This window comes from Pteropus medius, unplaced genomic scaffold, assembly GCF_902729225.1.
Source record: "Pteropus medius unplaced genomic scaffold, Ma_sr-lr_union100, whole genome shotgun sequence".
Lineage (NCBI taxonomy): Eukaryota > Metazoa > Chordata > Mammalia > Chiroptera > Pteropodidae > Pteropus > Pteropus medius.
Genome location: NW_024349225.1, coordinates 9,139,482 through 9,210,890, shown reverse-complemented (window position 1 = coordinate 9,210,890; position 71,409 = coordinate 9,139,482). Strand labels below are relative to the sequence as shown.

The window sequence follows — 71,409 nt, the reverse complement described above, 5'->3', positions numbered from 1 at the left end:
AGGCTAAGTAACTCACCCAGCATTGCAAAGGGGCACGGCTGAGGTGTGACACCTATGCTCCTCACCACTCCTCCATAGTCACTGGAGACCCTTATATTCTTCATGCTTCCCATATTTCCCAAATATCAAAAGAAACAATTTTAATCGTACAGTCAGGAAGATATTTTGTCATGAGCTTTCTAGGCTAGTCCTCGAAAATGGATGTCAGCTGTACACAGGAGATTTCTGAGAACATGAGTCTGAGCAGGGGACCAAGTGAAAGTTGAGAAAGAAGAATATGGAAAACGAGGAATGAGGGATAGAGGAAGAAGTCAGACAGAGGAGGAAAAGCAAACGGAAATGGAAGAGAAGTGATCTTCATGGAAGAGAACGGGGCACGTGAAGACAAAGGGCAAGGCCAGGCCACGCAGAGGGGATGGTCTGTGCAAAGGGAGAAAGCCCAGGGGTAGAGAACGAGAAAAGGAACAGCAGAAGAAGATGAGTTAGGTGGCGAAAGGCTTTGAGTGTCGCCTTAAGAGCTTGGGACTCTACTCCAACTCCTTAACCAGAGCCGCCTTCGAATTCCTACGGATGTCCTAACAAACATGTAACGAATGCCGAAACTGCTGTCTGTCAACTGGAAAAAGAAAGAAGCAATGCTGGCATCTGCAGAGACCAAATTTTTTTTTAAAGGATGAAATTACTTAAGTGTCATCGTTAGAATCATCTTTTCCTTTGAAGTAATATAAAAGATGACTTTCACATTTTCAAAATACTAATGGTAATCCAACCCATTAAATTGTTATGAGCACTCAGATGTGTGTGATCATGGGCCAGGTCTTCTGGTGCGTGTGTGTGTGTGTTTTGTACTCTGTCTTCAACATCCTGACGCTGTCTCTACACTCAGCAGCTTACTCAGTAAACACTGGAGATTGGACTTTCTAAGCAAACTTTCAGCATCAGTAGGTAACTGAAATATTCATCAGGGAAACTGAGGCAGATGCCCAATTATGAACCTACTCGGTGGCATTTAAAAAAAAAAAACTGCTGCTTGGAGACTTCTCTGGTATTGAGGGGTCAGCCCACCACCAGAAAGAATTCAATTCAGGCACCTCTCCTGGCACAGCAGAGACATTCTCATTGGATGCACGCTTGCCTGACACTTGAGGATGTCACAGTCTCATAGCCGTTCCTTCACGGACAGAGTTAACCCAGGGGCCAGTGGAGCAGAGCTTGTAGGTGGTGGACGTCCACGGGTCCTGCACGAAGAGGCTGGTGGGAAGGCAGCGGGTCCAGGGACCAATTCTCTCCACTTCGGACTTTTACGTACCCTTCCTACTGCTGGGCACATTCTTCTCTCCTTGCTCCCTTCTCTGCCTTCAGCTCTGCATTCACCTGTCGGCTTACACCTCACTTCCCAAGGGAAGGAAGCCTTCTCTCCCAGACACGGATGGATACCTTGCTGTATACTTACAGCACCTGTCACTCCCTTGTTATCATTCTTATGCTTGTAACTGTTGTCCTCCGCCCTTCTAGACCTTGAACTTTACAAAGCAGGCTTGCAACTGTCTCATTTCCCACCATATCCTCAGCATCAAGCACCGGGCCAGGCATGGAACAGATGCTCAATAAATATTTGTTAAATGGGTGAGCAAGTGAGTCACCAAGTCACATATCTATGGAAGGCCAAGTTTCTGGAAATTTGCTGTTTTGAGTTTCTAGAGGCTGGGACCAAGCCTGAATTGCCTTGTCGCTGTGGCGCCCTGCATTGCATTTGAGTAGAGACTGAACTTTAAAAAGTGGGGATGCAGGAAGGCAGAGCATGAATATTCGACCCTGGAAAACTAACTTGAACTTCACCTACTATAAGAAATCTTTCCTCCTCAGCGCCAAATCACTTTCCCCTTCTAAGTCCTATAGGCCTTAACGCTCTGCCATGCACTCAGCACTTGTCATCCTTTGACTGTTTAAGTCTCTCTCATGAGCTTTTAAAAGCAGCAGCTGTAACTTCTCCTTCCTTCAGTCTCTTGGTTTCTAATTCCTTGCACGGTCAGTGCCCGATGGATGTTCACTGAGAGCTGACAAGAAATTGAATTTGTTTCCCAAAAAAAATTTTTATAAACTCCTTCCCGGGACTTTGAAAATTGGGGTCGATTTTCAGGTATGTGGGAAAGCTGAGTGATAGACAACCTTTCTGGAAAAAGAAAGGTGACATACGTGAGTCCCTCTCTAAGCCTTGGATTCTATGAAAAGAAGTTTCATGTTGACACTGTAAAAATGAGAAAACGCTGTTTCCATCTTCCTTCATTTTAGAGAAAGCCTGGCTTTGTCAGATATGCTCAGGGGCCAGAGGGCCCTGGAATAACGGGCAGCATTCTTCCCCCTGACTTAAAGTAAACACAACGAGTCCTGTACTCCTGAGGACAGAAGAGTGGCCCTCTTGGGAAAGCCGAGGCTGGGTTCCCAGCATTCGCCCAGGAAGGATCGGCAGCAACAGAGGTGACGCTGTGAGGCCTGGCTTCCATAAGGGTCCTTCTTCCATAAGGCGCTGTCCCCGCCCTTCCTGGCACTTGTCCTGGCCCCACGAGCATGCACAAAATCTCGCTGTGCCTTGCTTTGCCTTGCCCCATGCGGGAGCTCTGCTCAGCTTCTCTACACTGTCCCTCCTGGGCAGAGACAGGAAAGGCCCCCTGGGAGAGACCCCTGGGTGTGTCGCTAATCCATTCTTCTGCTTCTGTGCCACATTTAATTACTCACTCAATACAGAATTATCTGTGCGGCAACTCCAGACTAATGAGATGCTGCGAAGCCTTCAAATTGGGGATTACAAAGTGCAGCCTGTCGCACCAAGGTCGGTTTGGACTGTTCTAAAGCTCTGATTACTACGCAATCCCCTTCTTTTTAACCTGAAAAACTTTATTTCTCATTTTTCAAAAGGAAAAAATTACAGAGTGTTTTAGAGGAGGCGAAAGGTGTTGCTTGGTTGTTTTAACTACATGAAAGCCTCTGTGATCGATAACTGAATCCTCAGAGCTGCATTTAAAGCGCGCGCTCTCTATCAATCTCTCTCTCTCTCTCTCTCTCTCTCTCATCTTCCCATGGGTGTATGTTGACCTTTGCCTCAAAGGAATAAGAAACTACAACCTCTTGATGGCGTTTTGGAAGAAAATGATACGAGATTGGAAAGATGTTGTTTTAAATATATCTGCATTCGTACCTAGTGTAACAATCAGAGAGATCCTGGGCGATCCTTTTATCTCATTTCCTTTTCATGTGGATCTCTCGAAGGTAGTAGGACCTTGCATCTCAGCCAGAGAACTTTGCTTCTCACCATATTTGCTATGCCTGGGAAACAGGTCACTGAGAACTCCCTGGACTCAGACTATATACTCCCTATGCCTGCAGTGTAGCTGATAGTCACACGTGGTTCTCAAGCAGCTAAAACACGGCTGGCCTGAACTGAGATACGTTCTAAGTGTAAGATACACACCAGATTTTAAAACTTACAATTTTTTAAAATGTAGAATATTAGATGGGTGATTTTTTAAATATTTTGATTGCATATTGAAATGAAATGTTTGAGATATACTGGATTAGATCAGGGTTTCTCGGCCTCGGCGCTACTGATGTTTCGGGCCTTGTAATCCTTCGTTGCGGGATGCTGGCCTCTGTGGATTGTAGGAAGTTCAGCTGCGTCCCTCCCTGCTTCCAACCACAAAACGCCACTAGCACCCTCCCAGTTGTAACAACCAAAAATTGACTAGTGACATTCCCACGGGGAGGGGTGGGGCAAAATCTCTCCTGGTTGAGAACCAATGGGATAAAGGAAACATATTGCTAATAATATCATTGCTTTCGTTTTACTTTTGAAAATGTGGTTGGTAGAAAACTTAAAAGTAGACTTGTGGCTTGTATTGCGTTTCTACTGGACAACGCTGCCCTAGACTGGGCATCTTGACAAGGCTTCCTCCTTTTCATCGCTGCATCGCGGATGCTGAGAACAGAGACCCTAAGGACCTGGCACTGGGCAGAAGGGCAGGCACAGAACCGTAACAGGTAATGTTTACAGGGAGGGTTGGTAGGTATCAGCCCATCAAAGAGACTCAGCTAAGTAAGAGGAAAGAAATGGGCCAAGCACCAGAAAGTCACAGATCACGTCCACAGCTGACAGAAGAACACAGTTGAAACAAGTCAGAACTTGAGGCAAAGAGAAGTCTTAGTAATTATTGTGGAATCACTGGTTGCCCCGGATGGCATACATACTCCTGGATAAAGACCACTTCTAACCCCATGTTGTCTTTTAACTGAAAAAAAAAAAAGCTTTCCTGGCGTCAAACCAATAGAAAAGAATGTGTCATTTGGGGGCATAACATCTCGATCGGCACACGAGCTCCCAAGTCCCCTTGCCTGATTTTAAATGTCTCCTTTCCAGTTCTGATCCCGTTAGCCTGCCTTTCCTCAGCTGTTCTTTCCAGTCATGGGTTCCCCTTCCAACCCATCACTTTCCACTCAGACAGCAAAACCCTCAGATGTTTGCTGTCGTGGAGGATCGAGCCCACCTCTTCGCCCACACATGTGCTCCCAATCTATTCTAATGTGGCCACATCTCCCAGGCTGGAAACCTTTAAGTCACACCCTGACTTGTTCCCCATCACCAGCCTGTCCTAAAATTGGTCACGTTCCGATTCCGCTCCTAATGGTTAGACCTTGACATGGGTGTATGGTTCATGGCTGAATGCGATCTCTAGTACCGAGCAGCACCTATCGCCTCCAGTAAGGCTCAGGGCTCCTGCCCCATAATCTACCCCGACGCAGTGTTACCTCTTTATCCATTAACTGTCCTTTAACTGAAAGTAATAGAAAACTCCAACTAAAAAGGGCTCGACCATAACAGGAAGGCAAGTCCGCGGTTGACCCGGTAACCCACTAACAAAGACCCGGACGCTGCTCATCATTTTAACCTGGTCATTCTCAGAGCGTCCGCTTTTTCCTTAGGGTTGCTCCCTTCATTGGCCCTTCAGCAGTCCCAGGTGCTCCATCCAGCGACAATGTCCAGAGGTAGAAGGGAGCCACCACTTCCTTGTGTCTTTTAAAGAACGAGAAAACCTTTCCCATAAGCTCCTAGGAGACGTGTCACAGCTCATTGGCCAGAACTGCATCATATATCTACATCTAACCAATAACTGGCAAGGAGTATAGGACCACCCGCCATGATTGGCTGACAGTGGCTCTCGAATTGGGTCTTCAGACCAGAGGTATCAGCATCGCCTGATGCAAATTCTCTGACGACATCCACCTACTAAATCAGAACCCCTGGGTGGTATTTTAACAAGCCAGTCAGGTGATTCTGACGCACATTAAAGTTTAGGAACCATTGGCTTAGCCCAATCCAGACGTGCTTCTCAGTTAAAGCCTACCTCCCTCGAAATATGATAGAAAGTGGATATGCAAACAAAATCGTAGTTCTTTTACAAAGGAGAAAGGAGTGATGTAATAATATATGTTAAATAGATAGCCAACATCATCTGCTACAATCACCACTACAATTGTTTTCCTTTTTGATTGGAAAAGGAGCTTCTTGTATTATAAGCTTTTGTTCCACGTACCCAGTAACCACATTATGAATAGGTCAGAGAATGTTTTTGGATATCCTCAGAAAAGGTTTGACTGACTCTATTTCTATACAATATCCAACGACAAGCCTTTAGCAATGTAAAGTTTTTATATTATCTTCAGGAGCATTCAATAAGGTAGAAAGAGCAGTTGATATTTTTATTTTCATTTTACATATGAGAAAACCGAAGCTCAGAAAGGGCAGAATGTGACAGCTAGCAAATTTCAGAGCCAGGACTCACTTTGGAGATTTTCTGGCTTCAACTCTTTTATTCCTTCATGATGATACCAAGTAAACATTGCTAGGCAGAGGCCACTGTGACCCAAAGCATCCTAAGTCACAACTCTGTGGGGAAGTGACTTCCTGCGGTAATAATCTTTTAGGGAGAAAGCCACGACCATTTTTATGACTTTCATCCGCATGGTCTGCTCTGACGCAAGACATTGTAATTCCAACTACGAGAAAATTTGACAGCAAGAAGAAATGTCAAAGATTTCTCCATCACTGTTAATTGTACAGCAGAGAGATCTTGTATGCTGCTGCCCAAGAAAATGAGCATTTTCATTAACATTATAGATTTAATGAGCGGCCTAAAGTTCAGCAAAAGAGATGTTACCTTGATCACATTGAAATTACCTAAAAAGATGTTTTTCTCTAGAAAAGATTTTTAATTTTATTTTTAAGAGCTTGAGATATGGATGATTTTTAAATCCCGAATAAGAAAATGAAAGCACACACAATACACATTAAAATAAATTTCGACTGTGGCTCTTTGGCTAGGGATCCCGGCTGTAGTGTTCTTGAACAGCCATCGAACCAGAAGCTCGACCTCCAAAGCTGAACCCCATATGGCGTCCCGGGGGCAACAGAACCCAAGAAACAGGGCTGTCATGTTTCTCAACTCCAGGGGGTCCGGTCTCCTAGTGCTCTCTCCATCCCATAGCCCTGCCAGGAATTCCCTTCTGATCCTGGGGGCACTTTTTACTAACTGGACTGCCTACGCTGGGAATCCCATGAGCTCGACCATAGCCTGGTCGACCCTTTGAGATGCTCAGCACATATGCAGAGACCCCCAGAGCAGAAAATGGTGTCTACTTTGAAATTCCAGCCGATTTCCATGGAAATCGTGAGTAAAGGACAGGGCCCCGCTGTCCTGATGTCTCTGGCCCTAGAATTGTCCAAGGGAAGTGGCCATCTCCAGATTCTCTACTCCTGGCCCTGCCGCTGACTTCCTTCCTCCTTATGTAGCCTGTTTCCTTAAAATAATGATCTCTGAGCTCTGAAGTCCTGTGGATCTGTGTGGGACCTGCTCTCCGGCTCCCAGACCCAGCATCCCTCCCATCTGACTTGTCTTAGATCTAACGCACCTGCTCACCAGGATGCTGTCACCAAGAACTTTCTTTTTGATAAAGAGAAATCCCAGCTCCGGCTCCACTGGGTCTTGGCACATCTGCCAAGTCCTGTCCCCGATGGAAGTCGGACCCCTTCCTGCTGGAACCGGGGTGAAGGAGAGCACACTCGCACCTCAGCCCTGCAGGAGCGCTTGAGTTCAAAGCCCCAGGAAGAGCTCTGCCTAAGCTGGGTTCATGAAAGCTTTATTATTGTTCTGCTGAGCAGTTACCCCCATGCCAAGCAAGTCGGAACAAGCCTTCTAAGTCGCGGTGATGGATGTTTGCAGGAAACCCATGGGAGTTATTAATATTCATGTTCCCGTCACACTTTCCTAAGTAACGGAAGCTTGTTTTCTGTAACAGATCATTAGGTGAGGAAGACAAGTGACCTCCTAGACTTCTGAAACACAAAGGGTGGCCACCCAAGACCCGGAAGAGACTGAGGGGAGAGCAGACAGGGGCAGAGGCTTGAAGGTGTGACATGCCCTTCTCCTGGAGTCTCCCAAAGGACCCTCTCGGGGAGCGCAGACCTGCGTGGGCCGCTGCAGAATGAGCGGCTGTGGAATCTAAGGCTGTTCGTGGTCTCCCCGCTCTGCAGAGGACAGCAGGATTCAAAGCAGGTGTCTAAGGTCACAGCTTTGAGAGCCCAGAGCGGAGAGTTGGGATATCTGAGCTGAGTCATCTGCCTGCTTTAGAGCACTAGAGGGACCTACAGACTCAGGGTGAAATCGCAGGCATTCGTGAGGGTTGGAACGAAAGCCCTGGCTGAGCTCAGGGAGAGAAGGTTCCAGCAGCAGGAACTGGTGTGAGGAAGGGCAGAAGTGTCTCACGACTAAAAGAGCCGGTCAACGGTCAGCCGGGGCAGGAGCAGAAGAGCAGTGGTGACAAGCAGGCCTCTCAGAGCTGCCACTGCCCCTCCGCACTCTGAGGGCGCCCCCTTAAAACACAAGCTGTTTCACACACCCCTGTTTCACACGCACCTCAGAGCACTTCCCACATTGCCTCATAATTAGACGTGCGGCTTCTGTGCCTTGGTTTCTTCATCTGCGAAATGAGCATAAGAGTAACACCTACCTCGTTTTGTCGTACGAATTAGAATAGTTAATATACATAAACATTCTTAGAACAGCACCTGGCACATAGTATGCTCCACTAAATATGAGCTATCATCATCATTACTATTAGTATTATTTATGAGTCCACTTCCCTCAGTAGATCGAGTTTTCTGGAAGTGGCAAAAATGTCTCATTATATCCGTTACCCCAAAGCCCAGCACGGTGCCAGGCACAATTTAATTGCACAATAAATACCTAGCAAGTGAATGAATCAGTGAATGAATGGCCACTTCCCTAATCCGGCCATAGTAGGAAAAGCTTCACTCCGTCCTTGGCTTACACAGAATCTCTTTCTTCCTAATAGCATGAGGTCGTTAATCCACTCAGCAAATAGTTATTGACCACCTGCTCTGGTCCAGAGCTGTTCTGGGTGCTGATAACATAGCAGGGGAGCAGAAATGACGAGACCCCCAGGGCTCGCGGAGCTTACCTTTCACGGGGGCGGTGAATGAAAGAACAACATAAACAAGTGACATACGTTGTGTCAAAGGAGGGTCTGTGCTGGGGAGGTCATCTGAATGGCGACAATGCCAGGGAGCAGGGGTGCAGAGGGAAGACCTGAGAAGGGGCTCCTTGCAACGACGTGAAGAATCTTCCAGGTAAAGAAAATACCATTTATCTCTTCTCCTCCCGGATGTACCAGTTCAATGAGATACATATAAAATGTCCAGTGCTATAGCAGGCACATTGCAATTGCTTTAAATTGTCATTCTCCTTATTCCCATTTTATTCCCTTACCCTCCCAACTCCCACCCTTCCAAAATGCCACAAAGAGAGAAAACTGCTGGAGGAGGTCGTTGCTCTGTTGCTACTGGGGAACTGTGGGTTGGGAGAGGGAGGAAAGGGGTGATCGACGTTAATGTATGTTTTCTTCACCAGACTGTGAGCGGCTCGCAAGTAGCAATCTCCAGCTTTGTAACTATGCTCAGCAGAGGACTTGCCACATAGTAGGTATTCAATAAATGCCTGATGAAAGAATAAATAGAAAATATAGTGCAGTAACATGCAGTGGGGGACGGTACTATAATGTGCTTGTTTTGATGAACGCTGCCAGGCTTCTCAGCCAGCATGAGCTGGTGACACCCACAGAGTGAGGCTCGATGGGGCCCTAATATCCAGGAGCCTGACTCTCTTGCTGTCTCACGTGTGCACTCCCTCAAATGCCACCTGGCGTTCTGGGTGGGAGAGAGCGGCAGACCGCAAAAGGACTTTAGGTGATTTACTACCGTTTAGCTTTGATGGCATTTAAATTATGCCTTCCCATAATTTTAAACTTTAAGCTCAGTGTTCTCAGAGAGGATATAAATTATTAAACAAAGGAAAGCCACTCCGACTTCAGATTGGATGGCAATTAGCATCACCTAGCACTGAGAAAAGCCCCTTGCCGGGGTCCAAGTGTCAGCAGAAGGAGCTTGCGATTTGGCAACGACGCTCAAGTTCTGGCTGCCGTTAATCTCAGGTGTGCCTGGAGCCCAGAGGACTGATCTAAATGATTCGGACGTTCAGCCCCACTACACTACGAGAGAAAAGAAAAGGGAATGTGAGAGAGAAGAGAAAGGGAAAAGGAAATCTTGGTATCAGAACAGAGGGAATTCACTTTAACCGATCATTGTGCACGGACCGCACACAGTACATCTATGTCTCGTTTCGATTTCTACATCATGAGGCAGGTGCAACTGTCCAGCTTACAGACGATGATGCGAAAGCTGACAGAAGTTACGTAACTCGCACAGCAGCTGGAGGAGCCAGGAGCAGACCCTGGATCTAAAGATGGCATGGGACCCCGTGGGCAGCCACAAAGTGCACCCCAACGGGCTCGTGGGCGGCGAGCAGCAAAGCCCTGAGAAGAGCTTGGATGGGGGCCACCCCCTTCGAATGAGTGCTCTGAGAGGGAGGGACGAGTCTTCCACACTTCGGTGACATCAGAATTCTTTCCTCCCTGTGAGAAGAAAAGGGTGTTTCTTTATCACAGACTGAGCAAAAGACACGAGGTCCTGGGCACTGTTTCTCACCTTCTTCTTCACTCTAGTCTCCCACTTGTCCATGTGTCTCGCCTATTTGATTACGATATGTATTGTAGGCGTGGACATGGAGCTAAAGATGTATATTTATAGTCCTCTTTAGTGTTAGAACCAGGCCTTAGTAAATATTTGTTAAATTCTTATGTAATATCTATCGTGGAAAAGAAAAGAATGTAACCAATCCAACTAAGTAGGCTTCAAAAAAGACAAACCTGTATGCATTGTTTTCTCTGATTCCAAAAGTAAATTCCCCTCTTGGAATTCAGAAAGTGACAGGAGTTATTGACACTGGAATATAGGGAGAGGAGAAGTTGAATTAGGAACGAAAACAAAAACCTTTATTTACCTCAGTCCATCAGCCCCTGCCAGGTGCCTCTTACGATGAAGTTTCTCGCCATCAGATTTCTAACTGGTGAGACGGATGTTAATAGCGGGGAGAAAGAGCAGAAGCTGCATTGCAGAAGACCCTCGACCCACCAACACAAGAAGGAAATTCTGAACAGTAGAAGCCAGGGAAGCTGGGAAGAAAAGACTGTGTCAAAGATTCCTAGTAAGACCCTTTATACGCCTCTCTAGACACCACACACACACACACACACCCCTAAGGAGAATACTCCCAAGCCTTAGTAACTTTCCAACAACCATTGTTGCCAACTGCTGTGCCCTTTGTCTCAAACCACCTGCTTGGTGTGACATAAGCCAGAGATTCCAGCTGAGCATCCTGGGACCACTGAAGTTCACATTAGCCAAGTGATTCCTGAGCCTGAGGAAAGAGCCAACTCAAACATTTCACTTGGGACCACGCCAAAGAGCAGCTGCCTAAATACCAGCCCCGTAACCAGCTCCAGTAAGATTTCCCCTTTGGATGAGAAGGGTCATTTCTGCTGCCAGGATATGGGCTGCGAGGCAGAGAGAAATGTCCAGGTAAAAGAGACCGACGATAGGATAAAGTCCATGTCTTTCTTCCCTGGAAATTTCAAACCTTCGTAGAACAAAGACCTAGAGATGTCCTCTGGCCCAGCTAGCCTGTGCCTTCTATAGCTGACCCAACACTACCGTAAGCATTTACAAGAATTAACTCATTTAATCAATGCAAAAACATTCTACGATGTGAGGGACATTAAGACTCCCAATTATAGATGAGGAAACTGAGGCCCCAAGAGCTTAGCTTGTCCAGGATGACACAGCTCCAGAACCCTCGCTGTGGCCACTACAATGGACTGTGTCTGCTATGAGGACCCTAGGGACACCCCTTAGATTTTTAGCTCAGTTGCTATCATCGACACAGAATGACCTCTCTGTGTGTGTGGTCCTGAGGATTTATCCAATTCAGCAAATCCGATGAAGCCTTATTCAGTGCCTGCCAGGTGAAAATCAGGGCAAGATGCTGGGGAGGTAGGGGATCCATCAGTGCGGGTGTCGGGGTTCTCCTCACTGCAGCTCACTTCTGAGGTGCACTGATGTGGAGCACGGCCTAGAACACAACCGGACAGCTACGCAGGGTAGCGATGCAGAAAGTTAGACACTCTGATGCCCCCGACCTGCTCTCTTTCCTCGTTTTTCAGTTCCAGACTTTATTTTCATACTGTGCCCTCATATTTGGTTAGCGTCATAAATCAAGCCTCCGACTTCCTGCGAAGCCCCTTCTCCCAAGCCCCTCAGGCCAGCTCTGCTCTGGGCTTCATTTCCCTAGACCATCATTCCATTAGATTCCACTGTCCTTGCCCTCCCACCTTAAGAATGGTCAAGACTTGGCTGTGGCCTCAGAGAAAGGAACCAAGGAAGCCAGTTTTTAGTCCAGTCCTTGATCTCTTTGAGAAGCAAACAAGAAACTGTAACTCACACGTGGTGAAGCCAGCTCACCTGGGCCATGTGTTCCCCGTGGGGCTTTTGGTCGACACCCTGTAGTAGTGATCAGTAGTGACTATTACCTGACCACGTCTACCTCGATACCGGTAGTGGTGAACAGTGACTGACTGAGGATCCCACCCATGTCTAGCTCCATCTTGGAGACATCTTGCTGACGTAAGGATCAACGACCCGTGATCTCCCCTACCTTCAAGGAACTTACAGTCTAGTGGGATATAGACTTAAATGCAAGTAGCCAGATGTCAGGTGGACAGAGAAGGCATGGTCTACCTGGGAACGCAGAGAAGGGCATGATGGATTTCAACTAAGGCAGGCAGAAGAGGCTTCACGGGCCTTGAAGGATGGGCAGGGTTTGGATGGCAAGGAAGGGAAGCACATTCCGGGTTGAGGGACCAACACACAGTCTCGAGTGATTAACGCGCTGGGTGCAGGCAAAGCTCCGTGAGAGACGAGGCTGAAATCAGGCCATGGGAAACCGTAAACGTTAAATTAGAAGGCTTGGCCTTTGTCCTTTGATACGTAAGCAGACATTGGATTTTGAGTATTTATTTTTCTGAAGACTTTCCCCCACCTCTCTCTTGCACTTGGTGCTAGCATGGACTTCGCACATCTCCCCTTGTAATTCTCATACATATCTCAAGCCCAAGATGTCCAAATCAAACTCTCACTGTTCTCCCCACATCTGCTCTTCCTGCGGTCTTCCCCCATTCTCTTGCTGCTGGAGCCGAAAAACTAGGAGTCAGGTTTCATTCCTTTCTTTCTCTCATACCCCATGGCCAATTCATCAGCAAATTCCAATAGCTCAACCCTGAAAATATATCTAGAATTCCACCACTTCCCATCACCATCTCCACGGCTACCACCTTGGTCCGACCACTATGATTTCTTGCCCGGATTATTGCAAGAGCTTCCTGTCTCCCACCTGGAATCTAATCTTCCCCCAGCCCCCACAGCGATCCTTGGATACAGTAAATCAGATCATGTCCATCACTCCTCTGCTCAAAACCCATCAAGAGCTTCCCTCTCACTCAGAGTCAAGGCCAAAGTCCTTACCTTGGCCTCATATTCTATATAGCCCGCCCCCTGCGCCCCTTCTCTACACTGTTCCCCTACTCCCCCCTTCCCCTGCATCTGCCCCAGCACGCTGAGCTCTTGGCTGGCACTCGCACACCAAGCATGCTCTGCCTCAAGACCTTTACATTTGCTGTTCCCTTGGGATAGATCTTGAGATGGGGAGATTGTCCTGGACTATTCAGGGGGAGGTGGGAGTCCAATGTAATCAAAAGTCTGTTTACAAGACGGAGGCAGAGGGAAATTGGATAGAGAAGAGGAGAAGGCAACGTGATGATGGAAGCAGAGATTGGAGTGATGCAGTCATGAGCCGAGGAATGTGGGCAGCCACCGGAAGCTGGAACATTCGAGGAACAGAGCCTCCTGTAGAGCCTCCGGAAGGAACCAGCCCTGCTAACACCTTGATTTTAGCCCCCTAAGACTTATTTCAGACTTCCAGCCTCCAGCACTGTAAGATAATAAATTTGTGTTGTTTTAAGCCACTAAGTTTGTGATAAGTTGTTACAGCATCAACAGGAAACTAATACAGCGGGGGAATCACAAATGTCTGTGACAAGTATGAAGAATTCCTGAATCTCCAAGAATCCTTTTGCTCTTAAAATTCTAAGAAACTAAAGAGGCGTTTGAAAAATGATTGCAGGCTCTGCCGCTTCTGGCCCCTTCCACAGCAAGACGTTAGAGGCTGAGGCCAGCTCTGTGCCGGTTCCCATGTAGCTGGAGCTTTAAGAAACACTAGTCTCAGGCTTGACATATCAAAATCATCTTATTTTTTTAAAAAGCATTAGCTTTGCTAGTTTTTTCTTTCTTTCTTTTTTCTCTTATGGGAGGAGGAGAAAGAGAAGGCTTCGTGCCTGGAAGGAGAAATAATTACCACTGCTTATGCCATTCTGATCCAAGTCAATCATGAATTAAGAACAAACTGTAGCCTTCTAGTCACTGTTTCTTTAAATAACCTTTCTACCTCTCCTTTTCGAGAAGAAGAAAATTTTAAAACCGAAGACTAGTATTAACCATAATGACAATGCTTCACATAGGTATTCTCAAAGAACATTAGCGTCATTAGTCAGTTAATGCATATGAATCTTCTTTCAGCGAGGCAGGTCAGTCTCGTTATTCCCTCTCAGAGGCAGGGATCTGGGTGCTGTGAGATTTGGCACTCACTCATACACTTGTCATCCATCAGTCACAGAGCCGGGTTTGGAAAAAAGGTTGACAGAATCTCAGATCCTTCCGACACAGATAGAACCAGCAGCGGCCGACAGCCTCCAGAAAAGGCTGTGTTTACAATAACGAAGAACATTTATCCGTTAATAACAGGATTCAGATAGAGTGTTCCCATTCTTTAGGGGAGGTAAGACTTGTGAATAATCAGAAGACAATGTAAGAAGCCCAGGGTGATGCTATTTGACACAGGCAGTAAGAGCGGCAGAGTTCAGAGGAAAAAGACGTGATGGTGGAGACGGGTCTAGGCAGTCTTTTTTCCCCGCATTTTACCCCAATTAGCTCAGAGAGTGCTCTGTATCGACACAGAGCACATACAGGTTCCACCCAAAGACAAAAAGCAACAACATCTGCAGCAGAAGAGAATGCATTAGACATTAGCAAATCAGGTCCTGCGTGCCTCTGTTTTAGCGACTGACCTGGATTTAAGAAATCCCTACAGCTTAGTGATGGCATTACTACAAGACTTCCGGGACCCAGCCTGGATCCCTGCTCCGAAGAGACGAGACAGAGAGGCACTCGTCGGGCTGGAAGCATGTTATCATTAGCTGAAATGAGCTAATTCTTTTAAACAGCTCAGTGTCTCAATTAAGGCCAACAGGTGATTTCAGTGAATTGTTTTTTTCAAAAAGAAAGAGATGAGTTAAAGCAATGGTTTCAGACTTTGGGATGTCACAGAACAATCAAATTTCCCCTCCCCACCAAAAAAAAAAAAAAAGTGGGGGACTCAGGAACATTTTGTTTTGCCAAGTAAAGGCGTTTTTTAAAATGCTATCGTCTACCGTTACCATCATTTTATGAAAGAAAGGTCACTTTATTATTGAATAAAGTAAAAGGACCTAATCTCAGGATTCTAACAGAGAATTCTTGTAGCTCCATGAATACTCACTGCATTGTTCTTCTTTTTCTCATCTCATTGCAGACCGGTGAAAATTTTCCAGTGTTCTGGCCCCAGCCGCAGACCTGTGCTTACAGATCTCTGGGTTAAATGCTCTGAAAGTTGCTGGCTGCTCTTAGTTTAGAGATCTCTCTTGCCATTTTACCATGTGTATGCAAATTCAAGGAAAGCCAGGCATACTTAGTATGTTCCTTGAAGCTACAGTGACAGGTAGATCGTGCCTGCAGAGGGTCGTCTCTAAGAGAATGGACACTTTCATCCACCTACCATTCATTCATTCATTCATTCATTAGACCTTTCTGGAGAACTTACTGAACACCAGGGACCATTTTAGGAAATGAAGCAAAGGAGAATCTTCAAGCCCTACTGACTCATCAATCAGTAGGACACTAAGTTACAAAACGCAACTAGACCTGTAACTAGCAGTGTCAGGGCGCCTGCAGGTATGAGCAGAGATGGAGGGGGCGGTTTGGGGGTACGGGGATGGAGAGATTGTGCGCATGCCCCACACACACCAGCGTTTCCATCTCCCATTGTACACACCCTGTTAACGAGGCTGACAGCAGGCGTAGCTTTAGATAAGGCAGACGATGATACATCCCACTGTTCTAATTCTGGAACTGCTATGCCATCTCATTAATATGTGAAAATGTGTTAAAAAGCTGTTGATAAACAGCTGCACAGAGGCAGAAATACTGGCTCCCCTCACATTTGCAAGCTTTATTGGCTCTCAAACATAGCAAGGGAAACGAAGCTTTGCCTGCATGTATAAACTGGGTAATTTGCTGTAATACTCCACTTTACTGGTAGACACTGTGCCATATCATGTCTCTCGAACCATAGTTTAAGGACACTTTGATTCGCACAGCTCTGCAAACTGCCTCTTACTTAGAAAGAACTGTCATGTCGATCGGCATAGCTGTTTTAACATTCCAATTTGTCAATAAAACGGAAGACTGACTAGCTTCCGTGCATTGCGGTTTCTAATAACTGAACTTCTATTCGCTGAGAGAGCATCTGATTAAGGAATTAAATACACGTTACATATAAATCAGGGCAAGCTCTGAGTCCACTGAGGCCACAGGAAGTGCATTTCTCAGGAGAGGGGAGAAACGTTTTATCCCAATCCAGGACCAGATCCAGAGCTACAAAAGAGCCCTGTCTGAAATGTTATAGCCAGAGCAGATTTTCGTTTCTCCTAGACATGGCTCCCTGAGGCCAGGGGCAAAAGCTTACCTGGGGATGGCTCTCTTCCACATTTCTCTAGCTATACTTCCAGCGGGGTCAAGTCCCCAGTGACGCACAATTCCAATTACCTCCTTTCTCCACCCCCTGTCTCTCCCCTTTCTGGTGACAGATTGATGCCCTCCTCAGGTGCCTCCTGAATGCACCCTGTGACAGGGGACAGCAACACCGAGCTTGCTGAATTGATTTCCACCGTGTCCCTATTTAGACCAGGCCTATGCAGGTGATTTTCATCACTGACCTTCCCTCAGCTTCCCCCTCCCCACAGAGGAGGTACAGCCTGTTGGGGGACCTTCTCTTCTCAATAGATATTAAACTCTTTTCTATTCGGTACCAAGGGGAAGCTCCTCCTTTCCTTCTGGGTTGGGGATTATGTATTTGTGTAGTTTTTATATTGTGTTTTTCTTGGCAGATGGCTTGCTTCTCATTATTGGGGTGGCATGGCGGGAAGAGGAAGGGTCTAACCCTCAAGGTGTGTCCTGTTTGATAAAAGGTGGATAATTAAAAGGTGGTTTTAGAAAAAAAAATAACGCAGAGAGAAAAACGATATAATTTTCACTAAACATGAACAGTCTTGGACCCTGCAGTTATCTAAGCAATATCCAAGTGGTGCTTGGAGCGCGGTAACTGGGAGACAGGATTCTCTTTCCAGAGACGTCGAGATGATTCTCCTGGCACACACACCTTTCATCTCTCTCGCCTGGACTCCCTGCCACAAACGGGCTCTGGGTCAGGGTGCCCCCGCATCTAGAAAATGTGACTGTTTCCAGGCACTGCCAAGATCAGGAGTCTTGGAATTGCAAATGCAGCATCAAGTTAAAGCCCTTGGTATAAAATTTGACCTAATTAAGACACTACCGGGGCAAAGCATTCCAATAGCAATTACACAGGTTGTAAAGGAGTGAAGAATCTTTTAAAACCAAGAAATGCTTCTGCCAGAAATAAGCGCCTGTGAGGGTCAGATGAGGAGCTGTAAGTGCAGGACACTCCTGGCCTTGACCTTGAGCACGGCATCTCCCTTCCATCAGCTGCCACAAAGCCTGCCTGCCTGGGGCTCTCTCCAAGGAGCGCTGGGCTCCCTCTTCTGAAAATCTCTAGCATCATTTCCGTGGACAGTTTTCCCAAAGTTGCAACAATCCTCATTTGTGTCCCTTGCCTCTCTTACTGAGCCATTCATTCATTCACAGGTTTTTTTTTTTTAAGCATTTACTATATACCAAGACCTGTTCAGCTTTTAAAGATGCAGACATGGGTCAAATTCTAACACTAGGACAGCCCCACCCGGCAACCTCTAGGCCAGAAACAATTCATGGCCATTTTTCAACAATTTTGAGATCCTCATGATGGGAAATTATTCATTCAGGTCTATTTTGAATATTAAGCCCTTATTAGGTATAGGCACTGTGCAAGATGCTGGAAATATAAAGATGATTGAATTATATCGCCCTTGTCCCTGAGAAGTCACAAGCCTAATAGCAAAAATAGACATATGCATAAACACATAAGGTAATGAGTAATCTCCTTCAGGGGAAGATGAGAAAGAGAGAAACAGAGATTCACTGTAGCTGAGACAGTGGCATAGACTGGGAAAAGCTTCGATGGCTTGGTGTGCGGAACAGGTACGACTGCTTTAAACTAAGTAAACGAGAGGTAAGGTCTGGATTCCGGGGCCAGACAGCACAGGTTCAAACCCCGGCTCCTCCACTTCCTGCGTGGTCTCGGGCCAGTCACTTAAACTCTCCGGGCCTCCGTTCCCTCATCTGCGAAGTGAGGCGAACGAGGATCAACGAAGACGACATATGTGAAGCACCTCTCATGAGGCTTCCCCAGCTCCGTCATCAACTGTGAAATGTTGGTCAAGGTATTTGAACTCTCCGTCTGATTTCTTCAAAATACCTCCTTCGCTGTATGTTAAGAGAATTGCATGAATGAGCACATGCAAGCTCCTGTAACAACGCCCAGCACAAACTCTTAGTTATTATTGATGCTTTTCGTACTACAAGCACGCCCTCGATGGAATAATAAAAAAGCTTTCCATTTTACAGTATGTTCTCACATTCGAAGGAAAAGACCATCAGCCTGGAAAGCAGAACTTTAATTATGAAGATTTAGGAAAATTGATTAACCGCTCCGTGCCATGGTCTTTTTCATTAATAAAGTTACCTCCCACAGAAACCTTCCTGGTCACCTCCTTCTCTGGGAGGAGGCAGAATCGGGGGCCTTAGCAGCACGTCACAAGCACATGGAGCAATGGCCACCTGGGATATATGCGTCACTTAATCTCCCGACTGGTCCATGAGCTCTGGGAGAGCCAGTACTTTGCTTTCACGCATCTCTCCCACAGGAAGTCCTAAATACATTTCGTCGAATGAGCGAATCCAAGTTTTTATCCGAGCAGTTCGGGGATACTGAGAAATTTAATTAAAGTTACCAGGTGAGCTAGTGGCAGAGGTGAGCCCAGAACTGAAAAGTCTTATCTTACTACTGTGCCTTCCCTGAGACTACAAAGTCAGCTTCTACAAAGTGATCAATGGGAGTGATTGCCTTCCTTGCAAATTATTCTTTATTTTAGGGGCTTAACATCAATTACCTTTCAATTGCAAGCTACTGCAATGCCTTTACAAACTAATTTGATATAGCAAATGTCCATGTATCCGCAACTTGTCGGTAATACACCTGTTCACAAAGCAAGTGTGACTGGATCCTGACTCAAGATTAACTGATGTGCATTATAAGGATGACTAATGGTTTGTGGTCATTGTCTATAAAGAGAAGAAGCTGAAAAATCACGTAAAAAAGTCATGACCGTAAGAACCTGGTTTGTTCCTACTTCATGGCATCTATCTAAATACATAAAGTGGAAATGAAATATTGAAATTCAAAAGTCAAATTATTTCCACTCCAGGTCAATGAGGTCTCCTCCTGACCCCAAATTATGCTTGCAGAACATGAGAACAGTGAAAAAGAAGAAATGATTACCTTTTACATTCCAAAACGGGCTCTTAGAATTCAGAGACAAGTTTTCAAAGTCAAGGCCTTTGATTTCCAAGAACTCAGTTTGAGGGGACATAAAAAGCCAGCTAAAACATTCTAGCCAAAATATGGGATCTATTGACATAGGATCTGTGACAGCATATTCCAGTGAGTGGTCTCCACAGATACCCACAGAGCATCGGCCACTTGGAAGATGCTTAATGAAGAGGCTGTCTTCTAGATAATCCTCCTTTGGGAGTCAACATCACTTGTGATGAAGAGGAAATAAAAGGCTGGGGGTGGAGCTTAGGTGAAAAGAGAGACTTTGGTAAAGTGTCGTCGTGGGGTGGCGCCCGTGCACACGCACACACGGAAAGTCACATGTACGCCCCACTTGGACCCTGTCCTTGGGGGAGTTCCGCTGCAATATTCAGTCTTTTCCTGCCTTAGCATCCTGTAAATGGCAGGAAGAAGAAAGAAGAGATTCTCGTACAGCAGTTTGGCAAGTTTACATCAGATGACCTCTCTGTCTGATGCCATGGTCTATGGTACTTGTGATCCAAGTGCACTATCACCCCTGTTCCTTCAGACTTCATGCGTACTCACCCACACACAGTTCATGCTACTTTAAACTATGGCAAATAGATTGGCTATCCTACACACGAGCAATGATCTTAACTTTGATCTTGACCTACAAGAGGTGATACCATTTGACCATATTACATAGCAGCCCCAAAATTATATAAATAGATGAAACCCCTACATTATTAAGGGATAGCAAGGTACTAATTTCTTTGAATATAGTCTAAGTATAACGGTTATTACATTATTTAGAAATTTCTGTGTTACAATGTCTGTCTCCCTCACTAGACTCTGAGTATCTTAAGTGTCAAGATTATCTTGTCGGAAAACCAGGGCAATGTCTGACACATTACTCAATATTTGATGAATAAGTGAGCAAATAAATGTGCACATGTCCAGGGACAAAGTGGCTAAAAGCCCAGATTCAAAGGTCAGACTTCCTGATGCCAGCCCCAGTTCCATTCTTATTAGCTATGTGAACTTGGACAAATTGCTTAAGCTCTCTCTTGCATTTTCAGAGTCCTCATCTATAATATGTTGTAATAATCATATATACATCACAGAATGCATACCTGAGTGCCTGACACAACGTAAATAATCCATATTCTTATTGAATCTCAGAATGGGCAGCCACTCTACCAAAAGACACCAAGCATTTAGCTGGCTTGATCCCCGACTCTAGTCAAGAAAAACCCACTCTGTAAGCCTTCGTTTTATAAGCTGAGACATGATTTAATGGCCTTCCAGAATGCGACAGAGTTCCAGGCACAGGTGGTGGTGAGCAGCTGTTTTCCACCTCCGCTGAGAACCAGCTGAGAGTCTCAAAGAGCCACACGAGTGATTTGGGTATTAAGTATTAGAAATAGCTTCCTAATGTTCGAGGGTGTGAAACTCTAGGCTGAAGCTCAAGGAAAGCCACGGAATCCCCTCTCTTGAGATGCTTCAAAAATTGGATACTTAATCAGCTCTCTCTAAGATGGATAAAGACCAGGAAAGCACCTCGCATTAAAATAACAAGCAGCTTGCACAGGTCAGTCAAGTTTGAGTTACGCTGCTGTTGACCTAGTTACAGCAAAGCACAATTATTACCTGGAGATCCAGACAAAAAATAAGGAAGTATGGAAAGCAGATTCCTCTCCTTAGTGAGATTGTCACGAAACATTTAATGTGCCGTTAGTCTCCATTCAAAATAACTTTAAATATTAAGAAACCATTTCTGAAGGGCCTGAGTGAATGGTGCCTACCGTACTTCATGGGAGCTGGCAGCCTTGGGGGCCAGGTTTAGAAGCCACCTCAGGTAAGCACCTAACATCCTATTGTGTGTAAATCATGATACATGCAATTTCCAGCTTCAGATGGCAAATAGAAGAGGGGAAAAGACACTTCCCTTCCACCCTCTGTGGAGGGAAAATGTCCCAGAAACTCCTGTGAGTGAAGAGACCCAAATTATATACCTATTATTCCTTTTCAGTAGAAGAGTGTTTTGCATATTTCCTCTTGGGAAGAAAATATTCTGATTCTAGTGAAGAGGCGAATGCAGTCTCTTGCTCGTCTTCTTGGTTGCTCAGAGGAAGAGACCAAAAAGAAAGAAGATTTCTAGGAGAGAGAAAAGCTAACAGAGGCTTTGATCCTGAGCAACCTGAGGCTTGAGTGAAAGCTGAAAGGGGTAGATGCACAGTACAGGTGGCCGAGGAACCGAGGCTCGTTTGCAGTTTTATACTCACATAAGGGGATTAGACAGAGAGCTGGAATGGTTATATGTGATAAAGGCACTTAAATGGAGTTTAATGGTTTGTTCTCTTCCAAATTACTGAACATTAAGTTTAAATGTTTTCATGTAAATATCAAATTATATGTATATAGCAGCATCACAAACTCACAAGTTCCTACTCAGTTTTTCAAAGAAAATGTAGCTTATTTTCTAAAGCAATTCTTCCTCCAAGGTCGCACAAACTTGCCAATTAATGACATCTCAGTCTCTTCCTTTTTAACGTGTCTTTTGGTCATTCCTTTTTTTAAAAGAGAGAGAGAATTCTGTTTACTCTCTCTCCCCAGAATGGCTCATGGTGATGGGAAAGAGGACTATGGCCGATTCGGTGGGTGGGCCCTCTCCTTTGTGGGGGGCCGGTCTGGCTCAGCCCTGACCTGGTGTCTGCTGGGGCACAACTGATCCCTCATGGCCTTTGCGAACACTGTGTAATCATCCCCTATCGGAGTCCACGTACACCAGGCTGCAGGGCACTAAGGCCCTGCCTGCCTCAGGCCACGGTCATCCCCAAGGCCAAGCAACTGCGTTGCGGCTCCCAAGCCACACTGGACAAAGTGCCAAGCCGAAGCCATCTTCCCCTCAAGGCTTGCTGCCTCTTGTCATAAGCTGCGATGCTTTCGGGGTCACCATTCCTGGCAGTATATTTCTATCACGACCTGCTCTACTCCCCATGCTTCCACCTTGCAAAGGAGAAAAAACAATATTTTCCTCTTGCAGCTGCAATTGCTTCGTTTCAGCTCAACTGGTTTCAACCAGCTGAAGCTGCGAAACGATCGCGACCTTTAGCGACCTCACTACCGTCACCAGAGTTAAGGAAAGCTGATGAACCGAAAACGCCGAGTGACCCTGGTCCGTCGGACCCTCACTAGACCCAACTGGGGGCTCTTTCCCAACCACGAACACCAGGACTTGTTTCTGCCCGCCACACGCGGGTTCACAGATGCAGTCGGACTGCCACGCACTGGCTTTCACCCACGGATTCGCAGAGATACCCTGACCTCCTCCCTTTCTGAAACCCCGACATCCCTCAGCAGATCCGTTCGCCGCCACGCATCCCTTTGCCTGGGAAGTAACTAAGTTCGGTGCTTGCTTCGTGAACACTGCAGCCACCGGCTTTCCATTTATGATCTCGACGGGAGAAGGAAGTGAGGACACAGGCAGCATCTGACGTCTTTGCCTTCCTCTCTGGTCCTCACCCTCTTCCTCTCAAGTGCTTCTTTTTATGGCATTGTCCCCAGGGGCGCTGAGCCACAGGACCCAGCATTGGTGGCAGATGGGATTGCAGGAAGAGAAACTAGCTTAGTAATAAAGATACATGTTGAGAAGTAGTTTTAAGTTATTATTCCCATTATATCCCTGTATCAAGAACGAAAACTCCACAGTTTAACCTGTGGCCACAGGACTGTCAAGTTTTACTTATTAGATTACATATTAACGATTAAAAAAAAAACAAAAAACACTTATGTGGTACTTAACATGGACCAGGTATTTTCCTAAGAGCTTGACTCATCTAATTCTTGCAATGTCCCGATGCAGTAGGTACTATTGTCATTATCATCCTCATTTTATGAGGGATGAGGGAACTGAAGCACAGGACAGTTAGGTAACCTTGCCCACGGTTACAAGGTGAACAGTCGAGGAGCCAGGATTCAAGTCCAAGGAGTTTGGCTCCCGTGGAACTCACCCACTGCTTTCAGACTACGCCGCTGGGTGTCAGCACACCGAACTGAAGCAGCAGCCGCCTTGACGTAGAAAGGGAAAAGCTGAGGGCCGTCTAGATGCAAAACACTTATGCATTTCCTAATTTAATCTGAGAAATGAATAGACACTTTTAGAAAACAGAATACGCAATATTGAGTTAATGAAGTGACTCCTTGCATCAGAGGAGCTTTTGTGTATATTTTCTTAATTAAAAAAAAAAATGTAAAAACCTGAGAATAGGCTTGAAAGTTAGGAGGATTGGTCCCTAGCTTCTTCATTAACAAAGGGCTCTTTCCAGCTCTTCACACCTTTTCACACAATGAAACCATTATTAGACATACTTCAGGGAAGAGACCACTCGGTGTGCCGGAGACAAGCATTTGCTATAAAATTATCTGGTTTCATCGCTACCAACGTTAAAACTGTACATCGGAGTATAAAACCTGTACGTACAATTACATATACCAAAAAAAAAAAATGTTCTTTGTGAGGAGCAATTTTCAGCAAATCTGACAAACGGTAAGAGTAATTTCTATTTTGAGTTTGAAAGAAAAAAATGGAAATGTCCAAGATGTCCCCCGCCTCCCTCTGGCTCCAGTGACCCTTCGAACATCAATTTGCAAAGGCCTGAAGCAGGAAGGGAGGTATTAACAATACCAACCACTCATTCCTCCTCTCTTATGGAAGGGGTGAATTTTTAGAAAATGTTCTCCATCATTTATTATACTGATGTTCCATCCATCTGCAGCATTAGGTTCACTAGTTACCATGACAATATGATGCCTACAGCAATCTAACTTGATAGCCAGATGCCAGAATGTGAAAAAATAGGACCGGCTAAGAAAGTGAGAGAAATGTAATTAATCTGAGCCACACAAAAATGTGCACAAAGCTACGACCCAGAGGGAAGCTGCTGATATGTTACTGAAGAGGGAACGGTGACAAGTCGCGAAAATCAAGTTTTAGTATTAAAACTTTTGCTAACTAGAGCCATGAGGTGGCTGAAACTAAGCCTGAGGAAGGAGTCAGGTTAGTCCAGGACGTTGCTCTGAGCGCCACCCCCACCCCCGCCCCAATCACGTCCTGCTGCAGAGCCCGGTGACGTCATTGTTGAGTCCAGCAGTAACCGTCTTGTGCCCTGACTTTCGGGAGAATCCGAAGCCACCAGCCTAAGTGCTGCCATCGTGGCATTCTGCTCACCTCGTCTGCTGTTATACCCAGCTTTTCCGTCTGATGAAGGAATTTCCATCACGTGAAGCTAATCTTAAGAGACTGGACTGAGCTGTGTCCTGGGAGGCCTTGTGCCCGTGCCTTCTCCATGCCCGGTGGAGGCAACATGTCAGCACGACCCTGTCAGATGGCCCACCATGGTGGAGTTGCTGGGAGACTGATAAAGGAGAGCGACATAAACGTGGGGGTGGGTGGTCGTCCTCCTCACGGCTGGGTGGGATAGCGGCGCTGAGCCAGGCGATTCGGCCGGGTCAGGCTAGTGGTCACGGGGAGCTGGAAAAGAACAAACACTGTGCTGGATGACAGCCCCAAGCACGGCTCCTTCCGGGGCCGACTGGCTGGACTGAGCTAGGGCATGCCGAGAGTCTGGAACGTTTCCACCGTATGTGGCTTCCCAGGGCAGGCTGTTCTCATGATTCACTTCCGCCCAGTACCTTCACCTCTTACATCCGGCCAAAGAAATTCGATTTTAGAAAGAGGGGAGGCCAAATGATGCATGAGAGCGATCGGTCCGCCCCGAGTCGCCGAGGAACGGGGAGTTTCGCGTCTCCGAGTTTGCAGTGATCCCCTTGACTCCAGGACGGAGCGATGGTGCAACCAACCACTGATGCCAGCACCAATCGTGTCCCTTGAATTTTGAGACTTCGGAAAGGTCAAGGGCAATACTAACAGTAGAGACACTGACTGGACCTCTTCTGGCTGCCAGGCCCTTCACGTACATGTGCCCATTTAATCTTCACAGCTGCTTGGTGAGGTAGCTACCACTCTGCCCATTTTAAATATTCCAAATCTGAGACTTAGGGTGAGTCATCGCTCAAGAGCTCATGCACAGTAACTGGTAAACCAGGATTCCAAAGCCGGGTCTACTTAATCCGAAGCCTGTGCTCGCCCCTGTCCCTCAGGGCTTTCTTACCTGGGGGACCTGAGCTGGGTTGTAGAGAGGAACAGCCCCTTTCATGGGGGGTGGAGGAAGCAGAACGCCAGGGCTGAAGTAGAGCTCAGAGGAGACACCCTGTAATCAAGATAGTAGAAAATCCCATCAGTCACTGCTTCCGGGATTCCAGAGCACCAAGGGCTCCCCTGAGCATCAACTTTGACCAAGAGATGCAGATGGGAAGCATTTCTTACAGAACTCAGGAAATCTCAAGTGAACAAACATGGTGCAGGTAGGCACAGCCAACCCCTGGGGCTGAGGTGGCAATGCAGAAGCTTAGGTGTGGCTGTACCTGGAGCACGTGAGAAGAAAAAGTCACCGTAAGTTATACCGATAGCATCATAGGAAGTAATGTCTTCTTTGGAACATACTAATATACTAATATAACTGCAAGAGCACTCCAATCAGGCCACCCTGGCAAATGAGAATGTTTTCCTAGCCATCGGCATGTGATCCATACCAGTGCAGACAATTTAACGAGAGTTATTACAGCCCTTGCCAAGGACACTGGTGAACTCTGGCTCTCACTGGAACATAGAGGTGGTTCTGTAGATGTCACCTAAAGAGGCAGTTATGGGCTAAATGCACAGCTTCATAGGTTGAAATCCTAACCCCGGTACCTCAGAACGTATTTGGAGGTAGGGTCTTTAAAGAGGTGATTAAGGCAAAATGAGGTCATCGAGGTGAGCCCTAACACAACACAACTGGTATCCCAGTAAGAACAGGAAATTTGGACAGAGACACACACACAGAGGGAAGACCACGTGAAGACCCAGGGAGGAGACAGCCGTCTACAAGCCAAGGACAGAAGCCTCAAGAGAAACCAACCCTGCCGAACCCTTGATCTCAGACTCTCAGACTTTAGAAATGTGACAAAATAAATTTTCTGTTGTTTAAGCCACGCAGTATGTGACACCTTGTCATGGCAGCCCCAGCAAACTGATAGAGAAGCTTTTCCCACGTTCCCCATGACCTGGGCCCACCCAGGGTGGCTCCTTCAGTCCCCACACACGGGCACCAGGTGGGGCTCTAGGCTCAGCCCATGGGCTGCTCACCTCAGGCCCAGATAAGCCTCCACTCCCAGTGCCCTCGGCTGTTCCCCAACTGGACGCTGGTCCTCGGACGTCACCCCTACCTAGAAAACAATGAGTCAGAGCTATTCCTGCTGCTCAGGACTGGGGAGTCCCCACTCCCAGAAGGTCCTCCAACCCCTGGGGAGCACGGAGAAGACCACTGATGGCCCAGAGGGCACGCTGGCAGTACCTGTACCCGTGGAGAAGGTGCCGGTCGCCGGTAGAGGCTGGGGCTGTGGGAGAGGTGTCAGTGAGAGGCCTGGGCTAGCCCGGCGGGGCGCAGACCCTCTGTGGGTCTCAGTGGAGAAAGGCAGCGTTGGGGGTTAACAAATCTGTGCCGACCCACTGCGTCCCTGCAGAACCCACAACGGTGGCCCCCACCCGCAACGTGCCGCTGAGGTCTCCTCCCGAAAGTCCTTCATGCTCCTCTTTTCAACAAACCCAAGTGACCGCTGGGGCTCTCTAAAGTTAAAATTCTTTATTCTGACTTCTCAGGCCTTTCATCATCTCCCTTTCCCCTCACAAGACGGGCTGACCTTCCGCAACCTCCCATCACGGGGCCTGTCTCATCTGCACTCGGGTAGAGTCCGATGTCAGGATGGGGCGCTTCCTCGCCCTCCCAGCTAGGTTACCTCAGAGTCGGGGCTGTCGGGGGAGTCCTCGTCTCCGGAGGGGGGCGCCTTGTCGGGGGGCTTCGAGCGAAACCAGCTGAACCAGCCAAACCCTGACCTCTGGAGGAGAAGGGGAGCGGCGATGGCCTGCAGGGTCGCCTCTCCCGCTGAGTGCGAGATGTGCCCACCCCACCCCAGCACGGGGGTCGAGAGGCAGGGAGGGGACAGGACCGAAACCCAGATTCCCAAGTCCGCCCGGCCACTTGGGACGGGAACGGTGGGAAGAAAAGACCCAGTCCCTCCGCCTCTGCATCCTTCCGCATCACCCACCTTTTCTCCCTGTGTAGTGTTTTGGGAAGACGTTTTATCTGCCTCATCGGAGGACTCCCCCTCATCCTCCTTGACCAAAGCAGTGGAACCCTCAGAAGGACTGTGTGCTCGGGGAATCGGTGGCACCTGGAATTAATTAAAAAAAAAAGAGAGAACTACTGTAAATAATGCTATGGTACTATTTATAACAGCCAAGATGTGGAGGCAACCTGGGTACCCATCAATGGATGAATGGATAAAGAAGAGGTGGTGCGTATATGCAATGGAATATTACTCAGCCGTAAAGAAAGAATGAAATCTTGCCATCTGCAATGACATGAGTGGACCTAGAGGGTATTGTGCAGAGTGGAGTAAGTCAGACAGAGAAAGACAAATGCCGTAGGATTTCACTTACATATGGAATCTGGAGAACAGGATAAACGAACAAAACAGAAACAAGTTCATAGATACAGAGAGCATTTCGATAGTTGCTGGGTTAGGGGGTAGAAGGATAGGTGAAGGGGGAGGGGATTAAGAAGTACGAATTGGTAGTTACAAAATAATTATGGGGACAGAGAGTACAGCATGGGGAACATCATCAGAAGTATTGTAATAACCATGCATGGTGTCGGACGGGTCCTGGGTGTACTGAGGTGACCACTTCGTAAGTTATATAAATATTTAATCACTATTTACCAGTTTAACCATTTCAAAGTGCACAATTCAGTGGCATTAGTATATTTACCACATTGTACAACCATCACCACTATGTATTTTGAAGATTTTCATCTTCCCCAACAGACCTTCTGTGCCTGTTAAACCCTAAGCCCCCACTTCCCTTCCCTACCCTGATGACCTCTCCTCTACTTTCTGTCTCACGTAAATGGAATCAGACAATATTTTATCCTGATGAGTATAGTCTCTACCACGTGCGAGACGCTGTTCTAAGGGCTATATACAGTGATTCACTTAATCTCTTATTAAAGTTTAATTGACATACGGCATCGCATCGGTTTTGGGTGTGCAACATAATGATTCGATATTTGCATGTATCGCGAGAGCATCTCATCTTTACGACAGTCCCATGAAGGAGGTGCTAGTATCGTCTCATCCCGCATATGCGTAAACTAAGGCACAGAAAGGTTGAGGAACCGTCTGAAGGTCTCACAGCTAGGAAACGGCAGAGCAAGGATTCTGGCTCTCTCTAGGGATTTCTCCTAATTGGATAATTCAAGAAATAGACAAGGGCTTACATATTAGGATGCCCATCACTGTGTTTTTATATGGAAGGAAGGAAGGAAGGAAGGAGGGAAGGAAGGATAGGGAGGGAAAGGGGGATAGAAAGAGTAGGAAAGAAAAAAAAGGAAAAGAAAAGCAATGTGCTCAAAATGATTAATGACAAACGAAAATCAGACCCCTACTAGGCCGCCATGGCCTCGCCCACTTTGCCTCTCCGGCTTCATTGCTCAGCGCTCCCCGCTGCTCCCCACTGCTCCCCACTTCCCTTGCTCCTCCTTGACTGCCTTTGCCCTCAGTACTCCCTCTGCCTTGAACGCCTGCTCCCTAGGTATTTACCCGGCTCGTGGCTACACTCCGTTCTGACCTTGCTCATGGCCTCGGGGACGCCTTCCCTGCCACCCCATCTAAGGTAAGATCCCCTGGTGCACGGGGGTTTCTATGCAGTCACCTCCACTAAAAGGAAGCACCACGCATGGGGCAGTCTCAGCCTGGTTCCCTGTGTGTCCCCAGCCCCTGCAACACTGTACGTTGTAGGAACTCAGCATTTGTGAGGGAGTGAATGAATGAATGAATGAATGAATGACGGTACTTTCACACAGTGGATTTTATCATTCTGATATTAAAAATCGTATTTATGAATGATGTGGAACATCTCATTTTACAGTATTAAATAACAAATAGGAATGAAAGCTACATATACACATGTTCTTGACCATTTAAAAACACATACATGTATATGTATAGACATAAATACACACACGTCTATATGTATACTGTGTACATACAAAAAATATGGGCAGGAAATAACCAAAATATTTGACTGTGGGATTATGAGTGATATCTGATTGAGTCTTTATTTTTCAAGTTTTCTATAACGATAATGTACTGCTTTTTCAGTCAGAAAATAAAAAGTAAAGCATAAAGGTTTTTTAAGGCCTGTAGGCCAGTTAGATGATGTAAACCTCCAACCAGGCAAAGTTGAAAAACACCTTAAACTTGGGACCAGTGACGCCCACGGCGGGGGAAGGGAGCACTCATTCAACAAGTGGACAGAATGACTAATCTGACGTGGTCACCTCTGAGACCTTACAGCCCGAGGAGAAGAGACACAGCTGCTGCAGACCTTCTTGGAAGGAAAGCAAGGTAAAAATTAAAATAAAGAAATAAATACTGTCTGTGATGGGGCAGGGTACGGCGAGCGTTTACTGCAATGGGAAGAAGCATGCGTCAGAGGGAGCTGACCTCGGAGGTCAAGCCTACGCCTGCCTGCTGCCCTGCCCCCCAGGGACACAGGTCGGCAGGGTGCAGCGTAAACTGGACGCAGCCTCCCCCAGCCTCTCAGCGTTTGCTGTAGGAGGAAACAAGGAGAAACTAGGGTCTCTGAGGAAGGGACAGCCCGTGCCAGGCCTGGGATGGGGTCTGCACATGGCTAAGAGACCAGGCGGCTGGAGAAAACCCGAAGCGTGGAGCGGGCTTCGCCCTCTCACCTGCGGCGTGGAAGCGGCCGTTTGACCATCAGGACGCTGGACGGTTTCTTGAGATTCTGCGTCTTCACCTGTGGCACAAAAACAACCAAAACCCATGATTTGCGGGGGTGGGTTTTCCCTCCGCCCTGAAGAAGGGGAACGGGACAGTTGGCGTTCCTAACTGCACAGCAGCTGGAGCTCCGAGCCCGTCATCCCAAGCGGGTCACAGGAAACTGAGTCCACTTGCACAGCCCTCTCAATTCCAGCCGCCTACGACTCCCTGGACACGCCCTCTCCGCCCTGAGCCCAAGGTCATTCCTTAGGAGTCCTGGAAATCAGGGTCACATGGAGCTCCGTCACAGGGCTCCCCCAGCCGGGCCCTCGTCTGAGTCTCCGGTCTTGGACAGGCCGTAATCTGAGAGGGTCTAAGGGCGAATCCTCCTGTCTGGTCTCTGGCACTTCCCTGCTGTCACTCAACACTGCCCTGTCGTACCAGGCCCACTGGGCCTGAGACCCTTGGGAGCAGGACAGGAGCCCGGGCCTCTGCCGGAGTGAGCTCTCGGATGTAGGCTTCAGGAGGAGGACTCGGCCAAAGCGGCAGCCTGAGGCGCAGGTGGCACCTTCCTCCTTTCTCTGCATGACGGCCCCTCTCCTAGAAACCGGGATCTAAGCGGAGGGTGGGAGGGGCTGCCGCCGGCCTTGCCAAGCTTGTCCCAGCAAAGAGCCTGGCTGGAATGGAGAGAGCCGACTCCCTGGATGTATACAGAGTGCCAGCACCAGGCTGACACACAATAGGGCCTCTATCATGCACACACCGCCTACTCAGCTCTTTCCCGGCTCAGACCCCATCACCTCCCATTGGTCCCTGCGCCTCCCTCATCTGTCCCCCCACCAAAGGCGCACAGACCAGGCCTCCAGCCTAGGGCAGCTCTTACCAGGGGGCGGGTGTGTCTGCTGGGTTCCCTCCCAGGCCATTCCTCCAGGGGCCTCTGTCACTGCTATGCCACCACCTGTCCCGGGCAGATGGGTCTCGGGAACCGAGTAAAGAGGCACCGGGACCCCCATCTGCCCTGAACCTCCTCCCGCTGGGTAGGAGCCCGGCTGGACATGAAAAGGCTGCTGTGGGCTGGGTCCGGCAGGCCCTATCTGCTCTGCTGCTGGCCACGGGGCTGCGCAGTCCCCACGGGTTTCTGAGTCACCTTGATGTCTCGAAAGATCCTGATAGGAAGTGTTTTCTAAAACACAGGGCAAAGAGAAAAAAAATGAGACCTGAAATGTGGTAACTGCACGAACGAATCACACCAGGAACATTCCCGCCCATATCTTTGGAAAGCGGTGACGAGCACAGCCCTCCCGATACGCCTGCCACCTGTATGATGACGAGGACAGTGCAGCGGCGGCTGTAACACCGCTCACCGCCCGTGACTCCAAGTTCACAGCAGTGTGTCCCGCACTCCCGTGTCTGATCCCTGAGCCTCAGACCAGAGCCCGGGGAGGGCGGGAGCTGCCATCGCACCTGACGCCACTCTCCATGTTTAGACGAGCTTTCTCCCTCGAGGATTTCCTAATGGGCCGGGATATGTGAAACTTAGAAAGTTTCCAGTGAAAACGCCAATCAGACCACAGAAATCGTGGCTTTGCTCTTCAGGAACTGGAGCGTGTGCCCTGGCAGGGCCCTGGCTGGTATTCGTACTGGCTGAGATGGGCTAAGATGTGCATGTTGACGGGGACTGGCCCAAGGTCACAGCACTGCTGTGGGCGGCCGACCCACCTACTCCGTTGGGTGACAGGAGACACGGCTGCTTCCTAGCAGAAGCGGCTTTTCAGAGACACCCAGCCCGACTCTCCTCCAGCCCTTCAGCTTCACAGATTCTGTGGCACAGAAGCCAGGGCCCGCCCTTCCTGCCTTCCCCTCACCCCTCCCTGAAGGAAGGGCTGGAGGCTGGGAAGCGGCTGGAAGTGGAAACATGAGGCCCTGTTCTGACTTCACAAGGGGGTGTACTTTGGGGAACAGGCACAGAATTGGGGGCAATAATGTCTGTGGACCCAATACTCAGAGGCATCCTCAGGGGAACTAGGGACATGCTGAAATGCTTTGAAACGTACTTCACGTGTGTGTGGCGATTGATCAAAAATCTGAAGAGCTCCCTATGTCCCCAACACTAATGTATTCAGCTGGGGACAGATAGTGATGCAGGTGAAACAATCAGATAACAACACTTGCAACAGGTGTTAAAACCCGAATGGGAAGCAGACACTCTACTAACGAGGGAATTTAGAACTGCCAGGATGCTGTGGCCGCAGGGGCCACATGGAGAAGGTGCCTGGACCTGTGGTCAGGCTGACTCAGGCAAGGAAGCCACTCCGGGAAGGGAGGGGAAGATATGTTTTAAGTTGTGTTATCTTGTTTGATCAGCTCCCAGGAGTCAGCTACTTACAACACTCGGCTCATCAGTTTGGGTACCTGTTGTTCCTCTGGCTCCCGAAACATCGGAGTGAGCAGACCAGGGATCCCCAGTATTTCCTGCTACCTTTTGCTATTTAAAATAAAGCAAAATCCTTTAAGCATCACAAAGGAAAACAAGAACAGAGAACAATGGTTTAAAACTTAAGTAAAAAAGAAACTTCAGAGGGAGTGACAAGGTTAGGGAACCTCAGCCAAATGGGGGGGGCTGGAGAAGAGGGTCCGCTGGGTTGGGGGCGGCCTCGGCCCTTCCCATCTCCCAGTTCTGCTCGGAGCAGGAAGGGCCCAGGAGGCCAGGGCCGTCCATGTCTCCCCAAGGACGGGGCAAGTGAAAGGAACCCAACTCCAGAGCGAGCAGCACACGGAGAGAGTAAAGGCCACACGTGCCTGAAAAATCCCACCCTGCCCTCTCTCAGGGAGAATGAAAGAAAAGGGAGGAGACCCTGTGCCGATTGCTGTCAGATTACTACCAGCAGCTTCTGTGATTGTCAGAGCCAAAAAGGAAAGGCCCGGACATCTTTAAGCGATTGGCCTACATTACATGAAAGTGACATGGGTCCATTGTGACCCGCTGTTCCTAGCAGAGAGGTGGACGCTTTGATGGTCACAAAACGCGCTTTCCGGGCCTGCAGAGAAGGGCGGCGAGGCTGATTTTGAAAAGGGCCCCACTGTCTCACAAGCGAACCCGGAAAAATGTTTCCGCCCAGGAGAGGGGCAGCAGCCGGGAGGCTGAGTGCCACCCCTTCCCCGTCCGACTGGGCCTCGTGAGCGATGGGGTCGGGGACTTGCCTGGGTCGGTGCCTGCCTCCTCTGTGTCTAGGGGAACTAAGAGGGACGCGAAGGGCCCGGCCACTGACCCGGCTGCACCCCACTCGCCTCCAGCTCCTGGCGCTGCCTCCGGAGGCGCAGAAGCCACGCTGGCTCCTGGTCCGCATCTCCACGGCGTCTCTCCAGCACCAGAGGATCCGACAGCTTCAGCCTCTCTGCCAGCTGTGCCAAGTTTCCAGACGGGCCAGGGGCAGAGAGTAAGAGAGGGCAAAGGAGGGAGAGAAGGGGCATGGGAAGGAAATGGGGAAAGAGGCAATAAGGGAAAAGAAGAAAGAACCTCAATGCACTTGTAAAATAGGATAGAAAGAATAATTAATTGAGAGAGAGCAAATTCTGCAGATATCTTCCCAAAACTGCAACATAAATAAGCAATTAACCCATCTTGGTGTTAGATCAAGAAATGTAATACGTGGAGAAGCAGTTACTCGGCTTTATGTCCCTGCCAAGTTGTCCGCTCTGTGGCAGTGCTTCTCAAACTTCAGGGCTCGGAGGACCCCCCGGGACCTTGTTAAAATGCGGATGCTGATGGCAGAAGGCGGGGCGGGGCCTGAGGTTCTGCATTCCTAACCAGCTCCCAGGGGACGCCCACGCTGCTAGCCGAGGGACGACTTTGTATTGCAAGACTCTATTCCGTCACCGATTTCCAAAACCTTCCTACTCCTCCCTTCTGGGACCCTGGGCTCACTACCCACCACCCTCCTGTTGGCAGAAGCCTCAGGGCAAGGGGACAGATTTTATTGGTTACGGAACCCAACACTTGGGCCTCATCTAAAGCAAAGCAAAAACTCGTGGTCGGCTGCCTTTGACTCTCCAGCTAATATATATGGTTTTTAATTAATTGAAACAACGGTTTCCCTGATTGTTTTCTTCCCCAGGAACTAAAAGTTGATTTTTTAAAAAATGTATCCCGCCTGTGATAAAGTATTCCATACCTTTAAAAGCATTTTCATAAGGAGCACTTCCTGTTTTAATCACTAAAATACATTTTCGAAGCGTAGCTTTTACAGTTAGAATGGTTTGCCCTCAGCATGCAGTGTTACTGCTCCAGAAGCAGCACAGGCAGCGTGAACGGCCTGCACAGCTCACGCCCGGTCTCCGGTCTCCCCGATCTCCCTGTGCTCCCCACCAACAGCCTTCTCTGTGCAGGGTCGGGCCTCGGCTTAGCACATCTGGGCGCACGGACATGGTCAAAGCCAGCCACGGGCTCCCATTTTACAGCATGTTCAAAGAGGATGAGATGTGGACTCTAAGCAGCTGCACAATGCCTTTCTCTGAACACGGAGGATAAAGCGCCTGCAGAGAACCCTTTGTGAAGCTCACCTTGATGAGTTCCGCCAGCAGCACAGGGTGACCGCTCTCTCCCTGGCTGTGTAGGGCCGTGCCAATGGCTTCGCAGTAATGCAAGGCCTGGGACGCAAGGCCGTAATCCGCCAGCCGGGCAGCATAAAGGAGCTTATAAACCTGTGAAGAGGAACGGGGCCAGTGACCAGTCCCTCCAGGCGGGGACAGAGAGAGAGAAGTGTAGATAAGACTTCTTGGGAGTCAGCTGACTGCCAGCTTCCTCCGACTCTGGCATCTGAACATCAAGGAGGGCCTGGGGCCATTTGGGGCATTCTATCCGTGTGTGGTCACAGTTCCAAACCCAGCCTGCACTTCCTGCATGATGAAGGGGTGGGAGTCACAGCCACTCAATCCCCCGAGGCCCTGGTCACCATGGAAATGCACCAGACCATTTACTTGTTTTTCAGGCACCCATGACTCAGGAAAGCCTGGCGTATGTGCGGCACAGGACCCGGCGCCAAGGGAACATGTAAAAAGAAGAAGAAATTACTCTGGTGCCGAAGCTTAAACCCAAGGCAGAGAGGACACGAATATGGCCTCGCAGCCAGAGAAGCACACGCGAGGGCCTAGGAATCAGACACACCCCAAGGTCGAATCCCAGCTCCACGCCGGGCATGGAACCCTGGCTCGTCACCCCGCCTCTCCGCGTGCTCACTCTCCTCACCACGGTGTGGGAACAAGAACACTATCTACCCCGTGGTCCTCCTAACGGTTAAACGAGATAACCCGTGTGCTCAGGACAAATGGCGTGCGAGAGATGTGAGCTGAAAGCACCGACCCTCAGTTTCCTCTTTTGCGAAAGGAGGTTAACACACCTGCCCCTCAGGATTAGAAATGGAACGCTAGAAGCATAATAGCCCAATGCAGCCCACGCGGAGCAGGCATGCAGACCGCACCCACGAAAACGAGCTGTTCTCACTGCGGCCGGCCAGGGCAAGGTGAGGGGCGGGTGCCCGAAGGAGAAAGAGTCTGAAGGCTTTGCTGGAGAAGGCACGTCTTTGCTAAAACTCTTGAAGAAGATACTAATAGGGTCGTTTTCCTGTATCCAGTCATTCATTCACTGTCAAGGTTCTGTTCGTTTTGTGTTCTGTTTTATTTTGGGGGGGAGAGGGTTGTTGTTGCCACTGTATAACTCTCGGTACAGGCACTGAAGGACTCTTTATGCATTGAAGGCGACGATAGGGCATCAAGGGAAGAAGCTGAGAAGAGAAGTTAGAACAGTGGACACTGACGCCCTGGTGGGGCGGAGAGAGAGAAGGGTGCTAGCCGCGGACGGAGCGGGGAAGAGCCTCCAGTTAGAAGACAGAGGCGTCCAAAAGAGGTCAGAGAAGCAGGTCAGTAGGAGAGGAAGCAGGGCGAGCCGCCCCCAGGCAGCGCCTTCCTGCCCCCTCCCTGCAGGTGGCTGTGGGGGCCGGGGAGACGGGGCGGCTGTGTGGAAAGAGAGCAGCTGCACAGCAGGCCCAGGCCCAGGCCCAAGCCCAGGGCCACAGGCAGGATTTTCATCCATCAGGAGCGAGGCTAGAGCCTCTGGCAGAGAGGCCACTGCAGCGTTTTGCTTTCATATCTTAAAATACAGACCTTTAGGGGACCTGGAAAGAAATCCTCATCCTCCCCACGCTTGAGCTAATGAGGGGAAGTTGGTAGACAACTGAGCCTAGCTACCATGTGCCACATTGCAGAGCTGAAAATCCAGCTGTCCAGAGGCAGCTGACACAGCTCGGGTGCTGGCCTCGTGCGGGTTCCATTACCTGGAAAGAAGGGATGAAGGACTGGGGGCGGCCCAGCGTCTGACAGAACTCGAAGATTTCCGTCCTCTGGATAGCCTCGGTTGTTGCAAATTTCAAAAACGCTTGACTATAAACCAGGGAATAACAATAAAAGAGGCCGAGATCAGGGAGAGGAGCTTAAATCCTAGCAGACAGCCAAACACCGGCTCCCCCACTCAGGGCAGAGCTTCTCTCCCGGGCTGACCCCTGGAGCAGCTCCAAGAGCGGAAGGAGACTTGGGGAGTCCAGAGTGAATGCTTTGCCTCCTCGTGCCCCATTTTCTTGAAGCAAGAGAAGGATGAGAACAGAGCCCTGCACCAGAGGCCCAGGGGATGGGGCCGGGCAGCAAGGGCGGTGGGGGGAGGTGGGGGCGGGTCCTCTGTCACCTTCACTGGAGGGTCGCTCAAGGCAAGCTGCCTTCCCTCCCAGCTTGGTGGGGCACTGGTCCTCCCGAAACATGCTAGGAGCTAACCTGAGGGCCTGGAAGCCTAGAAGGTGCACCCGTGACAGGCCACTCCTGACCGGAGCCAAAGAGCAGGAAAGAGGGAGCAATGTAACACCCCTAGAGCACGGAACGAAGGGGGCATGGCAGAGGATGCGGAGGCCTGCTGGGCCACAATCCCAGTGACGGCCCCTTTGCTGGATGTTCCTTCGGCCAGTGAGGAAGCAGGCTGGGTGAACCTGATCTAATCTGAGGGGCCATCAGAGTCCCAGTGCCCCAAATGTCCCCCTCAGCAGCTCGCAGCAGCCAGCAGGGCTGATCCTGGTTACGACTGTGTCTCCAGAAGTTTCCTTGTGCAGTATAAACATAGCAGGGAGACACATGAACCCACACACTCTTACTGTCATATTTGGCACAGATGGGCTTCTCTGACAAGCTAACTGTGCGCTGCTGTCAGAGCCCAGGGCCTCGATAAACAGGCAACAAGACAGTGTGTCTCTACAGCGATGCCTGCAGGCAGTCCAGTGCAGCGGTTAGAAGTAAGGGCTTTGCAGCGGGCAGTCTGGACTCCAACTCTGACTGGACTCCACAGGTCACTTAACCTGTCTGAGCTTCAGCTTCCCTCCTCTATAAAGTGAAGATTAGAAATACGCTTTCTTCACAGGGTAAATTTGTAACGATGCAAGGAAATAAATCAGATGTCTGGCACACCATAAGAGCTTAGGAAATCATAATTGTTACAGGGTCGGGGGAAGAGAGGTCCAGAACGTGGACGACCGCTAGGAAGCCACCGGCCTTTGTATCCATTTAGTCATCGTCTAGGGGCTCCTTAAGGTCTTCCTGTGTGAAAAGCCTAAAGTGACAGCTGATGGAGAATAAGTGACAGGTGGGACTTTGAGTAACTCGTGCACCAAGTCGGGGTAGGGGTGCAGAAGCTAAACAGATTTCTTCCACTTTCCAGTTTTGCCCTAGGCTGCCTAACGCCAAGCAGTAAGCCAAAGGCCCTCACGCCAACATGTCTAAGAGACAGTCCCTGGCCGTGGAGCCAGGGCGTCACCAAGTGGCCAGAAGGGTACAATACACCCACAAGCCGCTGCTTCCCGCAAAGCCCCCGCCGGTGTGATAAGGCGCCCACGGGGCAGCTCCTTGCCCACACCTCTGCCGAAAACCCCAGAGGAGGGGACAAGCAGTAGCTCAGATTCACACAAGAAAATGAGAAAGGGAGCCGTGAAACTCGGCAAGGCCTAAAACAATCCCCTGGAAAATGCCCCTTTCCCCCAGAAGGTCGCATACCTGTGGCTACTGCCCAGCAGGGCCAGGTGGTCCGTCTTCACCGTGTAGTGGCCAAAGGGCACGTGAGCCATGAGGTAGCAGAAGTGAGCTGCCTCCACCAGCCCTTTCCCCGCTGCAGGAGGAGGACAACCCTGTCAGGGGACCCGCCACGTGGGGCCTTATCCTCTGGGTGGGATGGGGGCGGGGCGGGTGGGCGCTGAGGTCACAGGAGAGGGGCCTCATGGGAACGAAGGCAGGACCTTCTCGTGACCGCTGCACGGACCCCAGGCCCCACTCACTCCTTTCCCGTCCACGTTTTTGGCCTCGGACATTACATTTCAATTCTTTTCAGCCGGAATAAGGCACTATTTTACGTTCCCCCTAATGGATTTTTAATTAGGAATTTTATAAGCATTTTAGTGCTTCCTGAGGGTGAGACCCCGATAGAGATGCCTACACCTGAGCAAGGAAGTGGGCCATTGAAAGCAGCAGTTTTTAAACTAGGCTTCTTGGGGCACTAATGCCAGCCCTGGTGAAATCAAACAATAGAAGGCTTTTACCGATGCTCATAAAAATCGCATTAATTACCAAATTGTCCCCAGCTTTAAAATGTCCTCCCATACGTTTCCTCCAAAACTGAGTTAATTCAAGAAGGTGAAGTGCCTATCACAAAGCCCGGCACTCAACAAGGGCTCAGCAAATGTTAGTTCCCTTTGCACCTGGGTGCTGAGCAACTTGGCCCAATCTCACAAAATTCCACGAAGAGCATCATGATTTCCAGATGCTCTGCCCCTTGACCGAATCTGAGAATCACGGATCTAGAACACTCCATAGCCCCTACGTGTTTCTAAGGCCATGGGCACAGGGAGATGATAGAAATAAAGACTACGTGATTATCCAGGGTAGTTCAGGCAAAAATAGAATTTCCTGTCTGGTCGAGCTGGGTCACTGTGGGACTAACAGCAGGCATCAGGAGGCAAGACGCCCTGTGTCTTAACTCATCTTCAGGGGACTCTGACCAGAGACAGATGAGCCACTACTGAAAGGAGCCTCCTCCAGCAGTAGAACCGCGGAGCCGCAGGGACCTGGCCTGCACCGGCTTCCCAAAGAAATTCCAGGAAACAGAGGCAGGGGTGCTTCTTGCCCCGGAATCTCTATCCCCTGTGTCAAGGGCAAACCAGAGGTATAGACTTGGGCCCTACACAGACCCTGGGAACCTCAGCACAGGATGTTTAAAGCTGGCTTGTGGATGCCTTAGAGGAGAGGAGAAAGACGATGCTGGCTTCCGCTTACCCAGGGTGTCCCCCATGGTGACGATTGTGCGCTGATGCAGCTCCGGGTCCCCACCCTGATTTGACAGAATCACTGCCAGGTGAGGCCTCCAGTCTCCCCACTGCTTGTCCCCACAACACTGAAAAGCAGCAGAGAAAACAATATTGAAGATTCACTCAGTAATGTAGTACTGGCCAGAATGGAGGTGAAGAAGGTTGTTGAGTATTTCCTGGTTTGGAGGAGTTCGGGGAACGCCCATTATACTGCCCGCAGTGCTGCCATTCATTAAATTCAAGTTCTCATTTTAAAAAGGCAAAATTCCTACAAGAATGGATAGGCAGACAGGTACATATACATACATACATACATACATACATACATACATACATACATACATACAAACGACAGGGTCCCTCAGCCATCTCCACTGGTCAAGGAGAAGCAAAGACTGTGCGCTTACAGAAAATGCCTGGAACGCAGGCCTGGTCCCTCCTAGCAAAACCTCGCATAAATAACTGGTCCACAGAAGCCCAGACTACTACAAAGGAACGTGCACAGCATCTGTACACACTACAAAGGCAAAAGTAGGGAAGGAACGTGAAAAATAAATCGAAAGTAGAAAGAACATTCACCAGAAAAAATGTTACCATGAAACCAAGAATCGTCACCAAACATTTTATCGTGAATTCAAGTCAAATAAAGGAATGAAACGACTTCTTCTACAAAGCAAGGGCCTAAAATGAAGTTACACGAGCTCGGGAACGATGCTGGGCAACAGGAGCAGGTAAATGTGGCCTGGGAGGAAGCTCAGGGAGGAAGCAGGAGAAAAATCAAAGAAATGAGGACAAAACCGGCAAGAGCAAAAGCAAAGAGACACTGATGAAAATACAAGAAGAAAATCAGAAAAGCAAACGAGAAAGAAATGAAACACAGGCAAGTTTTTTAATTAAAGAGAAAATTATATATACAGAATTCACGTTCTTATATATATGAAATGTGTATACTGGAGTTCCTGAAAAGGAAACCAAAACAATGGAACAGAACAAATATTAAAGGCTGTGATTCAAGAAACCAGTCCTGAACTGTGGGCTATGAATACACGTGTTAAAGAGCATACTGTGTCCTGAGAAAAAACTGACCCAGATAGTCAACGCCAAGATGTATCCTACAAAAGTTACTGGACTTCAAGGGTAAGGAAGGAACACTTTGGGGCAAAAGGATCACATGTCTTTATAATGGGAAAGCCATCCTGCTGGCCTCAGACATCCGAGCCACATCCAACTCCAGACGACACGTCAAATCTAACACGCCCAGCTTTGAAGGTCAAGGTGCGGAGGCGGCGAAGAAGGGAAGCCCCTCTGCGGGACCCGGACGACAGTGTCCGGTTCTCCTGTTACTCACGACAAAGCGGGCAGGTGTGCTGGTGTGGGAAGGGCTAGGTCCCCGGAATCAGACAGACCTGACTCCACTACTCGTTAGCTCTGTGATCGTGGGTCATTTTATACCTCTACACCTCAGTGTCCACGTCTGTAAAATGGGGACGATATTCCTACCTATGTGTATGGAATGAAATAATATGCATCGAAGCATGGGGCACAGGCTAAGTGTTTAACAAACGACTAGTATTGATTTTTACTCTTTAAAGCCATCCCCATGGCCCTGAGCAGTCCCCACCCCCTAAACCCTGAGGATGCTGGGGTGTTACCGGAGTCCCGTCACAAAGGGTACCGTGGCTGCTTGTGGGATCCTCCCCGACATGAGCTGGAAGAGGGTCTGCAGTGGGTCGTTGAGCGCCAGCGTGCTGGTGAAGCTGCGGAGAAAGGTGACCGTGAGTGGGGACCAAGCCCGCCGAGCCTTTCGCCCACCACCAGCGAGGCACAAGGCCTCGTACATTCGCATTTGATTTTAGCAGCTTCATTTTGGAACGTGACTTTCTCTTTGCTTTCAATCGTGGCTTCATCACATCCACTTTGGTGGCAGGGAGGCCATGGCAGGATCTTCACCACACATACCGGGTAGATCTTGCTACTGGTGGAAATTTTCTACCTTTTCTCACTGATGCCCTAAGTCTTGAGGGACCATTTCTGTGGGCCTTCTTCCATCACAGAGATGGGCCGCCAACCTTTCAAAGGCCCCAGCAGTAACCTCCCCTCTGTGAGCCCCTGCTTCCCAGCCCCACCCCCCCAACTCCTGCTCCCTACCGTAGCCCTCCTCCGCGCCAAGCCCACAGCTCTCAGCGGCAGGTTTTCTGGCTCGTCACTAGCCCGGCTCTGTAATGCTTTCACTCACAAGCACTAAAATAGCCATTTTCAGTAACCAAAGAGCCGTAGAACAGGGACCAGCAATGATCGGCTGATGACAAACCATAGGATGTGCTTAACAAGGATGTAATAAGCTCTATAGCTGATTTGAGATTTAAGCACACTCAGAAAGAGTTATTTTTCACAATTCACTGGGCACCATTGAAAATCAATGGCCCAAAGCCAAAACCTGCAGTGGAGATGTACATGGATGTAGGATGCTCGTTTCTGAAACCCCCCCAAAAAACAGTCCCTCAGAACACTGTCTTGTACATAATGGCGCCCTTGCTGGGGCCTCAGACCACTGATCGTGTCGGAGCTTCAGAGTTCCTCACCCTTCCAGCCCCTGAACGTCACAAAGTGCACAGGGTGGCGCTAGGCCCTGGGAAGACTGCCGTTTAGAACAGTAAGGAGACTTGATGGAGGCCCTCGTGGAGAACGGGCGCCCAGGGAGTGTGACAGCCGTCAGCCGCACAGACTGAACTTAGAGTGGAGTGTCCCTCTTAGCCAGCTCTCTGCTCAACGGGATGTATGGCCAATTCAAATGTCGGTGAAGCTGAGAGGGTAGCTTCACTAGAAGTTGAACATGGTGAGGTAACGTCCTCTCAGTAGCTGACCCAAGCCTGCTTCTTATGGGAGGGTCCCCCCACCCCATCCCTGCCACGTACTCATGGATGGCTGCCAACCCATGGATGCCAGCTGGAGCCTGAAGGACTTAACTCAGAATCCTTCTCCAGCAACCCTTATCCCCACTGGCTCCATTTGATCCTGATTCTCTTTTGCCATTTCATCCCCCTTACTCCAAACTCCTGACCATGTTCTCACACTTCCATTGCTCTCTTGTTTTGGTTTGGACATTCATCCTGGTCCACCCTGGCCCCCGGATCGCGGTGTGCCAGCGTGATTTTTGACTACACGTCCCCCTTCGGCCTGGTCTCGTCATCGCCCACAGCCCTAGATGAAGACTTCTGCATCTAGTTTCTAGTCCCATGAACCCCTTTCCCTACCACAGCTCATGGTCCTGCTACCCCATGCCCCCATCTTCTTCCCAGCACCCATAACCCCACTGCAAGACTAAGCGGGGACATGTGCTACCTGTCAGTCCTCAGGCTCTGTCAGTTAACTGTAACGATTACTCCTATTCCCTCACTGATGGAATGATCTAGAACAGCCCCTCCCAAAGAGAGAAAGCTACCACAATGTAGAAACCTACTTACTTTTTGGAAACACTGACCCTGGGAAACGTTACTAAAATGTTTTATTCGGTTTAGCAGATAGAAAGGATGTGTCTGTGTCTAGGTTATAAGACTCAGGAGAAGAGAGACGTGACATTCAGTTCAGAAAAGGGAAAACTGGAAAGATGCTTAGAGTATGGAGCTTCTCGGTGCATCTTGCATTTCTCCCCACTGTCACCCCACCCCCCACCTTCGGTGGGGAGGCCTCTCCGCTCCATGGGTCTCCACTGCTAGTCCCCAACTCACCTACTCATAACCCAGCTGTAGGTCCTTGGGTCCATCTTGCTGGACAGGAACAAAGCATGACCCCACAGGTGGTTCTTCATGGCCCACTCCAAGGCTTCCTGAAAACAAAAGCATCACGTTCGATATTGCCTCCTCGCCTTCCTCTAACGACAACGAATGCCGTGCTTAGGTACTGCTGCCCCTTGAGCAGTCGAGGCCGGGCTTCCGCGAAGGTTCTCAGAGCCTCACAAGTGAACGTGAAAAAGAAACCGTGGGGAAACGAGCTTTAACTGGCGCGTATTTCTCTCTCCAAGTTGTCCCCTTATCTTCACTTTATGAAAACGCATAACGCTATCGCATTAGCTCCCCCTCAGACACAGTTTCCAGCCAGCCTTCTCTCTTCAGCAAAAGTCACACAACACTTTCAGGAACCTAAGTACCAAAATCAAGAGAAGAACTCCACCCCAAGGGCCGAGTCTCAAAATACAAATAGCAATATGGTATAGTCGGCCCTCCACATCCATGGGTTCAGCATCCCCAGATTCAACCAACTTCATACACTGCTGGTGGAGTCCATTGATACGACCTCTAAAAAGGCAAATTTTCAATATCTACCAAAATTAGAAACCATATACCCAACATTTTCTAGAAAGTTATATATACACTATCCCACACAGGAAAAAATGACTATGGTTATTCCTTGCAGCATTGTTTGTAATAGCAAAAGACTGGAAATAATCTAAATACCAATCTATAGAGGTATAGTTAAATTAATTACAACTGATCTATGGAGACCTAAGCATCTATAAGATAAAATGACAAAGACATTTATATGTAGTAAGGAGGAGGGATCAGCAAAATGTGGCCTGAAGGCCAAAGTCGGCCTACGAGCAAAGAATACTTCCTACATTTTTAAGTGATTGAGGGGGAGGGGGAAATCTAAAGTAAAATAATATTTCATTACACATGAAAATGATAAATAATCCAAATTTCTATGTCCATAAATGAAGTTTCACGGGAACACAGCCACATTTATTCATTTCCCTGCTGGCCGTGGCTGCTTTTCGCACGAGAGCTGCAGAGCTGAGCTGTACTGTAATTACAACAGAAACACTAGGCCCTGTGAAGCCTAAAATATTTACTATGTGTCCTTTTACAGAAAAAAATTTGCCAACCCCAATGTAGAGTGTTTTCTAAGATATTTTGTTCAATGAAAAACAGAAGGTGAAAAAAATGTTAGATAGTACGCTATAAGAAAAAAAGGAGAAAATAATCATATGCATAAAGTATCTCTGGATATTTCAGAGAGAAACTGAGTGGCTGGGGTAGGGGAACCATTTCCCCTTTAATCTTTTCATTTTTTTAATCGAATTTATTCAAATTGTTTTTAATCATATATTCAAATGTTTAAGTTAACGTAAAGCATGAGTTCAACTTTGAGATGAAACAAGGCATAAAAAATAGGTAAATATGTGAGGTGATAGGTGTGTTAATGAACTCTTTGCAATGTATGTGTCTATCACGTCGTCACGTTGTATGCTTTAAATGTCTTACCCTATTATGTGTCAAATGTACCTCAGTAAACATTTGAAATAAATAAATATAAAAATTAAAATAGCCTAACTCACATATCGGATAATTAAACAAGGCCGTGTTGCATCTGTCGAATTAAAGTATTCAATGTTGTAGGTATACCTTAGATATAGGGGGTCGGGGTATCGCCTGTAAACAAACTTTCTGGAAACTAAGTGTATCGATGAAGAACTTTTTAAAAGTGTATGCCCTTCAACCCAGTAATTTCACTTCTAGAAATCTCTTCTAAAAAATACTAAAAAGACCCACTGAAGACTTACATGACAAGATGTTCAAACTGTCGAATTCATCACGGATGACAAAAAGGTAGACCGCTCACACAGTAAACAACAGCGGATTGGTTAAATAAAATATGATGCCCTCATCTGAGGGAATTTGGCCCAACCATTTTTTAAAGGGTGCATTTTAATGCCATGGGACTATTTCACAGTATAATCTTAAGGAAAAATAGAGGAATAACAGTATATGCAATTTAATTTGATTTTTAATATATATGCCTATAAAAATGATGGAAGTAATTATATCAAAATGTTAACAGGTATTGCCTTTTAGTGGCAGCACTACGAGTGTTTTAAAATTTTATTCTTTGTACCTCTCTGAGCTTCTTAAGTGCTATAACATGAGAACACATTGCTGACATAATTGGGGGAGGACGGAGTGGGGGGTGGGATGCCGGTCACTTTTTTAATACAAGCCTGACGGGGTACACTTGCCTTCTTCCTTCCATAGTAGAGCAGTTTGGTGAATTTCTCCACGATCTGCGCCGGCGTCTCCACGCTGGGGGGACTCTCCCCGGTGAGCAGGTTGGGGGACCCCGAGCTGAGCACTGGCCAGTCGTCATCGGTGAGGGTGATGAGGTTGGCCACAGGCGGCTGCCTCTTGTACTTCTCCAGCTTCCTGCAGTCTTGCATCAGCAGCTCCGCAATGTCTGACCCCACCATGGACTGCAAGACAAAGAGGATCCTCACGCGGGCGGCCCAGGCTGAAGAAGGACGGCACCAAACGCCTGCCTTCCCCAAAAGGAGGCCTGTACTGTATGCAGTGCTGTATCTCAAACTTCACCTTCACTGTCGTCGTGATTGTCTGCCTGTCAAGAGCCACGAAGGTTGCCAGGAATAGGCACATTCTCACAGGTGTATTATTGGGCTGGTGCACAATAACCCAGGCCAGCGGAGAGTGGCAGGAGAAAGGTCAGTGTCAGCAAACTGGCGTTGACATCTGAGCAATCTTTTCCTTCCAGGCCATTTGTTGCTTCTTTAATGTGACCTCTTACAATCATGCCATGAGCCGAATCTTATTTGTCCCAGGAAGGCTTAAATTTCAGTCCAGCCCACTCCTGGCCGCTCAGCAGAGAGGCAACACTCACCCCGTTCTGCCGACACAGAAGAACCAACAGCTGCCACAGCAGAGCCGAGTCTCTGCTCCCTGGTGTCTCAGATCTGCGACTCTGAATGGCTTTCTGCTGGCAAAACGTCATGATGTCCACCTTGTGTACGTCCTCCCTATGGAGAGATTTCAGGGAGTGAGGCGTGAGTGGCAGGCGGGCTCTGCCCCGCAGGCCCCCAGGCTCCTCCTGCAGTGCGGGACACTGGCTGGCGGGGCTGAAATGAAGCCTGACCACCCAGGATGGGGCCGGTAAGTCTGCAGGTAGAGGACGGTTGATTCCTTGTGGAGCAGTCTCTCTCTTACAAACCGTCTCCATTCTACAGATGAGGAAACTGAGGCCCAGACACCTGAAATGACGGCTGAGGGTGGCAGGTGAGAGCACAGACTTTGGAGTCAGATGACCCTGGGTTTACATCTGGCCTGACACATCTCGCTTACACAACTTTCTCACCTCCTCTGAGCCTCAGCTTTTCCCCCTAAGATAGAGATCATTTAAAAATCTACCTCCATACGAAAAGGGAACGAGCACATTGTACGGCATATATCAAGTGCTCGATAAATGGGCAGTATTAATTGCTTGAGACCGTTTAACATAAGCAACACCCAGCTGGGACCAGCGCCCTAATTCCCAAATACCCAGTGTGTTGCTCTACCCACAGCTTACGCCGGAGTGTAAGAACTACAGATGCACTCATGTTAATTGAAGGAGCTGTCAAAATACGAGATGGGGATTTTCTTAGAAGGGGAAATGAAGGATAGGAATACATTTATACAGTGATGTTGCTATCTAAAGGGCTTCCACATGCATTATCCCACTTGATTCTCACACTCACCGCCTGGAGTAGGTACAGCTGGCTTTACATCATTTCTTAAAGGATAAACTAAGGCTGGAGAGGGCTAACTAATCTGCTCGCCATGGTATCTCTAGTTAGTAGGATGCCCAGGACCCAGACCCTCTGCCACCAGCCAGGGCTCTCCACTGCAAAAGACTCTCTGAATATTTACCAGAAGCGACTAGGCATTTAAAAGCAGTTTTAAGTCAGTCCTGCAGAGGGCAGACTTGCACGCTGTCCGGGAACTCAGCCGGGACCGTGCTATTTCTCCAGAAAAAGGAAAGCCTTTTTTCCCACTATGATGCACCCGTCTGTGATTTCCCAGTCTGGGCCTCACTTCTCCTCTATGGCCTACGAGTACACGGTACACTAAAACCTCCCATCATGTAGCCTCTGCAAAATGAAACCAAATTCAGATTTTTAAACTTCACATTAATTTTTCTTTCTGCCCTTCAGCTATTGAATTGCTTGTCAAAATGACTCAGGTCACGTTTGGCTCTGTATGGCAACACAGAGAATTCTACTCCAAAGGGGATAGATATTTTCTTTCAAAGAAGCCAAGAACAAATCTCCCAAAGTCCTGTTCTGGGCAGGAAGACTTTGTAGGTTTCAAAAAAAAACAACAAAAAAAAAACCCTTACTCAGTGGCTCATATGGTAATTTTACCCGATCAGGGGTCCTGAGAAAGTTCTCATCTCTTCTTGTTCCTCAGAATCATTAAGAATAACCTGGAACAAAGATCAGATTTGCTCTTCAAGACGATGGCCACCAATGCGCTTTCAGTCAGGTCCAGTAACAGAGCCCGAGGCTGTGGCCCCAAGGTGTATCTCAGTGCCTTACGAAGAAAGCAGAAGGACAAATGTGAGTTCTCCAGTTACTGAAATCGAGCTAAGGGCATCTCAAGAAAACGTAAGTCTAACATTCCTGCACATACACACACTCCAACCAATGGGGTGCATGGCCCAGTGCGCATTCCTGGAGATGCTCAGGCAAAGAGCAGCCGAGACAGCATGCCAATTCTGAAGACACGGATCTCGTTTACCTCCATGCTGTGCAGTTCAACAAGGGCTGTTTGCCCATCACTGAGCGAGCCGGAACCCACGCACACCAGCTGGCCTCCTGGCCCAAAACTCACAGGCACGTGAGGGACGTAGAACTTCATGGGCGCCTTGGGACCAGCCGCCGAGACAGCCTCTAACGAAGAGACACAGGTGGAGACTGTCAGCATGACTGCCACTGCTTTTCTTGGAAACAAACCACAGACACGTTTCTGTCCAAATTGCACCTGGGATCCAGGTACGATTCTGAGTGGTTAGAAGAAGCCCATGCTCCTAGTCAGATTTCAGCGCCCTGAGAATGTCAGAAGATAATGCAAGGATTTGATGCTTAGTCCAAATGGCAAGGCACCAGGCCCAGACTCTCGGTGATAGTGAGCAGCTGGGACTCTTGACAAGTCTCCTACCTCCAGACAACGCAGTTACACTTTGTGGCTTGCCCCTGCTTTACCAAACTGACTCTAGTCCTCACTTCCTTCACTTGTTACCTAAAAGTGCCTCCCCTCCCAGCCAGCTGATGGCTAGGGACAGGGTTCCCTTCCAAGAATCAGCTATACTGCAATCTCCAGTACGAGAGAAGGTAGGAGACGGAGCCAACGCCGACCACTCTGTCCGGGAGACCTTCAGAAGCAAATGGGGTGGAGGAGGATCCACCTTCGGAAACCCAGGGTAAGTAACTTCCTAAGAGACCTGCCACCCAGCCTTCTTTCCATCAGACTCAACCAAGTCCTTTGACCAGCTCAGTACCCACCGGCCTGCACGGGACTCCAAGCTGCTGCGGCCGTGGGGTGGTACAGCTCAGAGGCGTCCGCCATGTACTGACTGAGCTCACAGCTGCTGGAGCTGAGACCGGACTCGTGCTGCTGGAGAAGGTTGGACTCATTGGTCAGTGCCGGCTGGAAGTTAAAAATAATGGAAACACACAGAAGAATCAAAGGCAGTTTCAGAGCAATGTCCTCCCAATTGCTCCTGCAGAGATACAAAATTCGAACTTTCAAATAAATACAGTGAATATTGAAAGGCAAAGAAGGGATAATTCAACTGATGGGCGTTTGCTAAAGGATGCATGTGGCCCAGTGGACAGTGCAGGCCCTGGGGCCAAGAGGCCTGGGTTCAAGTCCCAGCTTTGTCAATGCCGAGCCGATATAACCTTGGACAAGTGACTTAGGCTCTCTAAGCTCTGTACCCTCACCTGTAATAAAGATAATCCTATCTGCCCTGTGCTTTCCCTGGGGATACAGGTATACAGGAAGTTCATGGAACTTACATTCTGGGAGGATACAAATAAAACAGTGGATGCAAAAGTTCTTTGCACACTGTAAAGTGCTGTGCCTGTGGGTGGCTGCTGTTATCATGCTGTCATTACTATTAGTCAGAATAATATGTACCCTGCCCTGTTAAGCATGAGTTATGGAGAAGGAACTTTTCTCAAAAATCATACAAATCCAATCAGGAAAACAAAACTTATACAAGCCTTTGAAAAATGAAGGGCTTGTCTCTAAAGCATCTCTGCAATTTTTCTGTAAATCTAAAATTATTCTAACATAAAAAGTTTATTTAAGAAAATTTAACAGCTCCATTTTCTGTGGCCCAGCTGGGATACACAATAAGATTTTAAAAGACAGAGGGAAAAGTCAAGAAAGGTTTCAGGCTCTGCTTTTCAGTTTTGAATTAAAAGATTCTGGCAGCTTCCTGCTTCCTGGGTAAACCAAATTGCTAGTTCACTGGGGTCCTGGTGGCAGCCTCTTCTCTTTCCTAGAACCTCAGAGTGACCTAGGTGACATTTCCTGATCCAGCCTATTTGACAAAAATGCAGAAAGACCGCAGCATGGCCCCGAACCATAAAATTGAAACAGGAAGGCAGGGAGAAGGGGAAGTGTGAGTGGAGGTTCTGCCAAGCGGGGAAGAACTGGTCACCCCAGACTGCTGGCCACTGGAGCACAAGGGCTCTGCCCCGCCATTGCTGACCATGTTGGTTGTGAGGTGCTGTCGCAGGCCACCAGCCCCCATGTCACTTCTGGTTACCTTATTCCTCTGGGCCCCAGTTAGCAGACTCTCTGGGAGCAGGTCCCCAGGCCTCTCCTGTCCAGAGTTAGAGGCGAGACTGTCTTTATAAGGGTTCTCATTCTGCGATCTGCAGCAAAATGACAGGGACAGGTGAGAGGGGGTCCGGAGCAAGCCAGCAAAGCTAAGCTGCTCTCTGCTGGAGGCTGTTTTGTTGCAAAGTGTAGGCAGGTGTCAGGTTGGCCTGTGTGCCACCAGGAGAAGCACTGTCCTTCCATTAGCCACCTCATTCTATTAATGCCAGAAAAACAGGAGCTCCTGGGTTCCCCAAACCCCGCACGTCAGTCTCTCCGCAGCTCAGACTGGCTGGGCTTGGAAACCACATCTCAGAGGAGAGGCTCTCTCTTCGTAGGGTCCCTGTTGACAGCTGGCCCAGGCCATGCTGGGCTGCTCCCACATCCTTGGGAACAAGACTCCCACATCCCAGAACGGAAGCAGACGGGCTTCCGGAGATGGGGGCCCGGCACGAGATGTCATCAGATTTTCCTAACACAGCCTGAGTTTGGCCAAATCGTGTTGAACCGACCTCCCCTGTCACACTTACCGGAACTGGGTCTCATGATTCGTTCCAAAAGGACTGTGCTGGTTTTCACGATGATGGTCACTGATGTACTTTTGATCGCGACAATCTTCATGCCAGGTATAAGGTCTCGCTTGCCTTGGCACTGCACCCTCAGAGAAAGCAAAATAACGCAGGTCACTTCCTGTTCCTAAAAGTTCAGAAAGACGCTAGCAAGTCGTGAAGCAGAGTTACTGGAACATAGCAGGTATGAAAACATTCGCCAAATTGAATAAAATGGATCAGTGAGAGCTAATGATGAAAGTCCCTAAGATGCCTCTCAGTCCTCCCTGAACCAACTAGCATGGCTCTACACAATTGAGCAGTGGTGTGTGAGTGTGTGTGCGTGTGTGTGCGTGTGTGTGTGTGCGTGTGTTCAATGCTAAAACAGATTTTTCTCTGCTGGCAGATCAGAAGCTGCCATTAGCATATACCTAAAGCCTTACTGGTGTGTAGAATATGAATTCCCATTGATGCTTATCTGTACTCTCAGGGTAAATGATGGTGAAACTCATTACAGCCCAATCACTCACTTGATGTTAAGAACTGACCTCACTGTTCGGTGGTCAGAAACTATAATCTTGGCCATAATGAGAAGCAGAAGAAAAAATGTGGATGAAGTGCAAACGATCCATAATATTAGCAACATAATGATAGTTTCATTGCTATCACCTCCACGTACAAAGAAGAATGACTCCTTTCTAGCTCATCTCCTCGAGACATTTAACATAGTGTCTTTGCTGTGACCTCATCTGGTCTGGCCAAGAAAGAATTGGTGGGGTGTGGACTCTACCTTAGCTGGGCAGGGTGCCCAAGGCATCTGAGGATCTGAACATGGCTCTGTTGACCTCTGCCCTGACTATCAGACCAACCACATCAGCCCGAAGGCTTCTGGGAGATCATGCCATACCTCTTTCTTCCGGTAGCTGCTGTGGACGTCCATGGTAGTAATAGCTGCCATAAGCATATTCTTCCCTTAGAGCTGAAGCATGATAGCTCTGATAGGGATCCTCGATGCCTGGCCTAGAATATCACAAAGCGGGCCAGTCATTCAAGGATGACTGTGGTAAAGAGAGAAACCAACGGAAGGCTGGACAAACTAAATGACTTCAGAGGACAGAATCGTGACCTCGGTCTAGAATCTGCTTAACAGCCACAGGTAATTCTAGATCCTATGAATGGAAAATCCAGACTCAGAGCAGGGTTGGGGCTGCTGTTTTAGAACCAGGCTGGGATTTTTAGAGCAAAACTATCTCTCATTCTCCTTCCCCATGATCCCTCTTACTCCTCAACTATGCACCTCCAATGACGTAAGATCTTATCTTAGAAAACCCTGTCCTGAGATGACTGTGGAAGTACCCAAAATGCCCCTGTAATTCCCATGCATATTACAGATGGCAACAAGATGGAAAAGTAAGGTTGGATTATCTGGAATCTAATTGCCTTTCTTGACTCTGTCCTTAACACATCTTCCTTTGAAAATTTAACAATACAGAAAGAGTTGAAAGGGAAACATCATGTTGTTAGTATTTATCGATTAATAGTTCTTTAGTATTTCATAGGGGCAAAAATTCTTTACCACATTTGTCATAATTTCAATGCTGAATCTGTAGGCAAGTAAATATCACCCCCACCTGAAAAAGCTAAAGTAGAACAGATATGGCTTCCAACATTCCATAAAATATGAAGTCCAGTCTCATCAGTTAGAACTCAGGAGCAGAAATTCCAGATTCTCTAACCTAGAATCGCCTCACTGAGACCTCTTCCTTCTGAACTTGGAGGCTGCAAGCTTATATCTGCTTTCTCTGAGCTCGATTATTTTTTTTTTTAAGTTCTCATTCATTCATTTTTTTCCACATACCTGTCACACTCTAGGTACTGTTCTAAGTACTAAGGCCCTCCTTGGTGCTGGTGGTTGTCACACTAAGCCGGGTCAGAGTGGTCCAAAGACCATAAGGAAGTTTTTATAGGGGTTCCTAGGAAAACCTTCCTCAGCGTCTGCATATATTTGTTGCCTTTTGCAATCCCAGGGTAAGACAATCCCATCCGTTCTCTTGAATTTCACCATTTTTTCATTCTTTCTACTCTCTGCCCCACCCTCAACACCCAATCACATGCTGATAGCTTAAGAAGCTCCACTAGGGGACACTGGGGAGGGCAGGGATATTTTTCATCACCAAAATCCAATTTGGGAGAGGAAAGGGTTTAGCTAAGTCGATGTAGTAAGGCGAAGAAGAAAAAAAGGAAAGAAGATGAGGAATAAAAAGAACAAGAAGAAGAGCTGGGTCCCATCTGAGGTCTAAAACTATACCTTGAATACAATTGGCTGGGAAAACCACCTTGGTAGTAGTCAACGCTGGACGCAGGCTGACGCCAGTCCCCGGGCCTGGACACATAGTGAGGTTGCTGGTGGTCTGCCCTGGGGTCCTGCTGTGGCTGGGGGCTCCCACGGATGTCTTGCCATTGACGGAGCCTCTCTCCATTGTGCCAAGGGTGAGGAACAGGCCGACGATATCCCTCTCTCCGAAGGGCTCGGTTAGGGTCCAGTGATGGCGCTGTGGGCCTTCCCCATGGCCGTGGTGGCCGCTGGGGAGCCCAAGGTTCCATCCCTGACCCTCTGAATTTCTCTCTTGCTTTGAGTCAGTTGTGTAGTTATTTTATTCTCCTGCAGAAAAAAGAAAAGGACCCCCCCCAAGTTATCGTTATTTTAGGCTTATATCCAAACATGATGGTTGATTGGGTTTTATTTTAAAAAGCACTTACAGTCCTCAAGATCTTCAACCTAAAACAAACTACATAGGCACTGATATAGAGATATGTGGAAAAAATCTCAAGTAGATTCATGAAATACATAACAGTCTAGACAACTCTATTGACGTTGCTTTAGAAATCAAAAAGTATATTTAGAGCAATAATAGATGTGGGAGGCATGGGAGACAGACAGCAGTAATAGATGAATTTTCAAAACACGATCGAAGCATTCCAGTTAAATAAATGTTCATTTATTCCACTAGCAAGTGTCTATGGAGGCCCTATGCTATCATAGACAGAGAGCAGGCCTTAGATGGAGCTAGACCAGAGTGCAAATCCTAACTCTGCCTATCAGCTAGTTAATGTTTTCAAGCCTCAATTTCCTTATTTATAAAATGGGGAGCATAACAACTAGCTTGCAGGGTTACTGTCAGAGTCAGAGATGACTTAGGAAGTACTCACTGCCTGGCTCATGGTTAATTGTTCAATCAGTAGTAGTTAGTATCATCAGAGGGAAGGATTAGGGTAGTGTGAGTAGCTGACGACATTCCCTAAACAAAAAGAAACTTAAATTGACCTCAAGAGACATCTTTTCTGAATCCTCCAATTCACCTCTTAGAAGAATTTGGCCCTATAATAAGGCAGCGCCTGTCCCTCTTCCAGAGTACCCAACGAGACGAAAGTTTGGGATTGCTTCCACGACCAACTGGAGAGCCACGTCTCAGTGGTCCTCCCGGCTGGAGATTTGAAAACCTAGAAGTCTCCCTGGCCTCAAAGTCATTTTCTTCAAAATGGGAAATAGCTCCAGAGGACAGACCGCCTTCCGAGTTCCTCTGCCCACTTCGCAGAGGTGCACCTGCACACACCACACCTTGCTCCCCGCTCAGGGGTCCCCTTGTTAGCTCAGTAAGACCCTCTGCTTTTTCTCCCTTAGGAACTGTTTTAAGATGAAAGATTCTGATGAAATCGCGTTAGCTTGCTCCCACTCCCAAAGCTCCCAGCCTAATATAAAAATTCACATCAGAACAAAAGGTCAGAGGGTACGTGTTGAAATCACTCTGCTCAGATGCCATGGAGCCAGGGTCCACAGCTACGAGCCGAGAGCTGTGAGCAGAATCCACCCAAACAGCAAGGCACCGAGTGAGTCCCTTTCTCCTCAAGATCTGTCACAGCTCAGGAAAACTTGCACCTTCCTGTCTGAGTCAACTCACCTCCTCGAACAAGCCAGATGCACCGAAAGCAAACACTCCCGAAGGCTAAACGCCCCGGATGCAGAGACAGGGTGCGTGAGTCCCTCGGAAGGCCATGGAATGCGATACCATTTGGACACAAGTAAGCCCAACAAGAAGAAAGCCTTCCTCCTGGTCCCTACATACTTTCACTCTGACAGCCTTCCCAGACTGCAAAAGAGCAATACCCAACCTCTTCCCAAAATCACATCATTTTGTTGCCAAGAGACATCGACTGCAGTAAATCAGACCTCAGCTTATAATCAAGGACACCAAACAAAAAGCACCTAAGAGTCTCAAAAGGAAGGCATTACATCTACAGTGACAAGTCTCACTTGCACATTCACCTAAATGACCTTCTCTGGCCCCAGTTAGGGCAATATTGCCTTTCTCAGTCTGATGGCATAGCAAGCACAGGTAAGAGAGAGAAAACCAGGGAGCCAGCGTTCGCACACACCTGCTCTGACGCCTTTCCTTCAGTGCAGCTCCAGGAACCTGGCCCAAGAGTGTCCCCTCTCTTCGTGGAGACTGTCAAAGTCCAGGTGCCACATCTACCAAGACTTACCTGGCCCTCAAATCTACAGCCAGTCAGTTACCTTTGTAACTGCCCAGTCTCCATGGAGCTGATTCACTAGGGCAAAGTACGGCCCAGCCACCTCATGTGGGACAGAAATGACCTGGCGTATTTGCTCAGAACCCTGTCAGAGGCTAGTGCTTCTGTTTGCCTGGTTGTGGGCTGAGCCAGGTTCGCTCACAGAAGAAAGCATCCAGCCCCCCATGGCAAACAAGGAACAGACAGGCCAGGAGAGGAAATGCAGAAAGCCCTGAGGTGGCCTGGCTTGGTGACAAGAGCAGGTCTTCATTGACTCAGGATCCCTACCACTGGCTGGATCTCTCACTTAACCTCTCTGAGTCTCGGTTTCTTCTCTAAAAGAGGAATAACAATACTTAGCTTATGAGTATTACTGTGAGGATGGTATATAAATAAGTATACTCTATAAATACGTGTCTTCTTTTCCTTTCAAAAGAGATGAGCTGTTTCTACTGGTCGAAGCAGGGGTACTCACTCACTGGTGGGCTGTGAATACCTGGTCTGTCTGGTTTGGGTTTTTCTCATTCATGTTTCTCTCCATTGGGTTCTGGTCGTATGTCAAGTGTGTTACATAAAGGGAAGGCAAATTCAAATGCCCAATATTGAACTGAAAGCACTGAAAAGATTCTATTAGAATAAGAAAATAATTTCTTGCATTTAAAAATATATTCGTTCATCATTATTAAGGTAAACACAGAGAAGCTCGTGTCCCCTTTTGAATTAATATTTTAAAATTCAGCATAGTATCATGTTATACACCTTAAACTTATGCGATGTTACATGTCTATTCTTTCTCAATATAGCTGGGGAAAAAATAAACTTCAAGTTCTAAAGCGGCTCACATAGTTGATTCTGTCTTTCAGCAAACACTTACTTAGTCTCAGCTATGCGCCAGAATGTGACACATAGAAACGTGAAGGGCAGAGTCCTCCCCTTCGAAAAGCCTGGGGCATGTTGTTTCCTCTCACGTTGTTACTAGCCCGGGGGAGACCACGGTGGGTGGGTGTCGTGGTCAGATAAGGTAATGTGCCTAGACCACAGGGTTTTGTCCCAGCCTTCGATGGCTCCTAAGACCTGGCAACCGACTGTAGAATTCTCTGACGGTGGAAATGGTTTCCTACCCCGCTGGTAGGCCACAATGTTTGGTTGGCTAATAGCTACACTGCCGTTTTCAATCCTCCTGGGGACAGGTACTGGCGAAGGACACACACATCGGCAGCAGGGGTCAGAACGTGGTTGATTATGACACTGACTCAGATATCGAATTACTTGTTCCGATGTATCACAGTGACACTCGTGGAAGCCTGATGTAACTCTTTTAGCTTAGGACATAAAGTTAGTCCTGCCCTGTAACACCTACCACATAATTGGCAAGTTAAGTTTGGAAGGGACCTCAGAGACTATCTTAGCAACTTCACTTGACTGATGATCAAACAAAGACCCGGAGAAGTGATTTACCCAAGATCGCAAAGCTAACCAGAAGCTCAGTCAGGATGATATTGGTGTCTCGCACTGGGCTGAAAAGAGCTATCAAATATTCAAGAATTTGGTGAGGTAGTAGTAAAACCGCTAGTAATTTGAAATCTAACACGGTAGGAATATTTACATAGAAACTGAGAAATGTGCAAAGCAAGGTGTTTGCTGTTGTTTTCAGAAAGCCGGTTTACCAGCCAATTACAATCCCAGACTCACAGTCCCTAATCGTGTTCTTTCAACTACAGAATCGTCATTCCGTTAGTCCCCTTCACTGTGCATCTCTGGTTTAAACATCTAGCTCCGATACTCTAAATGCTTCTTTTGTGACATCCCAAAGCATCTCTGATTATCTCAAGAGTTATTATAAAACTCCTCAAACACTCACCAACCAACATTAATTGTAATTAGCTTTCATTATTATATATAGACATACGGCACTGGTTTCAGTGTCCTCGTGTGATCCCTTAGGATCCCTCATGTTGGAACAGCTACGATCCTCATGTTATCACTTCCCCAGATACCCTGTCCTCAGGCCTGATGCCTGCTCTGCATTTCAACCATCCACCAGCATCGGAGGCCTGGTCGCCTGCTAATTTCTGTGAATTTCCTTCCCCAGTCCCTGTCTTCTTTCCCAAATGCCAGACCACTGATGAGGATCGTACTCCAAACAGGAGTGACTACGCTGGTTCGACATTTGTCTACAAAACTATCATGACCGCTAATAATGCTGCTAATCTCTACTCACCAGATTAACGCTGATGAATGTGAACACCCACCTAGATGCACATCAGATGGATCCCTGAGCCTTGTGACTTAACGACTGCTTGCTCTTGCCAGGGACAGCTCAGCAGCTGAGGCGTGATCCCATTCCTTTACTGAAAGTAAAAATTTAGAAAACAAACTGAGAAGCCCTATGTCAATAGGTTAACAGTATTTATTTGTCTGGGTAACAGAATCATGGATGATTTTTTTTCTCTTTTTGCTTATCCATATTTTCTAACTTTTCTACAATAAACATATGTTATTTTAAAAGACAAAAATCAACGAACATGATTTTTAATCAATACTGTATCCAAATGTATCCCGGTCACATCTATAAATAATTATGCACCCAAGTTGTGAAAATGGGGCAGTGACGCCCCAAAGCATCCAAGATTGGTTAACCATGCCTTCTGGAGAGATGATTCTGGAAATCATTCATTCAGTAAGCAAGTGTTTATTCAACATCCACTATATGCCCAACATTGTCACATAAATAAGGGATATAAAGATAAAGAACATATAATCCCTGCCCTGAAGAAGCTTTCAGTGTAGTGGAGCAGTAGACGTTCCACTACACAGTCAAAATGCAAGGCAGCCATTATTCTGATGGATCTACCCCTGACTGTTCGAATGGAAGGAAGTACAAAGGAAGGTGACAAATTAGAAGTGAGGAGATGTTCTATTGGAGGTTATTTCATAAAGCAAGCAGGACAGATGAATGCCCCAACTAGAGCAGCCGCAGAGAGGTTGGAAGGGAGGAGAGAGATAAAATATATGTACGTTAATATGTACATATAAAATATACTCACATATGTAATAGGTGTGTATGTTTATAAAATACAGTCAACATGAAGTGATACCCTGTTGAATATAGAAAATGAAGAAGGAGGAGACGTGAAGGACAATTCAAAGCTTTTAGGCTGTAGAGAGGGGACCGCACTGACCTTTTTGGATAATAATCTTAAAAGAGGAGCCCGTTTGGTGGGGGAGACGATGCCTTCAGTGTGGGACATGCTGATTGCGAGCGGCCTGTGGACAGAGGTAAGCGTGTGTAACCGGCAGTTGGCTGTAAGAGTCTAGAGCTCAAGAGAGAAGTCCGAGGAGAGAGCGGGGGTGAGTGAAGCCACATTGCCTAAGAAAAGCTTAGGATTCGAACACAGGTCCTAGGAAGGAGCTCTGAGGAACACCAGCATTGAAGAGCTGGATACAGAGAGGGGGACCCATGAAGATAACAGGAGGGGCCGGAAAGTAGGCAGAGAGCCGAGAGATGGTGGTGTCCCCAGCACCCAGGGGAGCGGGGTGGCTTCAAAAACTGGGAGTGTGATCAACATTGCCAAGCTTGGGAGAAAGACTGAGAAAGGCAACAAGTCAAAGTGTTTTCCGCATCACTGGGCGTAACTGCTAGGAGGTCTGATGGTCACGACATGGACAATTTCAGGGGAACCGTTGTCAAGGGAGCAAGAAAGGAGACACGGAAATCACTCAGAGAATTTAAAGTAAGGAGAACGAACGTGAAAGTAATCTTTCTAGAAGCTTGAGTATGAAAAAAAGGGGGTGAGAGCTGGGGCTATTATGAGGCACTCGGCTTGGAAGAACTGATTTAGAGGGACCAAGACGAATGAGAGCCACATGCTAACTACATGGAGATACAGAAAACAAACACAATGACTGAAGGAACAAACCTCCTAAGAGGCCGGTCACATGGGCCAGATTAAGCCTCGCTAAGAGGAAGATCACCCGCCTCTCATAGAAAGGAATAAAGTGAAGATGGATAAGGATGGAGACAAGTGTGTACACAAAGGGACTAGATACTGAGATTTCTCCGTGGACTGGACTGCCCACCCCTACTGGTTAGAGGTCAGGGTGAGCATCAGTAAGGGGCCTGAGAAACGCTATAAAGGTTTGAGTTGGCCAGCACGGAAAATGGCAGTGGGCTTTAACTAGGAACGCGTGCTCGGAGTAGCCAGTGGGCTGGACACACAGCTGCTGTCGGACACCTAGACGGACTGGGAAGTCCGTGGGCTGTTGGCCATCTGTGCTTTGTTCCATGCTATACCCACGGCACTTGGCACAGTGTCCAACATATGACAAGAGCTCAATAAAGATTTTATTTACAAACAAATAGGCACCTTAAATTCATAGCAGCAACAGCCTCACCGTATGACTATACCCAGGAGTTTTCAAATGGTAAATATAGAGTTAAACTTGGACAGGGAGTTTCTAGAGAAAATATAAAAGAATGCTACTGCAGTGAGTTATGGGGACAGACTGGTGACTGACCAAAGCGATGCCATGTGGGACATAAACGAGACAAAAACAGACCCAAATTATCTGCAAACCTTGTTAAACCGAGGTCCCTACATATACCTAAAAGACACACTCCGATAGGTCAGTGAAGGAAAAACATTAATTTTTTAAATTAAAAACCTTAGTCAAAGTGGGAATGGCTAGATCATATCCACATCCGCATATGCAGCAACATCTGATACATCGAGGCTCTTTTCAGTCAGCAATCACTCATATCTCTGACTCCAAGAATGAGCCAAGGGATGGAAAGCTCAGCGCAGAGCAAACTCTAGACTCCGGCGAAGCCGCCACTTGGAGCCAGCCTTGGAGAGACGGACTTGTAGCCTCAGCCAGTGACTGGCCACCAAGGCTTTGACGCCTTCCCTCAGGTGAGCTGGGTGTCAGACGAGATGCAGAGCGGCATGTGCCACTCGGCAGCCCAGTTATCAGGAAGGACGAGTGCCAGGGAAAGATGGCCTGAATGCCAGAGGCAATTAGCCCAGCACAGGCACCATAAGCTACCAGTGCCACTTCTGGAGCTGTTACTAATAGCACAACCCTAGCAGTGAAGGTTTAGGCATGACGCAGCTTCCCTACGGGACTCAGGCGTCCTGTGTGTGAGCCCTGACAAATGAGCTCCTTTAAATGTGACCTACCTGGCTGCTTGCAAACCTGCCCTCCCTGACCCACCTCTGCTGCCAAGAGCCAGGGAAGCAACATATGGCTCAAGAAGAACGACTCCATTCTTCCTTATCAGCCCTGGACTGGCAGAGGTGGCCCCATCTCTACTGTCTTCACCTTCCTATTTTTTGATGCCCCCTGGACCAGGATGGGTGAGGTAGTAGATGGATGCAGCTGTGACTACTGACCTCACATCAAGCTCCAACAGGCAGAGGTGACTCACACACCCACTAAATGAAATAAAGGGCTCTAATGTGCTTGGAATTTTCTCTAAAGTCGCAAGGGCAAGAGGGCATAAATTCCCCCCAGAAAAGCAGTACCACTTGGTGGCCCTGGAACAAGGCTACCTGGGTGTCAATCTCAGCTCCATTATCTGCTGCCCGCGTGAACTCAGGCAAGTTATTCTATATCTTCTTTTCTTGACCTGTAAGATGGGGATAATAACACAACCTACTTCATGGAGTTATTATAAGAGTATAATTAAGTTAAAACCCTACAAAGTACCTGGCATATAGTAAATGCTCAATAAATGTCAACTATTATCCTTTCCCTAAAAAATGCCATGAAGTACCTAGGAAGTAATCTGCACAAGTCACTAGAAAGAGATTGATTGAGTGCCCATTACCGCTGTGAAAATCCACAGCTCCTTGACACTCAAACCAGTTTCCCCACTGAGCCATGAGATCAGGGGAATACAGAGAATCTATGTCACACAACTACACAGGGAAGAAAAAGAATGGATTAAGGTAAGCACATTGGAATTAGAAACTTCAAGAAGGTGCAGCTCGGCGCTTCCCATGCCGGAGTACCTGTGACCCACACTTCCCACGCTGACATACTTGTAACCAATGCTTCTCACACTGGTGTACCTGTAGCCCCAGAGACAATCAGGATGCTTCAGGATAAGCACCAATTGTATCATTCAAACTATGGTAAAATATGTTTTACTTTTAAACAAACTCAAACATTATATTATTAAATATTATGGAATAAAATCCAAATTTGTATCAATTTGACAATGAAGCACGAGATGTCGAAGAAATTTCATACTTGCAATGGGACAGATACACACACAGAGACACACACACACACACACGCACACCCTGCTCCTCCAGGAGTCACTCCCTGCTACTGGTGGGACTATCTGACAGACACATTCTGAACAAGAGCAGACATTCACACATACAACTGGTGAGCTGGAAAGAGTCCATCCCATCCCTGCAGGTGACATGGTGCCTCAGCCAGGAAGACAGGACAAGGACCCCCTCACACACAGCTCTCCGAGTTCTCTACTGCTAGATAAAAATTCTCCATTACATAAGACTCTCAGGGTACCCAGGAGTCCAGTGACTCTCCTGGTTTACCTGGCACAGGACTCGTTTCTTCTCTGGTGAAGGTAGGTCCTCATGCTCCTTATAAAAATGCACCTCAATATTTTAAAGTCAGGACACTTTTCTTGGTGTATAACACACACGTGTGACTCAAACTCTCATCTGAACACGGAGCTCAGGTTTTATGGTCAGAATTGGGTTGCAGTCTTCAGTGCCTCCACTGACCAGCTGTGAAACCTCAAGCAAGTCACTTAACCTCTCAGACTAAGTGTCCTCATTTGTTAAATAATTGTATAATAATCGATATCTTCACAAGGTGGTTGTCCTGTTCGTGGCATATAGTAGGTGCTCAACTAATATTTGATGAATAGGTGAATGCATGATGTAGGAAAAGCACTTAGCACAGTTCCTGCATGTAATAAGTGTTCAACAAATGATGGACGTCTGCATTGCTGTTTAAAAGAACATAGCAGGAGAGCTGCTTTCTAGGCTGTTCAGGGTGTATGTTCTTGTGTAGCTTTTATCATAGCAGCTCATATTTAATTTTTATCTTAGCTATTCTTTATTATGGGCTTAGAATCTAACCTGAGGTTATTGTTTTTAATTTCTATTCTAGCCTCTCTCTCATCATAATAATAATCCATTGCATTCATAACTTGTCTTCCCCAGAGATGCCCATCCTTGGCTCATTGGTTTCATTACCCAGTGGCATCAGTAGAGAATTTGTCCATCTGGGGGCAATCAAAGCGAGACCAGAAAGGGTAAGAGATTTCACCAAACTCACACAGTGTTAGCATCAGTCCTCAAGCAGGGGAAAATCAACCACAGGACTTCGATTCAAAGCTTTGTTCAGAAAAGCATAATGGTTTGTAATAGCCATGTGATCTGTCTAATGCAAAAATGCGACTATTTAAAAAATCCATTCCGTGTGAATACAATGATTACAATCTTCAAAACTCAGTGTAAAAAGGTTTATTTGACCTGATATATATGTATATGGCATAAGAATAAGATTAATTTCTATATTTTCCTCATTTGTTAGTCAGTAAAGGCACACACCACGTTGCTGTTCTACTGCTCAGCCCGCTTGTTCCACATGTAGAAGTAGCCCGTGCATGTGCACACACGCACTGTGGTGGCTCTCACATTCCCCATTGTCCCCATCTGGAAGAAGTGACTGCAGATACAGTTCCCATGCCCGGGAGTGCTGTTCTAATGCTGCGTTCAGCACGTCAGGGCAGTTTGCACAGGAGGCACTTAAGATGCCAAAACAACAACGTTCAAACTGCAGTTCCTGGAGGACACTGAAGAGCATGACGAGATGATAAAGAATCTTCTTTTCTAAGCATAAATATCTGCAGTCATCACAAGGGACATGGCCAAAGTTCATTAGCTTTTGAAAGCATTCCATAAACGAATGTTATAGATTCTCTGCGGGCTGAGTAAATACTTACTGCCTTTCCCAACATTGCTTCTGTGATGTAATTTCCACGCGAGCTTCCTAAGAATATTTCCTTGTTCATTAGGAGGCAATACTTTCCATGCTTTGTGACATTGACACTATGACCCTACATCCCACTGTTGATCCAAATATCATTCGCCGAATGAATGATGTCACTAAATGAATCTGACTGGGGAATATATAGCCTTATTCCTGTAGTTTAAAAAAAAATTATTTATTTTATTCGACGCATATTCTAGACAAATATTAATTCATTGTTCATTGATACAAATATTTTCTCCTATATGAGCTGACTCTGCATAGTTTCTCTAATAAAGCTGCTAAGCCCCAGGGGTAAGAAACTCAAAACAGTCCTTTCACTTATTTAATCACCAAGAAATGATGACAAACTGAGTAATTCATGTATTTATCAAATGCACACTAGGTGCCAAGCATCTTTTAAATGCTGCCCGCAGGCCACTCTAAGTGACCAAGGTGCACTTGTTCCCTACCTAACTCCCAGTGCGACAGCGACAGGAGGCAGAGCCTTTGGGAGGTGATTAGGGCCTGAGGGCAGAGTCCTCATGAATGGGATTTGTGCCCTTATAAAAGAGGCCGCAGAGAGTCTCCTCATTCTTTCCGCCATGCGAGGAGATGGCTGTCCGTGAAACTCATAAATGGAGCCTCACCAGACACAGAATCTCCGGCACCTTGATCTTAAGACTTCTCAGTCTCCAAAACTGTGAGAAATAAGTGTCTACTGCTTTTAAGCCAGCCAGTCTGTGGTGTTATGTCATCGCGGCTTGAACGGACTAAGGCAGAGATGGTGAGAGCGGCCCCCGGGGAGGCTGTCCTCGCTGCCTCAGCCAGCCAAGCAGAGTGACATAGCCCGGATCTTCTCAATACCTAGATCGTTGGCGCACAGTATGGCAAACGCGCGCTGTTTTTGTCTGCCCAGCAGCCCATCCTCTGGCTTCCGGCAATAAATCATCAGGTTTCCTATGATGAATTTCCCCATCCTCTCGCAGTTTACATAGCACGCCTGGGCCTGACCCCATCCCTCGCCGTAATAATGGACACAAAAGTCGTACCTGGACAGTGATTAATCTGGCAGTTGGCACATGTTTAGGGGCACGTCCAAGAGGTATGCTCCCAGAAGTTATGCTTGAACTGCTGGGAAAGAAGTGTGCTTCCCACTGGGTTGACTGACAGCTACAGGCAGCCATCAGTCATTTGACAATAGTTTCTTGAATAACTATGATGCGCTCGTGCTGCTGTAGGCATTAGGGGTCCAGAAACACATAATTCTATTTCTTAGGTTTTCCCCATCAACTTGAAAGGTAAATAAACTTGCCACTTTAATAAAATACGATAATTGTTGCATAGATTATTATGTGATCGGGGAAGGGCAGCCGACTCAGGCAAGGCTTCCTAGGAAAGAAAACAGCCACCGACCCTTGTTGGATGATTACGACTTAACCGGGTGAATTGGGGCACGGGGGTAGTTTCAGAAGAGGACGCAGGAAGCGCAAAAGCATGGAGAGGAGGTTCAGCTGGGCGGGCTCCAAGACCTGCGTATTCAATCAGTCTGGAGGGTAACACCCATCCAGGGGAGTGGAAGAAAGGAAGCCAGATGGCCACCTTTTTGGAGTTTTGCTGAAGACTACAAGACGCTTCTAAAAGATTCGAAGCAGGTAAGACACCATCAAGTCGGCATTTTAGAAAAGCACACAAGTCACAATGTAAAGAATGGCCAGACTGCAGGCGGGTGAGCCTTATGAAGCAGTTGCTACCGTCTGCCTTGCAAAAGTCAGTGCGAGCCAAACGAAAGCTCTGGTGAAGGTGGAAAGGTGAGCAGGTGGTGGGTGTCAGATCCAAGAGTGAACACAGAAGCGGAATAAGTGGGACGCAGAGGTTAACAGGATTTACACAGCTCTAGCCCGCTGATGGGAGACAGTGATGTCCCTGACCAAAACTGAAATGCATTCTACTGGAAGAAGAGATGTAAATTCTGGTCAGGCCACAGGAAGCTGAGTTGCCTGCAGGACAAAGTACGAGAGGTGTCTCTGTCAGGGAACAGAAATGCCTCAGAAAAGTCTACCAGGACTTACATTTGTGGTGGGTGGTGTTCCTTTGTTTATACATTGCTTCTTTCCTGAAGATTCATATGCACTTTCATTTGGGTATTCAATCAGCACGTGAGTCGTCATTAAAATGATAGACATGGATGAGATTGTCAAGAATACAGCTTTAAAAATAAGAAAACAGTAGCTCACGGTAAAAGGCAGAGAAAGAGAAATCGATGGAGAATGAGAGGGCAGTCGGAACAGCATCATGGAAGCCAGGGAAGGAGAGAGTGTCCGGAAGGAGGAAGAGGTAAAGAGAAGAGATATGGCAAGAGACAGGTATCTAAGAACTTGAAAGGGTCCCCTGGATTCCACGGGGTTGGTGGAAAGGTCAGAAAGGAATAGGACGGTAAGGAGGAGTCACAAATGGCTGTCCCTTGGCCAGTTGGCCAGTTGGTTGGTTGATTGACTGGTATAAAATGAGAGACACTCACACATGTCTACCTATGGTAGAAAGGTGGAAAGCCAGTTAGAGAGACTAGAGACAGGAGAATAAAGGAAACGGATGATGGATGTGGTCTCTCAGGAGGCCAAGGGGAAGGGAGTTCATAGCCCAAGGGAAGAGAATACTAAGGGTCAGGAAGTACACTCCCACCGCTGAGAAGGGAGGGAGGCAGTGAGGGTGTATGAATGCCCATGTGGGTAATTTTGGACAATTTAGACTAGGCCAGAATGATGGGCTTAAGGGGGCAGGGTATGCATACTAATTATATTAAAGAAATTGACTTTATCCATCATTCTATTAAAACATGTTAATGAGACTCCCACAATTTCCAAAGCCAAAAATGACTGAGCTGATGGAAATGAGTTTTAGAAAGCTAAGGACGCACGACACCGTCACCAACAGCGGCTAGTTTCTTTTTTTTCTTTTTTTGTATTTTCTACTCTCTTTGAAACCACAGCCTGGTTTATTTTTGATTGTTTAATTTCTTTCAAGCTGTAGCCCGTAGTCATATCTCTTTCAAGCAATTTCATTTTCCTTAGTGTCAGGCTTTTGTGTCTAGTAGCCCCTCAAAAGTCAGCAGTTGTTGGAAAGGCACTTGTTCCAATCAAAAACCATTTGAAAATAGAAACTCAGGTACGTAAGATGAGCCTATGTGGAACTGCTGCCTTTAAGACATCTTTCCCGAAAGCAGCCGCTGTGCCTAGCAGTATCACATTGTAAGTGGGCCCAGCCAGGAGGATGCTTCAAGTTTCCGTTACAGAAAATCGCAATCTGATAAAGTCTGGTTGGTGGCACGTGAGGTCCATTGCGTAAGGAAAGCCCCCGTTAGCAAACTGGATGTGGAGCAAACTCGATACTGTGTGAAGAGTTGTTCATCGAGGGCAAAGCTCACACCAGGTGAGGAATCAATTACTGGAGAGGTTGGCCTTTCCAACTCACTCACTGTATAGGACACAAACTGAAGCCAGAGTGCCATATGGTTCATTGGGATCAAGGCCAGGACCCAAATCCAGATCTCCCGACTCCCCACCCACTATTCATCCCTCTTCTCCTAACGTCTGTTTTCCCTGCTGGGCAGCAAACCCCCGGGACAGGGATCTCTTCTTAGGTACCTCCAGCATAGAGGTGACAATTACAAAGATCTGTTAGTAGGTTAACCACACTCGGGGTGGATCGCTGGTGGTCATTTGCGAGGTTTCATGCAGAGCCGAACGTCAGAATAAAAGGTCTCAACAGAAAGAAAAAAATCGCCAACCCACAAACACATGGTTTATGAACTCTGAAAATGCCAGAACTCCAGACATGACTTCCAAGGTGGAGACCTTGGGAACAGCAGCTGCAGAGCCACCTCTTGCTAAAGAGATCTGTGCCCGGCTTCATTACTCCTTGGGATGACAGGCACGCCCCTAGTCATCTACACAGCCTGAGAACAGAAGTTTCCACATTGCCTCTAAATTAGCTTTAACCTACTTGAATCCTCCTTAAAATATTTAACAGGCTCTTTCCTCTCCCCCAAACATAGTAACTGCAAAGCCTCCTTTCATCTTCCCATAAGCAAACCTGCCTAAAAGTTTTATGTAAATTGTGTGTCCTTTTACACACTGGCAATGCATTCCACCCCACAGGGGACAGCCCCTGGGAAGTATGCAGGCACGTCAAGGAGTTAGGGCTTAAAAGTGGCATCAGCCACAGTCGAAGTGTTTTTTGTTTGTTTGTTTGCTTTTTTCCAAACAAAACCCTGTGAGGCTCTTTGGTTTGCTGAAAACCATGTGCCGGTTTGATCCTTTCTACTCTGGTTGAGACCAAATGCTCCTCAAATGAATCTGCTCAAAGGGTTTGTAAAGGGAATTGTATTCCCTCTTAGCATTCTTCCGTTTGGGTTTGGTTTGGGTGAATTGGTTAATGGCAAAAATAAGTACTTACATCTTTTGCCCCTAAATCAGGAGTTGCTGCTGCTGCTTCTGTTCTATCCCGTCATGACAGCCTGCTGTTACTCACAGCTGGCAGACACTGTAAACTTGATGCCACGTCAGCCTCCCAGAACCTTTCCACTTCAGTAATAGTTTCCCAACGGAATGATTTTGTGTGTAGGTCCTGAGGCTGGAAACATGATCTGGCGACCATATTGAGAAGGTCTGAGTCAAAGAGGCACTACATGTGATTACAGAAAGAAACCACACACAATCCTTCCTGAGACTAAATAAGAATTCTAGGGAAAACTTAAAAAGCATATTGACTTTCTAAATAATCATGACACCAAGTTAGTAACTGTGATCCAAAAAAATCAGCATTAGAAATTGAAAATGTAAAATTTAGAAACTTAATCAGTATTATACATATTAGTTCATGAAAAAAAGATGAGGTTAGGATGGCAAAACACTGAAAAAGTAAATGTTCATTAATAGGAAAATGGTTGAAAAGATTATGAGACACTTATGTCATGAAATGTTAAGATATCTAATAACAAATAATAAATTACAGCTCTATCACTTGACCTAGAGGGGTTCCTGGGGCACATTACTAAGCAAAAAAAAAAAAAAAAAATTTAAGTATATTATCCTATTTGGGGTTGCTATGACATATTGCCAAGTGAAAAAGTATAATATTATCCCATACGCTATTATATATGCATATCAAATAATATCTGATTATATACAAGCATTTATTCATAGATAAAAGTGTATAAAAGATATATACCTGATAGTTAATACTTCCTTTATTTGAGTGAGAAACTATGCAAGGACAGTGGATGGGGGCTACACAATAAAAGGCTACACAATAAAACAGCATTTATTACATTCCATCCCAGAAAAAAATTATCTGTCTGTGAACGGTGTATGTGCTTAAATAGAGACGTATGTATAAGTGTACCAAAGTGTTAATTAGATATCTTAAGGGGGTGGGATTCCAGATGACCTCTATTTTATTCTCTATAATTTTATGTATATTCCAATATTTTTTCAAGGAAAAAAATTTATATAAATAGAAGAAACAATAAGCCTGTTTGCATTATGTAAAAATTGTTGGCAAGTGGTAACTTGCCTGAACTCTTGTGCTTTTGAGTCCCTCTGCTGAATCTTAAATAGATTTGGGTTGTTTCCTATGTGTTCCAAATACACTCAAGAATTCTAAAGATGTTCTTGTGCTTATCTGGAATGAACAAGCCATGCCAAAGAGAAATGTAGAACACTCTCCCAGCCCAGACTTCACACGGCCCTCCTCCCCTTTGAGATCGATGTCACAGGTGGGTCATATCTCCACCAGCTTCTGTGATGTGCAGTGCAGAGGGAGGGCCCAGAGCACGTGCACATAGAGATGCTGCTGACAGTGCTGTCTCAGATAATGCCTCTAGAGGTGACTCAGAAATCATTTGGGAAAATGCCAACCAAGGAAAAGAAGAAGGGAGTTGAAATTGACTGACCCATCCATGCCTTCCAGCAACAGAGCCAGAAACTGAGAATAAGCTCTGACTGATCAATAACCAAATAACTGACAGAAAAGGAAAAAAAAAACATTTTACATAATCAGAAATGAGAAAAGCACTATGTAGTCACTGGCCACATTTTCTGAATTAAAATGAAGTGAGATATATAAATGTACTTGGACATTCAATTACTTTAATTATAATGACAACACAGAGGGACAAATCATAGAAAATTCAATTTGTCCTGTCGCCATCAGGGCTATGTATCAAGCAGATATATGTATGAATCAGAAGGCCTATAGTGTATATATTTATTCGTTTACCCTGGAATGAGAAAGCTCTCAATTTTAAACTTAAATAGGGAAAAGATCTGATTTAGGTAAAAGTTTTCAATTAAAGAACTGTTTTAAAAATAGCTGTTAAAAAATAAATGTTGTTCTTTTACTTTCAACTACAAAAAGAATCCAAAGTACAGTTCAAAATGTTTTTATCCTAAAAGGATCTTTAATTCAATCCATCATTTTAGATAGATATAATTAGAGATTCGGAGAGGTTAAATAACTTGCCCAAGGTCACGCAGTAGAACTTAGGACTCTGGCTCTCAGAGATCACCCCACAACATCATGCTGTAAATATTAAAAATAGATCCTGGCTGACCTTAGTTGTCATAACTAAAGAAGACACTCATAATTACCATATTCTTGCTTTGTATGCGAAGAGCACATTCTTAGGTGTATGCAAAGAATAGTTCGATATGACCTGCATTTGCCATCTTACCTTACGATTAGTTTACTCTCCTTTATCTTATTAATAATCACTCAACTAGATGAAGTGAAGGATACAAACGGACATCCATAAAAAGCGCAACGTAAATAAACGCCAAACATGTGATGTCAGCAGTAAACGCTACGACAGCTCAGGAGAGGAAAATACACTTAAGGTAATTTTGAGAAGGGCGAAAAAAGAAATCGACACGGAAAGATAGGAAAGACTATTCAAAATATGCAGTTTCTTACCCAAGAACATTTCTACTCTTCAGGCCATTATTGATGATATTGGGCCTTAGTTTACCTGGGACTTGTGACCTCATTCCAAAGACAACCTAGCAGTCTCATTTTCCACACACTTCCTTTACTTCAAAAGAGACACGTGTAGAATGGGCGCGAAAAGCATAGATCCAGATATTCACAAGCTTGCATTTCCCTTGACTCAGACATCTTGGGTAAATTGAGGGAGTTACTAAACGTGTCTGCATCTAACTGAACAACGGAATAAAAGTGGAAAATACATTAACTACTACGCTCCCAAATACATACATTCTGGGTCTCGTAGACACATACTTTCCCATACCATCGGGAGGTTGAAGATATTAGTTCAGACTTCACTGAACCAAAATCCACAGCAAAAAGCAAGGACAAACATTTCTTGAAAGAGTTTTAAGCTCCATCTCTTAAACTAAATTACGTATATATGACAGACCAAAAAATCCCACATTGACCCACAGGACAAAGAGTCGGTGATCAGAAAGTAACTTGAATTCCCCAGGAAAGATTACACGAAAGGTGGAAAGCCCATCTTCGAGCACAGGTGGCCCATCACAAATTACGTGTGTGGGTGCTGAAGCCACATTGCCCAACTCGGTCCTAGCTCTGCCACTCTCTTGGTCCACTGGGCCTAACAGTAACTATCTCAGGGGTTGATGTGAAGAATTGAACCATTACAGGTAAGCATTTAGCAAAGGGCTTTAGTAACGATTATTTTTTTTTATTAAATATATTGGGGGTAACATTATTATTATAAAATATTTGTCGATTGCTTACAATGTGCCAGGCTTTGGGCTAAGTGTTTTTCACATATAATTGTATGTAATCCACACAGTAGCCCTATAGAATAGCTCCTATTATACTTTTTTTGGTAACA

At 47.1% G+C, this 71,409-nt stretch overlaps 1 protein-coding gene across 4 annotated transcripts; it reads right to left on the bottom strand.

Moving 5' to 3' along the window:
* Positions 1 to 23,068: 23,068 nt before the first annotated feature.
* Positions 23,069 to 68,398, bottom strand: SEC16B (SEC16 homolog B, endoplasmic reticulum export factor). Of its 4 annotated transcripts, XM_039881406.1 has the most exons (27): positions 67,989 to 68,398; positions 57,739 to 57,868; positions 53,257 to 53,610; positions 51,856 to 51,968; positions 50,931 to 51,051; positions 50,348 to 50,456; positions 49,074 to 49,218; positions 48,310 to 48,461; positions 47,934 to 47,995; positions 46,415 to 46,550; positions 45,762 to 45,992; positions 43,477 to 43,574; positions 41,424 to 41,505; positions 39,717 to 39,834; positions 38,445 to 38,556; positions 36,692 to 36,797; positions 34,923 to 35,063; positions 33,651 to 33,764; positions 32,775 to 32,847; positions 31,246 to 31,545; positions 30,332 to 30,399; positions 27,627 to 27,752; positions 27,318 to 27,416; positions 26,876 to 26,981; positions 26,668 to 26,747; positions 25,592 to 25,690; positions 23,069 to 24,951 (listed from the first exon to the last, which is right to left on the bottom strand). In XM_039881406.1, the coding sequence occupies exons 3-27, from the start codon at positions 53,550 to 53,552 to the stop codon at positions 24,883 to 24,885; spliced, it is 3,156 nt and encodes a 1,051-aa protein (XP_039737340.1). In that variant the 5' UTR covers positions 53,553 to 53,610; positions 57,739 to 57,868; positions 67,989 to 68,398; the 3' UTR covers positions 23,069 to 24,882. The 4 variants fall into 4 exon arrangements, with proteins under 4 accessions (XP_039737340.1, XP_039737339.1, XP_039737342.1 ...); XM_039881405.1 differs by lacking the exons at positions 57,739 to 57,868; positions 67,989 to 68,398 and adding an exon at positions 55,383 to 55,801; XM_039881408.1 differs by lacking the exons at positions 57,739 to 57,868; positions 67,989 to 68,398 and adding an exon at positions 55,383 to 55,795 and having other exon boundaries at positions 26,876 to 26,918.
* Positions 68,399 to 71,409: the final 3,011 nt, after the last annotated feature.

Excerpts from the sequence above, each read along its gene's own strand:
- SEC16B (XM_039881406.1), bottom strand. The coding sequence starts at position 53,552 with ATGGAACCTTGGGCTCCCCAGCGGCCACCACGGCCATGGGGAAGGCCC. Across the intron at positions 45,993-46,414 it reads TTCTGTGTCGGCAGAACGGG|TCCATGGTGGGGTCAGACAT; the intron begins GTGAGTGTTGCC and ends TTTGTCTTGCAG. Across the intron at positions 31,546-32,774 it reads GGGAGCCAGAGGAACAACAG|AAAACACTTCCTATCAGGAT; the intron begins GTACCCAAACTG and ends CCTGTGTTTTAG.